The following is a 72,089-nucleotide window of genomic DNA, read 5'->3' as shown; positions in this document are numbered from 1 at the left end:
TGAAATATAAGTTGATTAACCATAAACTAAAAAGTAAAAAATAAAATTTATCTTTTTGCTTTCACTAATTAAAAAAAAAATTACATTGCTAAATTAAAAATAAAATTTTACTAGTTTTATGGTCAAACTATATATTGGATAGTTCCCAAAACATCTTTGGATGAAAAAATTTGTTATCTTTGTGACACTAAGAGGATTAAGAAGAAAAACACTTCCTCTTAGAATACCCAACATACATCCAAGACAATTTGAAAAGCTTCTCTTAACACTTTTGGAACACAAAAATAAAATTTTAAGAAACTTAAGTAATTCCTTACCTTTTAAAGGTTGAATAGACAAAATTTGATAGCAATGGAAATTAATCATCATCATCATCATCATCATCATATTAATTAGGAGTGTCTATTTTCGAATAGGGATTGCAAAATTTTAATTTAATTATCAATAATTATTAGGTGGATGGTAGGGATTAAAACTGCATGAAATATTCTAGAATATTCATAATAGTATACACAAATCAATGGTTGATATTTATGTCAAAAGTTGTTATTTTCTTTTAACTCTTTTAATTAAATTGATTAACTAAAAAAATGCCATATGAACAAGTCTCATATGGAGCAGGTTATGACTTTTTGTGCATGTGGTATTGATAAGACATGGTATTGGCCCATGATATTGTAACAAAGCCTATTCATAGCTTAAGAATCTCCATGGTAAAGTGGAGGAAAATTTCCATGATTAAGAATCTTGTTCCATGTTTTTTTTAAATGTATATATATTTAACTTATATATAAATTATTTTAATAATAATAATAATAAAGTTATAATTTAGTTAGTTTTATGTTTCTTTTTTAATTTTAGCAAGATGAGATGTATCATGAAATTACCTATTTTTTATGCTTATTATGGATTGATGCTATCATCATGACCATTTAATCTATATGGTTGTGCTTGTATTATCTATATAACAAGTTGCAATCATAAGCTACAAAATATATAATCTAGAGATCACTATTTTGGTGTCAGCGTAACTTCAAGCCTCCCCATGAATGATAAAATCTCTTTCATAGATCAATGTGCAAAGGCATTCTTTGTTAGGCCCCTATACTACTAGTGTAACCCCTTATTGTTATTAGTATAACCCTCTTATTATATTGATGTACCCATGTAGTGCCCATATTGTTACTATTGTGCCCCATAGAAGCCCACTATTGTTATTATTATGCCCTTACATTATTATTGTTATGTCGGCTCTGATTATGTTATGACCCCTTAGACTCCTATATATAGAAAGGAGGTCTTTTCATTTGTATCATCCAAGAATTGTTCATTTATGTAATGTAAAGGAGGTTGCCCCCTCGAAGAGGCTGAATTCTAAGGCGTTGATCTATCTTTTCTATCTTTTCTTGAGCTGGTTTCATAACATTTGGTATCAGAGCTTTGGATTCTAGGGTTTCGCTGCTCCAAAAAGGTCATCGTGGAATTTTCACTATAACGTTTTTTCTGTAACGTTTCAGAAGTCGCAAAAAAAACCCATTTGAGAAGAAATCGCGCTGAACCTTGGGTCCGAATTTCAGATCTTTTCCTGCTAAATTTGTGGAGATATGATCTGAGGAAGTTGGTCTTTTTGCAGACTCCTAAATTACATTCCAAACAGGTGACCTGGGGAAAATCGTCATAACGTTCTCTCTGGGGATCGGATTGAAATTTCATAAGAAGGTACAGAAAGAGGACGGACTGTAGTTTCGTGTATGTGAGTTTCAGATCCAAAGGTTGAAACAGTGACTCGTGGCACGTCGTACAACTTCGCTCTACTGAACTAGTCTATAATCAGGTCATCTTGGGAGATTGTGCATAACTCTTTCTTGGAGAATCCAATTTGGATCAGACTGGTGTCATTGGAAAGAGGACACAGAGGGCTACTACAGGTCACAATTTCAGAACTTAAAGATCTGAAAGTACAAAGTTACAGTCGTTTCAAGGTAGAGCTCCTAAAATCAAGAAAAAACAAGATGAGGAAGTTTGATGGCAAGGATCCGGTAAATTGGATACTTCAGATGGAGCAATATTTTGATATACATGGTGTACAATTGTTACAAAAGGTATGTATTGCATCTTCATATTTAGAACCAGATTAATTTTTATGGTACAAAGGGCTTTGTTCTCGTAAAAAACTTGTTACGTGGTCAATTTTCACGGAGGAAATGATAGCACATTATGAGGATACAAAGAGCAACACCTTCTTTAGAGCAACACCACAACAATTGGAAAGAGTAAAAGGGCATTGTGACATAGTGGAAAGCAAAATTATGGAAACCAGGAAGTGTACCCCTCACAACTATAAAGATGGAAGTGTTGTTTCTCCTAGCCTTCCACAACCTACAAGGGTTACACCACAACAATTGGAAGAAAAAAGAGAAAAAGGGCTTTGTTACAATTGTGATAGCAAATGCACTAAAGGTCATAAGTGCCCTGAGAAGAAATTATTTTACATAGTATATGAAGAGGAGGAAGAAAAGGATCAAGAAACAACAAAAGAAGAAGATATACGCCAGGACCCCACCCCAGAGAAAGAAGAAATGAATCAGACCATATCTTGTAAAACATTGGCAAGAATTACCACTCCTCAAACTCTCAAGATAGAAGGACATATCAAGAAGAAAAAGGTGCAAGAAGTGAAAGATCACATCGAGAAAGAAGAAATGAATCCAACTATATCTTGTAATTCATTGTTCGAAATTACCACTCCTCAAACTATCAAGATAGAAGGACATATAAAGAAGAAAAATGTTCAAGAAGTGAAAGATCACATCGAGCATCAAGAAATAAATCCAACCATATCTTGTAAAGGATTGAAAGAAATTACCACTCCTCAAACTCTAGAGATAGAAGGACATATAAAGAAGAAAAAGGTTCAAGCAGTGAAAGATCACATCGAGCATCAACAACAAGTTCTCCAACTTTTAAAGGATAATGTCACTTCAGTGCAAAATCAAACGAAACAACAGGCACTTAAAAAATGGCGACCTTACCGAATGGGAAGACTCTTCAAGGATGAGGATGTGGAAGCATTATTTTGTGCTATTTATATTATCCAACCAGATTGGATAAACGAAGCAAGGGATGAATGGAAGAAGGATGAAGAAGTATGGCCACTTATTCAAAAGTTGCAAAAGATCCCAATTCAAACAATATTGCCAGAAATTAAAGAGGAAGGAAAAATCATATTGGAACCTGGAGCAGTCACAGAAACAAGAACCCGACAGCTATGAAATCGATCAATTTCAGAGTATCTCATCAAGTGGAAGAACTTACCCGCTAAATATTCCACATGGGAGGACAAGAATTTTATACAGAAGCATCAAGAACTACTCAAGCGTTGAGGACAACGCTTTTTGAAGGAGAGGGGCATGTTAGGCCCCTATACTACTAGTGTAACCCCTTATTGTTATTAGTATAACCCACTTATTATATTGATATACCCATGTAGTGCCCATATTGTTACTATTGTGCCCCATAGAAGCCCACTATTGTTATTATTATGCCCTTACATTATTATTGTTATGTCGGCTCTGATTATGTTATGACCCCTTAGACTCCTATATATAGAAAGGAGGTCTTTTCATTTGTATCATCCAAGAATTGTTCATTTATGTAATGTAAAGGAAGTTGCCCCCTCGAAGAGGCTGAATTCTAAGGCGTTGATCTATCTTTTCTATCTTTTCTTGAGCTGGTTTCATAACATTCTTCCCACTTGACATTAATTCTAGAAATTGTGATAGATCAATGGTACATGGCCACATCATGTTCATATTATAGATGGATGGAATATGAGCACAATGGAAGGGGAAAATCCATAGTGTTATATTCCATAATATGTTAAAGGTGCCAAAGCATGTCATAACTCAATGGTCAACCAATAGTGAGGACAACCATCATTGGATACTATTAGTGAATGCAAGTTATATCATCACTATGGTTCAAGGAAAATCATGCCTCTTGAAATGAACCACTAGTTGTTCTTAAGGGGGGTAGAGTTCCACTCCTACCCAATTCATCTAGATCTTAGGTCATTAATCCATTTCTTTATGTTTGATTAAGAGAAATTCTTAACCAATGAAGAACAATTTTAAATCTTACTGCATGACCATATTCAATGAATTATATCCTTTTAAAAATCACATAAAAGAATATTATAAAAGTAATCATTAAATGACATGTAGATCAAAATATGCTTTATGGGTTGAACTTTACAATTGTTTTTGTGAATATGATGATTGAATATTTAGAAAATGCTAATGGAACCGCTTCCAAATTCTCATTTTCAAATTAGAAGTTTCCAAAATGTTCATATGATATCAAAACCATTCCAAGCCAATTGAAAATGGTAAACAATGTCAACCCCACACTAAATGCAATAAATGAAATCTAGGTTAGGACATACACTGTTGTATCTTTTTAGACCCAGTGGTGTATATCCCAACCTATATCACATTTATTTCATAATTGAGATCCAATGGTGTATATCCAAACCTATATCACACTATTGTGTGGTGCATATTGTTTACTATCAAAAGTATTTTTACCCATTTACAAAATTCCCCAAAAAAGAAAATACAAATATGTCAAAAATAAGTTTCAAATTGGTTGGAACTATTCTTCTCATAGCCCTAGGAGGACCCACAAGGGTTATGGTGCATTGTGGACCTCTAAGTGTGCAACACCAACATATTTCCTCCCAATAATATCCCCACTTTAGTTATAGTAAACTTGGACTACACATCTGTGACACGTCTCTACTTCTTTTGAAGTTATATCATTAACATAATTTTATACTTAACCAAATTTACAATTACACATCCATACAAAATAATGCAAGAGACACAAATACATAAGTGGGTGGTGCAAAACAAGCCTAACACTTGGAAACATTTTATATACCATCATATATCTATCTTAAATATGGATCTAACATGAGCCGGGGGGGATTAAATTTCTTCATGTGCAAACTTCTTTAGAGTGCAAATACAAAGTGTAATTTTTCATTGTTTAAATTGTATTTTTGAATGCTATATAGAATATATATAGGATGGAATAAACATTTTAACCATAAAAAAAATAATCCATGAAATATACATAATTGATTTATTATAGCTGACATTATTTTTCTATTTAGAGCATAATTTATTTTTATTTTAAAGAGGCACGTGTCAATTCGATGGATAGACGGATGGAAAAACTTACACATCCCCCTCATACTAGGTTATAGAATGAGCCACTCGGCTCAACAAGAATGAAAAAACTTTACATCAACTTTTCCCACTTGGCCTTAAAACTCTGTGACATTCAACCGATTATAGGGCTCAGTTTCTCATCTAAAAACTTGCCAAAATTTAGTTCCCATGTTGGGTATGTGTTATATTATTTCCATGATTAGAGGGAGTCAATGTATGTTGTTCTAGGCGCAACAGGGGGGTCATGGTGGGGGGCAACGAAAGAGGGATATAGGGAAATGCCCCATGAATTTTTTTTTTTATGCAAACCCAATAATAGTTGGGCGGACCTACCCATGGTTTTTTGCATGGGTTTTTCACATGATTTTGGGCATGATGTTTTTCTTCCCATGGTATTTTGTAGATCCGATCATGGGAACTATAGTTATGTTCTAATCTAAGGTTTATGGATTGGGGTTTATGAATGCTTTGAAATTTATATATTTGTATTGTAGCATTTAAAGGAATATAATGAAAAATTAATCTAGTATTCCAAGTTTTGGGATCTAGAGGAAAATCTCTATGTATATTCATTTTTTTTTCTCGTCGTTGTTTAGTTTTATGCTTGAAGAATTTGTTTACAGAAAATTTTTGTACAAGGTTAAAACCTACCTTTGGTATCAGAGTTGTTTCAGCTTCAAGGGGACGCCTTCACTACCCGGGGGTTTTGCTTGGTCCTATGGTAGACCCTGTTCAGTGGGAGATCTGTGGGATCAATTCTTGCAGTGAAAGAAGATGGTGAACAATGGAAAGATAGAGATCGAGAAATTCAATGGAAAAAGTTTTGATTTGTGGAAGCTCAAGATGGAGGATATATTGGTGGATAAAGATGAGTGGATTGCGGTAGATATAAGTACTAAACCAACAACAATGTTAGCAGAAGACTAGGTGAAGTTGGATCAGAAGGAAAAGAGCACAATACATTTGTGTATCTCAGATTCAGTATTGTTGAATGTATCTAGGGAAGCTACGACGAAGACTTTGTGGGACAAGTTAGGAACTTTGTACCAATCTAAGTCTCTCATAAACAAATTGTTCCTATGGAAAAAATTGTATAACCTGAATATGAAGGATGGTAAGCGATTTCTTATTTATTGATATAAAAATTATAGATGAAGATAAGCGCATTAGTTTGTTGTGTTCTATACCAGATTCGTGGGATATTCTGGTTGCTATTATAGGTAGCAATACAACTACCTTGAAGTTTAATGAAATACTCACATCCTTGTTGTTGGAGGAGATGAGATGGAAAAATATAGAGAGCTAGAATGGAGATGCCTTGTCTGTATGAGGATGGTCCTAGAATAGAAACAAAAATAAGTCCTCAAGTGGGAGATCTAAATATCTAGGGAAACCTGTAGAGGTGTGCTGGAAATGCAGAAAGGAAGGGCACTACTAAAAGGGTTATAAATCTAAAGTTCTTAAGAAAGGAAAGGGATATGATTATTCTTTTTCTGTAGAGGCGAAAACCACCTCATATGAAGGTCGGGATGTGTACTTAGCTTGTTCTTCAATTATACATGTAGATCATGAGGCATGGTTGATTGACTCAAGTGCATCCTTTCACTTCACTCCCCATAGGGATTGGTTCTGTGAGTACGAGAAATATGATGGTGGTGATGTCTTCTTAGTCAAGTTGAAGTTGCAAGGTGGAAGGATTATAACACTTCTTGGTGTTCTGCATATTCTTGCATTCGCCAGAAATCTGATTTTTGTAAGAAAGATGGATGATGTAGGTGTAAAAATAGCGTTCGATAAAGATACTTGCAAGATGGTTTGGGAAGCACTGGTATTGATGTGAGGAATTCAGATTGGAAATTTTTACAAGCTTCTAGGTAGCATTGTTGATCCAAGGGATCAGTAAAGTGCTCAAAATTCAAAGTGTTCAAAAGTACTCCAAACTGATGCCAAAGCTTGGAACTCGATGACCTAAATCTAATGCAACTTGAATTTCTCAAAACATATATCATATTCTCTCGATATCACATTCTGATTGTTTTCCCAAATAGGTAAAAAAATTGCAGGTTGGGTGCACGATTGCTGATTGGGTTGTTCGTACGCTAACTGGACAGGGTGACTGGGCAAGCTGACTATACCTCGTGGGCCAATGGCAGGCTACCAAGTGGCCTCACATGATTGGGTGATTTTTGGTCGCATTTAATTGGTGGTTGGAGTGTTTAAGTCCAGACCAATGGTGGGATGCCACATGGCCCAATATGGGCTGCCATGTTGCACCCAGATATAGTGAAAAATTTGGCATCGGTCAGCCAGAGGCCCAACTGGATTCGAACATGAGACCACTGAACCAACAATACAATGCCTTACCGCTAGGCCGCAAGGTGGAACTTAACATACATAGTGGCAAAATTCTATTTATGTTTTCTGCAGTTGGAAGTTTGGGGAAGGGGTCGAGGCTAAGCCCTAGCCCCCAGTCACCTTACCACCCAGGATATGGTAGGCAAATGGGAGCTGAGGGAAAAGGCTTAGCCTCGGCCCAAGGTTTTGTAACCCATATGAATTACCATCAAACCGGAGTGCTAACAATTGAGGGGGAGCTTGGGACAAATGCAGAGAATATGGGAATAGCCACGGGTTCAATGTACCACGGAACTGAATGCCGACGGACCGAGGGGCTATGCCGACGAGGGTGAGAGGTTAGCCCATGCCCCTATGCACATAGCCCCATGTGGCTTAAGTTTTCCGCCATAGGGGATCATTGGGCATTTAAATGACCCAACAAACTACACCTGAACAGGCAGGAATCTCGTTGGTGCCGAGCAAAATTAGCGCTCAGTGGGTGGTGGAATTACAAAATTCATAGAATAGTTAGTAGACCAGTCTAGTTTGTAGAGCAGTTAGTAGAAAAACTTCTCTGGAGCATAAATTCTTCAGTTTTTGGCCAAATTAAGCCCAACAAGAGCCTGGATTGGGGTTTCTTATAGTTTGGGAGCAATTGGAGACATAATTTTTACATTATAAGCACTGTAAATCTATGTAAACATAAATTTTAGCACTTAATGAAAGAGGAGCAACATTGAAAGCTGGACTAGGAGATGTAGCCCAAGAGGGGTGAACTCCTTTCTCATTTTGTTGCCTTATGTTTCTAATATGGTATATTTGTCTTTGTTTTCATGATGTTATCGAAATTTTAAAACCTTTATTTTATGTACTTTTGCAAAGTGATCCATTTCCTAAAAGACATAAAAAATTTACTTGCAAATTTTTCCATCACCTTCAAGTTTGCATTACAGATCAGTTTGGTATCAGAGCTCAAGGTTATTTTGAAGGTTTGAAAGTGTTTGAAAGTGTTTTCTTATGCTTACAAGGTTGAATCTCAAAAGAGGATAAGGATAACTTGTGGATCCAAGGTCTCAAATTGTTTCAAGGAGAACACACATATCTCAAGCTTCGCCGATCATGGTACATGAAGAAGCTCATGAAGGGATGTCTGAAGATGAGAGAACTCTCAGAAAATATTTCTTTGAAATGTCTAAAATGGTAAAAGTTCTTTATGAGGAGAGGAACTCAAGGTTGCAAGGAGAGATCTCAAAACCTCTGAAAGGGAATGGAGGGAATCGTGACAAGCCACCACCTTCACCTCCATCTTCATCCTCATCATCATCATCTTCTTCTTCTACCCCTTCACAAACACCTCCAAATTCTTCAAAGGGACATGGTAAAACTCCTTTGTTAAAGCTTGACATAAAGTTTGAATTTCCTATTTACAATGGAGAGGTAAATGTTGAGAAATTAGATAATTGGTTCATCAAATTGAAATGTATTGCAAGATACAAAGAATCAAAGATGATGAAACCAAAATTCAACTTTCTTCTCTTATGTTGGAAAGTGCAACAATCACTTGGTTGGAGGCCAAAACTCAAGAGGACATGAAGAAAAGTGGAAAGGTTTTATCCTCTTGGAATGATTTTGTTGTTGCAATAAGAAAACAATTTTATCCATTAGCACGCATGCAAAATGCTATAATGGATTGGCATAACTTTAGACAAGCTAAGGGTCAAAATGTACAAAGTTATACTCAAGAATTTAGGAAAATCTTTAATTTTGGGTATAGATTTATCCTCTCAAGACACTACACTAAAATACATTGGAGGTTTGCATAGTTACTTGAGAAACACAATTCTCATGTTTAACCCTATAAATATAGATGAAGTTTGTGTAGAAGCAACTCATTTAGAAGCAAGAGGGAAGAATGTTTATGAAGAAACTAGTGAGAAACCATTTAAGTCTGGAGACAAAGGAAAAGGCAAGTTCAAAGGAAATGATAAAAAGAATGCTTCAGTCAAGAAGGAGGGAGAAAAACTCACATGTAAACACTGTTCAAAAGAAGGCCATAAAGAATACCACTATTGGAAACTTCATCCTGAGATGAGACCCAAAATGTTTAACAACAAAGGGAAACAAAATATTGTTGCAACTACACAACATGATTTAGGATTTGATTTTGGCGATGAAAGAAAGCTCACAACCATGGGATTTAAAGGTAAGGACTCTATTGCAAGTACTAGTTCTTCAAATAGCCTCAATGAAACTCGACATGAAAAAGAAAGAATAGAGCTTTTCCACATTATAGTCATTTCAAAACATACCAAGATAGATAATTTGTTTGATAGTGGATCACAAGAAAACCTTACTTCAGAAGACATTGTTAAGAAATTAAAATTGGAAACATTCCTCATCCTAAACCTTATCCTAAACTAAAATTTGCCATCACTGCAAACTTTATAGATGAGGTAGAGCTTGATGTAATTCCACTTGACATTTGTGGTATTGTTTTGGGAAGTCCATATCTATATGATAGGAAAGCCATCTTTCATCACCATGAGAACAAATATCACTTGTTTAAAAATGGGATTGAGTACATTGTTAGAGCACATAGCAAGAAGTTGAATTTATCACTTGTGAATGCTGGACAAATGAAGAGGCTTATTAAGGCTAGTAAGAATGTTTTACTCTTGATGATCAAACCCAAAGAGAATGTTGAAAATGAAGCCTTCCAAGGATGTGATGCAAAGTTAAAATATAATTTGATTGAGGTTGTTAACACTCATGGTGAGATGTTTCACGAACCTGAAGGATTGCCTCCTCGGCCACACATGAAAATGATGTACTACCATCCACAATAAATTCTTCTTCAATTGAAATTACTTTATATATTTGTATCTTTGATTGTCTTACTTAAACCAGTTTCTGGATTTGCCCTGGACTCCACACAATACCTTTGTGAGTGAGTCGATGACTACCATGAAGTGTTACGACCTTAACTCGATGATTGTTCCAAGAGGTGAATCTCTCTTACCGAAGTCTGGGCCATTAGATTTATTAAAGTATGTTTTGCACATCATGATCTTGTGTGAGTTTCTCACATCAAGGTCAAGATCAGTGAGGCTAATTTACATTTACATTCTATTATGATAAAGATGTTATAACTTATCACTTTAACATTTTATTTTGTTTATGGAAGTATATTTTCCACATCTTCAGCTGTGTCAATGACTCACATCAACATTAACCCTCAGGTAAATTTACACTTAAAATGGTATCATTTTAAATTTAACATTATCATTAAATGTTATCACTTTAAATTTAACATTATCATTGTGTGTTGTGTTTGAGTATATATACTCATTGATATTTAGGGTGTGACCTTGTTTTAGTTGGTAAATTTATTAAATTATAATAAAGGAAAAAAGTGAAAATTTTCAAGTGTGGTATTTTTATATTTTTATATTTATTGGTTTATTTAAAATGAATTGTGATCGAGTTAGAGTCACTAAATTATTATAAAAACAAATAATGTTTCTTCATTTATATTTTTCCCTAAATGCAAAAAGAAACATGCTTTGCATGAATGTCCACTTGATAACATTAAAATTCATGAAATCGGTGCAGGATTACATACTGCTAAAGATTGTCCATCATCACCAGGGTTAAAGGTAGTTTACCAAGGAGCAAATCAAACACTGGAACAATCCTATTATGTAGCTCCAAGAAAACCATGGTAGCCTCATGAACATCGTATGATGTAAGATCTTAATTCTCAATTTCAAGGTTATGCACAACAATCGCAAAGTAAATGGCAAACACCCTTGCCTTGGAAACCTTGGACATCTCAATCCCAACCTCAAAACCAACCTTGGAAACCTTAGTCATCTCAATCCTGACCTCAAAACCAATATTGGCAATAAGGTTGGCAAGGGCCTTATAGATAAAATCCACCATATCCTCAATATTTTCTTCACTATCCCCAATACCAACATCAATGTTATCCATACCATTCACCTCCACCACAACATCAATTTCACCATCAGTTGACCTCAATTCTACCTTTCCCATTACCACACACACAACCACCCCAAAGATCCATTCTCACTCCACTACCTACACAACCATTTCAGATCTCCAATAATAAAACACCTTAATCCACTTACAATGTTGAGGTATTGTAAAATGATTCTCCAACTATCATTGAATAACAACAACTAGAAGAATAAGATTCAGATAAGGTCCATGAATCATGGATGCCTTTAAAGAAGACCAATTGTTAAAACTTGAGATTGAAAAGATCATGCATGCCTATCACCAGATTCAATGAATGGCTATCACATCCCTAAAGACTTGCATGGCATGATAGCAAGAAGCCAAGGAAGACAAGATTACATTGAATCTTGGTTCAAGACAATCATTGGATCCTAGTACTCCATTCTTCAGTATCCTCTGACATCATCTCAATCAAGGCAGTTGGTCTCTTATATACTGGTACATATAAAAGAGTATATTTCAAACCTTCATATGAGTTTATCTATCATTTTGTTACACATGGTTCCATTGGAAGTATTCATATACTTGAAAGAGATTTATTTTTCAAGTATCATAGGACATATAAAAGCTAAATAAATAAAAATTAAAGAGAAAAATAAGTCCTAATGTGAAAACCATCTTGCTGGGGAAATTGGACATGAGCTTTGCTTGAAAACCACGCAACTAGTGAGCAAATTTCATGTTTCCAGGAAAACTAGTGTCCATTCAGAGCTGCTAGTCCCACTAAGACGGGTAGCTATCTTAGAAACAAACAATTCAAAGTAACTTGCATTTTCCTTTATGAGAGATAGATGAGAGAGAAGTAGAGAGTATCAACCTCAGTCTTTTGCTTGGCTCCTTGCTTGTTTCCTCTCTCCTTTGATAGAGCTTCGCCACTCCTTTCTCACTTGTCCCGCTTCAAAGAACACCTGTAGAGTCAAAGCAGCAAAATACCATCAAAGCATAGAGATCTATAGCCATAAACAATGTAGAATCGGATCTACATTAACCATACAAATGAATACACAAATACAAGATTCAGAAATATACAAGTATATGGAGGAAAACTCAAATAGCTTTATTGATAGAAGTAGTAGAAGAGAGGATTATAACCCAGCTATCTGATCCAGCATCATCCTCCCAGCATGAAAGCCCTCTTCACCTCATGAAAAGCTATATCTCCCAACAATACAATGTCTCAAAGAGAAACCAACAGCACTTCCCTACAAATTACAAAATTCCAGCCTCTAGATCTCTAGGATGAGGGATCCATATATAGATATTTGCAGAGGGATGAGTCAGCTTCTGGGATTTTGACTAGTGTCATTTCACTAATAGTTCTTGGTTCCACTTGGAGATTTTATGATCTCTTACTCATCCCTGGGTGAATTCAGAGAGGCAAGTGTCATATGAGCAGTTTCTAGAAGATTCTTTGAATTTCCACCTAGCAAACTGCCTCTGCAATTTGTCTGCTCTCGCTCATCACACCCTACAGAAGGGATTTTTAGTATGCATCACACGCTTTGTGTGTAGCAGGTGAGATGCATCGCACCCTCAGCATGGAGCAGTCTGTATGGTCCAGTTTTGACCAGCTCTGAGTAGTTTTTCAGGGAGAACTTTTGGGAAATGATGTAATCAGTTGACCTTGATCCTTTAGGGTATAAAACAACACTTTTAGGGGCTTGAGAGCCCTTGGTTTATCGACATATGTGATTGGTGTTGCAGTGCCCAAATATGTCTATAACAGTTGCCCCCTAAAACATGAGGTCCTAAATCTTCTGATGTCGGGTGAAATGCTTTATCATGAGGATCTGAGGATTTTCAAACTGGAAGGTGACCTATAATAAGATATAATAAAATACATTATCTTCATAATATTTTCATGATCTAGATGAGGCGGGCATTCCCGTGCTCAACTTTATAAATTCATTTTCATGTACATAGGACAAACAACTGTTTGTGTTGCAGACTGACGATTCTGGTAGAGACATCATCCCCTAGCTTGGATGATTATCTCTGCAACTATGGAGTACATTTGATGTTTTTATTTTCTTGAATATATCGCAACCCAAATGGATGAAACTAGATTCGAGGTCTTCAAACTCGTTCAATCTTCGCCCGACATGCAAGTCGATCCATGTGAAAAGATGTTCTGGTGTCGAACATGGAAAGACATCGCCTGATTACCAACCAATGATGTAAGCTATTAACAGGCATGAGAGGAATCACCAATAATGATAATGACCCTCAAGGTACTGTAGTACAATTCACGTGGTGTGAATACATGAGTCGATGTTTAACACCACGTAAAATCTTTGGGTCGAATGCCATTGATGTAAACCTATCGTCGGAAGTGAGAAACTTGCCATTGAGGCATGCAAGCTTCAAATTACTGAAAGATTTGTTCCTAAGTCGACTTCTTGGATAATGAGCTGATGTCAACAAGAAGTGACCTATCATAGGATGGCCTTAATGAATCCCACATCTACAACAGGAATAGAGAAAATGATTTTGTGGAGGTGAAAACGATCTGATGATACAAGGTTCAGGGTGGCGGTCATGAAAGAATGGAGCGTGAAGGTATTGCGGCAGATGAGGTGTTAGCTGGGTTGGTGAATTCTCTGAGAGACTTCTCTTGAACATATTAGTGACACTGGAATGGATTGGTAGCGTTAACCCCAAAATGTATGGTATGGAGGACCAATGGTGATATGACCGGTGAACGAAATAACCCAACCCGACTCAATCATGGTGATGGAGTGAAAGTGTCTTGTTCAAGAGTGACCTGCTACCAATGAAGTTCTTCAAGTTTTCTTCCCTTTTTCCCCAGTCATTGCTGACCAGTACCTCTTTATTTTTGTCAAGCTTGAGGAGGATAACAAATGCTTGTTCTATAATTTTCCCTTTGGGCAAACCTGTCACTATGTTTTAACAAGCCTAGCAACAGTGAAACTCACTCTTGTCTGTATAGACAAGTTTGTCGCTATTGCTTTAGCGAGTTTAACAACAAAGATAACCCGGTTCTTTTCAGTTTTAGAGAGTCTGAAAAGAGATAGAAAGGAAACTCCAGTAGTCCTTTTTCGTAGTATAATCCCTTAAGTCCGAAAAAGTATAAAATAATATGAAAGGGATGACTTTTCTGATCACTTTAGCGAGCCGAAAAATAAAAGCACTCGATATTTTTGTGTAATGATCCCTCAGGTCCAAAAATATTAAAATATAGAGGAGGGATGGCACTTCCAATCACTTTAACGAGCTGGAGAGGCCAATTGCTTGGCAATCTTTTCATATTTTACGAGTCTAAAAAGAGCTTAAAGGAGACTTGTTTTTTAGGAACGAGTGATGTTTTCGAATAGCAATTGGTTCCAAGTAAGTTTGGAAATTTTCAATCATGGCAGTGTAAAGAAGGTGGCGAATAGAATCACTCATCGCAGCTGTTCCTCAAAAGGGTAAACAATCAAGTGGAGGCGTATGGTCGGCTAAAAAAGGTGAAGGTGATGGTAAGAACATGACCAAGGTTCAAAAGCTAATAGCAATGTGATCACAAAGGTTATTTACCGAAGGTGGGTTCATTTTTTAATGAGCTTGAACTCTGGTGGAACATATGCTCATTGCTAGGTTTATTTTTCAACGAGCTTGAACTTCGCGTAAACATGCTCATTGTCAGTCGTATAATAATGATGTCTCTCATTAGTAGGTTCATTTTTTAGGGAGCTTGACCCATGCGAAACTTTGCTCTGGGCCTTTTGTATGCAAGCTAGGAATGACCAACTATTGTCCTAAGGGTTAAAGAACTACTAAGGTTAGGTAGGATAGTTTCTCGATGGGAAACATTTCCTTTACTTTGCCATTGTCGCCGGTCCCAGCAAAGATGAATGGTTGACCAGACCAATCACCTAACTTAAGCAGTTGAAGTTAGTAAAAACTACGGGGTTAGAGTTACGTTGGTCACTTTTCACTTGCGTAAGAAAGGTTTGCACGCCCCCAGGTATAAAGAGAACTAGAGTTTCCAAGTTACGTATGGAAGTTCTTGCATTAAATCAAGGTTGTTTTGTTGACGTAGCAGCCAAAACACTTCCTTGGATTTGTCCATCGAAATAGACAAAGGTGAATGGTAGGAGCTTCCAATCACATAAGCTTCGACGAGGAAATCTTATTCCAGACTGATCCCATTTTCCTAAATGGGCGGGTGTGTTAGATTGGTCATATATCCTATGAGGAAACCTACCTTATATCTGGGGTTTTCCTACCGAAGTAGACCAGGGCGCATGCTCCCTGGGTTTAGTCACATTCACTGAATCACTCACGATCATCAGGTGGACAGACTAGAGGTTGATGAGACATTCCTTATGCAAAAAGACCAATTAGGGATGGAATTTGACTAGTAGCCGTGTTTGAACCGAGGAATGAAAGCTAGTCAATGAGCTAGACCATTCTGCCTTCATATGGGAAACACATCACCCAAAAGAGTGAGGAAACAATAGGTCCCATGCTATAAATGTAGTCACGCCCAAGGAGTATATTTTAATCTAGAGGCCCTTGGACTACCATCACGTTCAGATGAACGGTTTTCCTTCTCAAAGTTATAGGCAAATTTGGAAGGATCCCTAACAGTCGACTGGTTTCTTTATTGAAGCCTGACAGATTTCGAATCTCAGGCAGAAGCGATGGTGAACCAAGCGCTTTCCAAGCAGTTGAGGAAAGGATACTCAAATAATCCCCTTCATCTATGATAGTCTAGCCATGATCATTCTGTAAGCTTGTACTATGATTCAGAATGGTACATTACATGGTAGGCGGGGTCTCGCTAGTAGATTCCAATCAAAGGAAACGACTAGATTGCTTGGAGGAGGGACCGAATAAACCGCTGAATGAATATCTTGAACTGAGAAAATTCCCTCCTGTGGTAAAGGAACGGGCAGATTGCCCCCATGTTCATCGGATTTTATGTTAACAAAAAGAATTTGAACAGTATTGTTCTCATTCTCTTTGGAGACTGTATCATCTGAAGGTGGACCTTCTGAAGACAAAACTGGGTCGACTACCGTCTCGACCTATTGACTTTGGTCTGATGTGGACTCAGAGGGTTTATCTTCAATGATAGGCGTTTCGACCAATAACAGAGGTGTGTCAGTCGGGTTTTCAACTAGCGATGGGCTTGGCAAGAGTTTCTTGTATCCAGGAGGAAGTTGCAGTGGTGAAGCAGGACGGTTATCCAAGACTCTTTTAGCCTCATCCAGGAACGAGCAACAGTGAAGGGCATGATCGCCTTCACACAACCTACAAGGAAACTTAGATCTTCCTTTTTTCCCATTGACTTCATTTTAACTAGTTGACGGTGTACTCTCAACATGATCGATAGAGGTTGAAGACATCGGATTGTGCAAGATGGGAGACAAGTCCCTCAAGATCTGTGGGATGCGGGGACAATCTCGATGATAGTGGTATCCTTTGCAAATGACACATGGAGATTTGGGTTTGGATGGTGCAGTGTGTGGATTTTTGCCAGACGATGCATGGTTTCCCCCTTTCACCGTTGGCTTCTTCTTCTTCTTCTCCTTCCCTTTCTTCTTCTTCTTAGTTACTTGGTTTTTAGTGTTACTAGTTTAACCAAGCGAAGAAGAAGAAGGAGAGGGAGAAACAAACGAAGTGGAAGGTGGGGGAGCAACTTCAGTATCATTTGGTTTCTGATTTTATTGCTGAGGATTTACGGTGTTTTGAACGACAGAGGTCGAGAATAGCCATACTGGCAGGCCAATTGTGAGCCTTGGAAGGGACAATGTAGCCATGTGTGGAGCACCAACATCCCCCCAAGAGGAGAAAGGACTAGGATTCCCCCTAAGGGGAAATCCTTGATTTGTAGACTCCATTTTATCAACCTAAGACCAATGAGGGAATAGTGATGTTATTCCAAATTAAATGAATTTTATGACGCTTTGACACAACTTGCTTTTTCAATTTTTAAGAGTCGAGAAAAAGCTAAAGATGACTCTAGTCGCCTTCGATTTTTAATGAGCCTGAAGTGACAAGTGCTCAAATGGACCTTTTATTTTAAGGAGTCTGAAAAGGAACGAAAGTGACTACTCTAGAAATCTAGACAGAGGGATTACCAAATCAATCGTAAAACTGCAATATACACCTCGGTGCTAAATTATAGAGAAATTACCGACTTTATGTACGGCAATCAATCTTCCTGAATGTTGTTTTCAGTTCATTACGATCGATAGGGCGGCAGACACAGCTTCCTAAGGATAAAGGATATCAGCCTATTGTGGTCTCCCAATATATACTCGACGGTACATGGGAGCACAAGTCTGTACTGGCACTTTTCGTACCAAAGAGGAGGAATCACCCAACCTATAATGAAAAAGATAGTTACCATGCTTTACAACACTGGAATACGTCTCTAGCCTAGACTTCTTGATGTTGTGCGTTAGGTTCCAAAGCGTTTTTATGTTCATTGAGGTTTATTTTATAGTTGATCTTTCTTAATAATTTTGCCTTTTAAGGTTCACCACGTGATGTAGATGTACAACTCCTAAATATGCAATCTAAAATGATAAACAGTCGTTTATTGTCTTTTAGCAATGAAAATCCTAGCTACTAAGGAAAGAAAAATATGATTCTTTCAACATAGAGCAGAGAGTGTTGGCATTATGATTCAGGTGTTGTCCTTGATGGCAAACTCATTCAGGTGATAAATCAAGAAGGACGCAGAAAATATGTTCAGCAAGTGCGTCCCCGCAGGTAGACCATGCAGAACCCGCGTCCAGGGACGCAGGCCAGCCGTTCAGGAGGTGCGTCCGCCCAGTGCACACATTTCAAGGCAGAGAAAAGCACGTGGGGGTTTCTTGTGTGGTATCTAGCCGACGGTTTTGTGTTTCTATGGTGTCGGCTCGTGGTATTGTTCCACGCTTTGGGGAGAAGCTTGCCTATATAAAGCAAAGGAGTTCATTTGGATTGTGTATCATCTTGGTTGAACATCTCTTGGTGAGATCTAGTCCAAATCTATAAGGGCGAATCTTCTAATGGACTACGATCTATATGGCGCATGATCAGATCTGTGGATCTGAGTGTTTGGGTTGGTTCTGAAGTCCTCTTATCTTCTATATCTGAAGGGACGCAGATTCAGTGAAGGGAAAGTGCGCCGGGACGCAGTACAGTAAAGACTCAGGTGCGTCTCTGAGGCAAAGGACGCGGCGCGACTGTGGTATTGGGTGCGTCTCTGAAGCGAAAGACGCGGCGCGATAGTGTTTCTGGGTGCGTCGGTCGCAGAAGAGAAAAAAGGAACAGTGCGTCTGCACGCAGAACAGCATAAGGTATACTGCGTCCAGTCGCAGGCCACAGAAAGAAAATATGCGTCCCTGTCTTAAGATGATCTGTTAACTGTATATTTCTGTTCATAAGGTGTTCTGGGTTGTTTATGTAATTACTGATCTGATATCTATAGTAGACTGTATCTGTTGTATACTTGTTGATCATTTGATTCTTCATGAAAAGAAGTAGGGGGTTGTAGCTCCCTTCCAGGAGAGACTGGAAAACGAGAGAGAGTTGTAGCTCTCTGCAGGTTGCAGCCTGCGTGCTGGTAAAGGACTGCACCAGTACAAAATCATTGTAAAAAGAATTTCTTGAAAGAAGATAGAGACATATTGCAGCAGGTGGTTTTTCTCCCGCATTGGGTTTCCACCTTACATCTTGTGTTCTTTGGTGTGACTGTCTATTTTCTTTATTCATGCTCATTGTTTTATGGTACTGATATGCAAGAATATTTCAAAAGATCAAATAAGGAAGATTTGGTAAATTGCTAGATAATACTGATTCACCCCCCCTCTCAGTATTATTTCCAACAATTGGTATCAGAGCAGGTCCTTCAGAAAAGCTTGATCGCTTGAAGGTAGATCGTTCATCATGAGCAACTACGAGAGAGAAGCATCAATCAGGCCACCCGTCTTCGATGGGACAAACTTCAATTATTGGAAGGTAAGAGTTACTGCATATCTTCAATCTCTTGGTACAGAAGTTTGGAACATTGTAGAATCAGGCTATGCCTTTCCTTCAGCTACTCCTACAGATCCAGCTGAGAAAAAGCAGTATGAAACAAATGCAAAAGCAGTCAGTACTCTATTAGGAAGTATATCTCAAACAGAGTTCATGAAGGTCATGCACTTCAAATCAGCAAAAGAGATATGGGACAAAATGATCACTAGCTATGAAGGAGATGAACAGGTAAAAGAAGCTAAACTTCAAACTCTCAGGATTCAATATGAGACTCTCAAGATGTATAATGATGAAAGTGTGGCTAATTATTTTCTTCGGGTAGATGAGATTGTTAATTGTATGAAAAATTTGGGTGAAGAAATAAAAGAGACTATAGTAGTTCAAAAGATTCTAAGATCTTTATCCCCCAGTTTGAATCTAAAGTATCTGCAGTAGAAGAAAAGGAAAATCTCCGTGTTCTCACTATGTCTCAGCTGCATGGAATTCTAACTGCTTATGAAATGAGAAAGGGAGGTCCATCAGACAGAAGGGAAGCTGCTTTTAAAGCATCAGGCAAAGAAGATCACTATGAAGCAAGTCATGTTCCAGAAGAAGAGGAAGAAGAATCAAATTTTGTCAGAAATCTTCAAAGGGGTTCTGGAAGGTTCAGAGGTAAGCTACCTTTCAAATGTTTTGCTTGTGGAAGAGTAGGTCATTATGCTGCAAAATGCTCTTATAAGGATAAAGGAAAGGAACCAGTTAGATGGAACAAGAAACAGAGTGCAAATAAGAAAAGCTACTACACCCATGAAGATAGTGATGGCTTATCAAACAGTGATGAAGATGAACAAGGTAACAAATATAGATTGTTAATGGCATTTGAAGATGATGATTATGAGGATGATGTAGATGTGGATAACCTTTATGATGAAATTACTAGACTCAAGAGATGTATAGAAGAAAAGAACATGATTATTGATACTCTACAATTTCAAATTGATGAAAAGGAAAAACATCTTGAAAAATTAGAAGGTGAAATTGTTGGTCTTAGAAAAGAAATTGAGAAAACAAAAACTATTAATCTCAAGTTTGTCAAAGGATCTGAAACTTTGAATGAGATTATCAGTGTGCAGCGGTCTCCACTAAATAAGACAGGTCTGGGCTATAATGGAGAAACTTCTCAAGCATCCACTTCAAAAAGTTATCTTGATGCAGCAAGAAGAAATGAGCAAGAGCACAAGGAAGATCATCAGGTAAAGCAGGGACAAACGTCAAACAGAAACTATCAGGGGCAATCCAGCTTAAGGGTGAACAAAAGCCACAACCAGCCACAGGTAAAATCTTCCCAATTTGGTTCAAGAATAGATGAAAATAGAAATTACAATCAGTTGGCTGGTAGATTCAATAATCGCAGAAACTTCTTCAATGGACAATGCTTTTCTTGCCATAACTTTGGTCACAAAGCAGCTCAATGTGTTGCGTATAAAACAATCATGACTAGGGAAGCTCAAAAACAAAGAAGTATGACAGGGATTACAAAAAGGACCTATAACAACTTTTCAGCTCTTGAAAATGAAGTTGAATGCTCTATTTGCAATAATTTTGGACATGAAGATTTTGAATGCAGAAGCAGGTTTCCGGAAAGAAAGGTACAAGAACAAAAAAAGGAACAAGCCTCAGGCACCAAAACATGGAAAATAAAGGAACCTCAAACAGAAAGATGTGGGATAGCATTCTATGCAGAAGGACAAGAAAATCTATGGTACATTGACAGTGGATGTTCAAAGCATATGACAGGTGATAAAGAAAAACTTGAATCTTATTCTAATTTAGAAAAGGGAAAGAAAGTCTCTTTTGGAAATGATACTCCTGCAACTATAAAAGGAAAAGGTATTGCTCCTTTAAAAGAAGATGTTAAGGCTGGAAATGTTTTGTTTGTTGATGGACTAAAGCATAATCTTCTAAGTGTAAGCCAGATGTGTGATCAAAGAACCGAGGTTATATTCAGATCAAATGGATGTCTTGTTCGTGATCTTGATACAGGTAAAACAGTTCTCAAAGGAAAAAGAACTCCAAATAATCTATACATATTTGATGAAGGACAACAACAATGCTATCTAAGCAAGGATGAAGAGCACTGGTTATGGCATCGAAGGTTGGGACATCTAAGCTTCTCACAAATAAGGAAAGCTTGCAAATATCAGGCAGTTCGCGATCTTCCAGATATCAAAATTCCTGACAACACCATATGCAGATCATGTCAGTTTGGAAAACAGACCAGAACTAACTTTCCAGAGAAAGAAGGATCAGCCAGCATGCCTCTTGAGCTAGTACATACAGATGTATGTGGACCATTCAGAAAAAGAACACCTAGAGGAGAGGAATACTTGATATTATTTATTGACGATTTCTCCAGGTTTGTTTGGTTAGGACTTATGAAGCACAAAGATGAAGCTTTCGAAAAATTCAAATCCTTCAAAGCTTTGGTTGAAAATGAATCAGGTCACAAAATTAAGTGCCTCAGATCCGACAAAGGTGGAGAATTTACTTCAAATGAATTTTTCGATTTCTGTGATGAACATGGGATAAGGAGAGAATTTTCTACAGCTAGAACTCCTCAGCAAAATGGAGTAGTGGAAAGAATGAACAGAACAATCCAGCAAATGGCTCGTGCTATGCTTGATGAATCAGGAACTCCTGCAACCTTCTGGGGTGAAGCTGCACATGCGGCAGTTATTATTCTCAACAAGACAAATGTCCGAGTGAACAGCACTCAAACTCCTCATGAGCTCTGGAGTGGTAAAACTCCTTCGGTAAAGCACTTCAAAATCTTTGGGAGCAAATGCTATATCAAGAATACTGAGGAGCAGCTTGGCAAACTTGATCCTAGAGCAGATGAAGGAATTCTTCTTGGCTACTCTCCACATAGCAAAGCATACAAATGCTACAATAAAAGACTTGGCAGAATTGTTGACAGCATTGATGTAGTGGTTGATGAGAAGGGATACATTCCTAGGCAAATACATCGTGAAGACATTGAAGAAGATGAAAGCTACCCTCAAAGACAGAATGATGAAGAAGAAGAACCGCAAGAACAATCTCAAGAAGGACCTCACGAAGAAGCAGAAGAAAGAACAAGAATAGAAGAAAAGACTCCATCCAGATATGTTCAAAAGAACCATCCAGAATCTCAGATCATGGGACAAAAAGAAGCAGGTATACAAACTAGAAGAACAGTTGCAGAAGCTTCAAGTTATTTGGCATTACTCTCCTCTACTGAACCACAAAATGTGAAAGAGGCATGCAAAGATGAATGTTGGGTGAAAGCAATGGATGAAGAACTTGAGCAAATCGAAAAGAACAACACTTGGGAGCTGGTTCCTAGACCAAAGGATAAGAATGTTATCGGAACAAAATGGGTTTTCAAAAATAAATTGAATGAAAATGGAGAAGTAATTAGAAACAAAGCCAGACTTGTTTGTAAAGGGTATGCACAGCAAGAAGGAATAGACTTTGAAGAAACTTTTGCTCCTGTTGCAAGACTTGAGGCCATCCGAATGTTTCTTGCTCTCTCAAGTTGTCAGAACTTCAAAGTATTTCAAATGGATGTGAAATCAGCCTTTCTGAATGGAGACTTGGATGAAGAAGTGTACATTGAACAGCCAGATGGTTTCATTCTTGGAAACGATCCAAATCTTGTATGCCGATTAAAAAAGGCTCTCTATGGTCTCAAACAAGCTCCAAGGGCTTGGTACTACCGGTTGGACAAATATCTTCATCAACAAGGTTTTTCAAAAGGTTCAGCAGATAGCAATCTTTATATAAAAGTTGAAAATGACAAATTACTAATACTTGTTGTGTATGTAGATGACATTATTTTTGGCAGTAATGAAGAAGCTATGAGTCAAAGCTTTGCCTCGGTCATGCAGAAAGAATTTGAGATGTCCTTGCTAGGAGAACTGACATACTTCCTTGGTTTGCAAATCCAACAAAAGAAAGGAGGAATCTTTTTATCTCAAACCAAGTATCTCAAGCAGATTTTGAAGAAATATGGCATGGAAGATGCAAAACCAGTATGTACACCCATGGTCACAGGATGTAGTCTCAGTGCAAATGATGAATCTGCAGCAGTACATCAACCAACTTACAGATCTATGATTGGAAGTTTACTATATTTGACAGGTACCCGACCAGACATCATGCATGCAGTTGGAATAGTTGGAAGGTTTCAGGCAAATCCAAAGGAGACTCATCTTCAAGCAGTAAAGAGAATCTTCAAATATCTTCAAGGGACTCAAAATTATGGCCTATGGTATCCTAGAGATACAGATCTCACTCTTCATGCTTATACAGATGCAGATTGGGCCGGAAGCGTGGATGACAGGAAAAGCACAAGTGGTGGTGCATTCTTTATGGGTCCCAGACTGGTATCTTGGTTCAGCAAGAAACAGAGTTCAATTGCCTTGTCTACAGCTGAAGCGGAATATGTTGCTGCTGCATCTTGTTGCACCCAACTTCTTTGGATGATGCAGACTTTGCAGGATTATCAAATCACTTGTACACCTCCTATTCCTATCTTATGTGACAACACAAGTGCAATCAGCATCTCAAAGAATCCGGTTATGCATTCAAAAACCAAGCACATACCAATCAAGTACCATTTTCTCCGGGAACAAGTACTTGAACAGAAGGTCAAGTTGGAGTATGTTCCTTCTAAGGAACAAGTTGCTGATATTTTCACCAAACCATTGCCCAGGGACACTTTTGAATACCTCAGGCAAAAGCTGGGGGTTGTTGATGCATCATCTCACTATTGATCCTCTTCCTATTGATGGTATAGGCTCAGGGGGAGCACATAATGCATTGTTGGCATTATAGAGAAAGAGATCTTGGAAATAGCTGCAATATGTCTCTGTCTCCTTCATGATGGATTTCTGGTTACAGATCTGGAGAAGCATGAGCTTAGGGGGAGCATACCCTTTGCCCTTGATGTCAAAGGGGGAGAATGATGAAGCTGAAGATTATGTGGTTGCCATCAAGTCCAAAGGGGGAGTTTGTTGGCATTATGATTCAGGTGTTGTCCTTGATGGCAAACTCATTCAGGTGATAAATCAAGAAGGACGCAGAAAATATGTTCAGCAAGTGCGTCCCCGCAGGTAGACCATGCAGAACCCGCGTCCAGGGACGCAGGCCAGCCGTTCAGGAGGTGCGTCCGCCCAGTGCACACATTTCAAGGCAGAGAAAAGCACGTGGGGGTTTCTTGTGTGGTATCTAGCCGACGGTTTTGTGTTTCTATGGTGTCGGCTCGTGGTATTGTTCCACGCTTTGGGGAGAAGCTTGCCTATATAAAGCAAAGGAGTTCATTTGGATTGTGTATCATCTTGGTTGAACATCTCTTGGTGAGATCTAGTCCAAATCTATAAGGGCGAATCTTCTAATGGACTACGATCTATATGGCGCATGATCAGATCTGTGGATCTGAGTGTTTGGGTTGGTTCTGAAGTCCTCTTATCTTCTATATCTGAAGGGACGCAGATTCAGTGAAGGGAAAGTGCGCCGGGACACAGTACAGTAAAGACTCAGGTGCGTCTCTGAGGCAAAGGACGCGGCGCGACTGTGGTATTGGGTGCGTCTCTGAAGCGAAAGACGCGGCGCGATAGTGTTTCTGGGTGCGTCGGTCGCAGAAGAGCAAAAAGGAACAGTGCGTCTGCACGCAGAACAGCATAAGGTATACTGCGTCCAGTCGCAGGCCACAGAAAGAAAATATGCGTCCCTGTCTTAAGATGATCTGTTAACTGTATATTTCTGTTCATAAGGTGTTCTGGGTTGTTTATGTAATTACTGATCTGATATCTGTAGTAGACTGTATCTGTTGTATACTTGTTGATCATTTGATTCTTCATGAAAAGAAGTAGGGGGTTGTAGCTCCCTTCCAGGAGAGACTGGAAAACGAGAGAGAGTTGTAGCTCTCTGCAGGTTGCAGCCTGCGTGCTGGTAAAGGACTGCACCAGTACAAAATCATTGTAAAAAGAATTTCTTGAAAGAAGATAGAGACATATTGCAGCAGGTGGTTTTTCTCCCGCATTGGGTTTCCACCTTACATCTTGTGTTCTTTGGTGTGACTGTCTATTTTCTTTATTCATGCTCATTGTTTTATGGTACTGATATGCAAGAATATTTCAAAAGATCAAATAAGGAAGATTTGGTAAATTGCTAGATAATACTGATTCACCCCCCCTCTCAGTATTATTTCCAACAGAGAGCACACACTAAATGCACTTTTCCTAAATCAATTTCCGTATGCAGTCTAAATGCAAATGCACATGCATGTATTTGTTTTTCAGTTCCCTTAATGTGAGAATGACAAAAAGAAAACTAAGTACAAATTTGAACTACTTTTCTATTACACTTTAACAATTTCTTTTCAAAAACGAAAGGAAGACTAAGACGAAACTTTCTCTTTCGAATGGAAAACTATTTTCGACACTTCAAATAATTGATAATTCAAATTAAATACAATGGAAAAAGTGTAATCGACTATCGAAAAGAGGAATACTTTATGACACTCTTTTCCTTGACTGAAAACAATAGTTGCGAAACTTTTGAATCAAAAGACAATAGTTCGATTAAGCTACTATTTGCAAAGGAGGATTGTAAATGATGAAAAATACATTAAAAACATTCACAATTCCTTATCAATGGAGGCAGAATAATGTGAAGGAAGAAGGTTTCAATAGTGATATACTAATCACAGACATCAAAACTACTGAATAGAGCTGAAAACAATGAAGAAAAAACCAAAATCTGGAGGCAGAAACAGTCTCATTCAATCATCGCACCTGTCCTTAAGGAAAAGAAGGACGCATCTCACCTACAGCACACGGGAGGTGCGATGCATCCAGACTACCAATGAGAGATAGTGCGATGGTCCAGGGATGAGACTGAGCTTGGTTTTCACCCACTGTTTGCACCTAAGTTCAGGGATTTAGGCCGAGCTTATGATAGACAATAAACACAAAGTATAGGGGCTGATCTAATGAGGCTATTGAGCTACCACCAGGGAACTTAGGATGTTTGCAAGTTAGATGTTCAGTTCATAAACCAACCCAGAGATTGACTGAAGCAGCATTGATCTACTTTGCAGTTGCATAGCAAAGCGGTTTGAAGGCTAGCTGGCTTAACTTTAGTCTCCGTCTGTAGTTTATAAAGCAAACAACAGTAACAAACAAACAAACTATTCCCTCCCCAGCGGAGTCGCCATTTTGTTTCCGGGAAAACTAGTGTCCATTCAGAGCTGCTAGTCCCACTAAGACAGGTAGCTATCTTAGAAACAAACAATTCAAAGTAACTTGTGTTTTCCTTTATGAGAGATAGATGAGAGAGTAGTAGAGAGTACCAACCTCAGTCTTTCGCTTGGCTCCTTACTTGTTTTCTCTCTCCTTTGATAGATCTTCGCCACTCCTTTCTCACTTGTCCCGCTTCAAAGAACACTTGTAGAGTCAAAGCAACAAAATACCATTAAAGCATAGATATCTATAACCATAAACAATGTAGAATCAAATGTACATTAACCATACAAATGCATACACAAATACAAGATTCAGAAATATACAAGTATATGGAGGAAAGCTCAAATAGCTTTATTGATAGAAGTAGTAGAAGAGAGGATTACAACCCAGCTGTCTGATCCAGCATCATCCTCCCAGCATGAAAGCCCTCTTCACCTCATGAAAAGCTAGATCACCCAACAATACAATGTCTCAAAGAGAAACCAACAACACTTCCTTACAAATTACAAAATTCCAGCCTCTGGATCTCTAGGATGAGGGATCCATATATAGATATTTGTAGGGGGATGAGTCAGCTTGTGGGATTTTGATTAGTGCATTTCACTGATAGTTCTTGGTTCCACTTGGAGATTTCATGATCTCTTACTCATCCCTGGGTGAATTCAGAGAGGCAAGTGTCATATGAGCAGTTTCTAGAAGATTCTCTGAGTTTCCACCTAGCAAACTGCCTCTGCCATTTGTCTGCTCTCGCTCATCACACCCTACAGAAGGGATTTTCAGTATGCATCACACCCTTTGTGTGTAGCAGGTGAGATGCATCGCACCCTCAGCATGGAGCAGTCTGTATGGTCCAGTTTTGACCAGTTCTGAGCAGTTTTTCAGGGAGAACTTCTGGGAAATGATGTAATCAGTTGACCTTGATCCTTTAGGGTATGAAACAACAATTTTAGGGGTTTGAGAGCCCTTGGTTTATCGACATATGTGATTGGGGTTGCAGTGCCCAAATATGTCTATAACAGTTCATAATAAGTTCTGCAATTTTATGATGGTTTCAATCTTTTATTGTGTTTCTTCAAATCATTTTTGGTTCTATGCTCAAGTTGGCTGATGTGGGATTCCTTTAGGCCCACCTTCCAAAAGATCTTGTCCCATCGACCTCAACACCTTATCTGGGATCAAGATCAGAGATTATTTGGAGTGCCTTGGAACTTACATACATCATTGGAAAGCCTCCTCATTGACAACAATGGGAATACAACAATGTCTCTTGATTGTCAGATCTCGTAGGTGAATCGACTTCAACACATTCATTCATCTCTGTCAAGATGCACTTAGGTACCTTGACACTCATTTACATTATCGATGATCTATCTCACATTGGTTAACGATTTTCATCATTGATCGATAATCCAATGATTTATTTCCATGCTCGACTTTGGCACATTCATTCGCATGGTAAGAATTGTACCATGAATTTTGTTTTTGATGAAGACTATATTGTTTTATGGAATGAACAATAACTTGCAGCAATACATTTTATTAGTTTCTTATAGCAGCATGTTCATCTTGTTTTCATTCAACAACAACATAATGGCATCAGTACAACTCTTTTTCATTCATTTCATTTTCAGGCAAAATAATAAAATTGGGTTTATTTCAGTCAATATGCATAATGTTTCATGGTTTCTACTTCAGCATGCAGTACAAAATCTAAATCAACAATTCAAACTCAGTGAAAACAAATTTATGCAAAAATTGAAATTTTCTGAAACTGTAGAAAGTTGTAGTTTCTGCAGCTATTGCAGTAACAACCTACTTTTTTTTCTAGTAGCTTGTTCTAGAGGCATTTTTGGCATAAATATTGCAAGAGATTGGAGGAAAAAATAAAAAAAAATAAAAAAAATAAAAAAATCCGATCTACTAGGTTATCGCATAATATGGTCAATTGAGTAACACATGGGTAGAATTCCAAAAAAGTGCAATTTTCTAGGGCTTTTCAGCGGGTTTTAAGTCATATTTTTATTTTTCACCATTGTGCACAAATTACGCCAGATTTCAATATTTTTGCACAACAGTGTCTTCTCTTCATCAAAATGGGATTTTGAAGGCATGTGGTGGTAAAAAAGGTAAAAATACACCATTTCCCTTTTCAAGCACTCGATTTGGCCTTAAAATGAGTTCATGGCATAAGTTTTTGTTGCAACATTAGGTAGCGTGAATGGTGAAACAAGGCAGAAATTGATTTGACCATATATTGAAAATCGTGCATCCGTTGGTCTTGAATTTTTTATGGTAAATGCATCGAGGTAGGGTAAATAAATACACAAAATTTCAAGAAATTACAATGTGTATTTTTCAAGAAATTGGTGAGTTTCACCTAAATCCATTTCTCAATTTTCTCGAGATCCGTGCACCCATTGGCTGAGATATTTTGTGGGAAGATGCATAAAACTAATGGTAACAACCTCGAAAAAATTCAAGAGAATATGATTTTTCATTTGAGAGATATTTGAAAAAAGATGTCTGCTACAAGAAGGGGACAAAACCTATGGAACAAGGTCAAAGTGATTACCAACGCATCATGCAACAATAGAATACCTGAGCCAAATTAACAACTATAGCCCATACTTCATCATTTCAAGTTCTTCAAAAGGTAAACTTCTGGTAAAACTAGCATTATTATTTTTATTTTATTTTTAATTTTGGAAATTGTAATAAGAAAGCTATTGAAAACATGTGATCTATGTATTTCACCCTATCATATTCACATTCTTCAAACCATTTTTTTTTTCAATCTTTCATCCCTATTCTACTATTTTCAGCCTTCATACCTTATTGGATGCTCTACCAATGTTGTTATGATTGAACCCCATACTATGGTTGCATAATATTTTCATGAGATCTTATGTTTACCTTTTCTCTTCTTGCTTCCGTATAAATTAATTCATACTTCTTAGATGAACAATCTGACCTTTTGGCCTTCATTCATGCTTTCCTTAATGGTCCATCAACATGGAATTCTTGAGAAAAAGAATTATTTACAAATATAGCAAGCTTAACTTCATGGTACATGTTTTGTAGTGTTGGGTTGTGTCATATTCTTTCCACGACTAACCCTAATAATGAAGCCGGGGGGTTAGATGGGGGGCAGAGCTCCCCTTCATTGCGTCGGGTGTAGCAGGGGGGGTGGCAGCCCCCCTCTACAGGGTTTGGGGCAGTGCCCCAGGGAATTTTTTTTTGGACCCTATATTAGGTGGGCAGACCTACCAATGGTTTTGTGCATGGATGTCACACATGGTTTTGGGCGCAATGGTTTTTGGTCCATGGTATTTTGTAGATCCGGTCAAGGGAACTATGGTTGTGTTCTAATTCAAGTTTAATGGATTGGGGTTTATGGATTCTTCAGCATGTATATATATGTATTGTAACATTGAAAGGAACATAATGAAAAATCAATCTGGTAGTCCCAGTTTTTGGATCTAGGGTAAAATCTATATGTATATTTGATTTATGTGTTATGCTCTCATCGTTGTTTATTTTATGTTTTTAGAATTCGTATGCAGGTAATTTTTGTATGGGGTTAAAACCTACATTCGGTATCAGAGCTTTTTTGGCTTCAAGGGGACACCTTTACTGCTGAGGGGTTTTTCTCAGGCCTGTGGTAGACCCTGTTTAGTGGGAGATCAGTGGGATCGATTCCTGTGGTGAAAGAAGATGGCGAGCAGTGGAAAGCTAGAGATCAAGAAATTTAATGGTTAGAGTTTTGAGTTGTGGAAACTCAAGATGGAGGATGTGTTGGTGGATAAAGATTAGTGTATTGTGGTAGATCTGGGTACTAAAACAATGATAGTGTTCGATGAAGAATGGAAGAAGTTTGATCGGAAGGCAAAAAACATAATATGATTATGTGTCTTAGATTCAATATTGTTGAATGTATCAGGGGAAGCTATGGTGAAGGCTTTGTGGGACAAGTTAGGAACTTTGTACCAATCTATGTCTCTGGTGAATAAATTGTTCCTACGGAAAAAGTTGTATAACCTAAGGATGAAATATGGAGACTCGGTGACAGAGCATCTGAACGCATTTAATACTGTGGTAAGCTAGATATTATATGTTGATATTAAAATTTCAGATGAAGATAAGTGCATCATTTTTTTGTGTTCTCTACTAGATTCGTGGGATAGTATGGTTGTTGCAATAGGTAGCAATGCAACTACCTTTCAGTTTGATGAAATAGTCTCATCCTTGCTGATGGAAGAGATGAGACGAAAAAATATGGAGAGCCAGAATGGTGATGCCTTGTCTGTACGAGGACGGTCCCAAAATAGAAACAAAAATAAGTCCTCGAGTGGGAGATCTAAATCTATAGGGAGATCTAAATCTCGAAGAAAAACTGTAAAGGTGTGTTGGAAATGTGGAAAGGAAGGGCACTACAAAAGGGAATCTAAATCTAAAGCTCTTGAGAAAGGAAAGGGATCTAATGATGCTCCTTCTGTAGATGAAGTTGGGGATGTGTACCTGGCTTCTTCTTCAAGTACACATGTAGATCATGAGGCATAGTTGATTGACTCAGGTGCATTCTTTCACTTCACTCCCCATAGAGAGTGGTTCTATGAGTATCAGAAAAATGATGGTGGTGATGTCTTCTTAGGGGGATGACAGGAAGGCTAGCATCATTCATCGCAGAAAAGTCAAGTTGAAGTTGCAAGGTAGAAGGATTAGAACACTTCTAGGTGTTCTAGATATTCATGCATTATCCAGAAATCTTATTTATGTAATCAAGCTAGATGATGCAGGTGTAAGAACAATGTTTGAGAAAGATACCTGCAAGATGATTCAGGAAGCACTGGTATTGATGTGGGGAGTTCGGATTGGAGCTTTGTACAAGCTGTAAAGTAGCATTGTTAGTGATGGGTGCAATAGTTCTATAGTTCCTAAAATTGGAGCAGAAAATCTAGTGGTATTTGGAGAAAATACCATGTTATGGCATCGAAGGCTTGGACATATTGGGGAGAAGGGCCTTCGAATACTTCATGGTAAAGGTATGGTAGAAGGTATATCTAATAGCTCTCTGGATTTTGATTTCTATGAAAATTGTGTATTTGGGAAGCAGAATCGGGTGAGTTTCCCCTCTAGTGGTAAGAGGGCGAAACATATATTAGAGCTTGTGCACAGTGAGTGTTTGGACCTGTGTTGATTCCATCTCTGGGTACTTTTGTGTACTATGTATCATTTATAGATGACTTCTCAAAGAATACATGCATATATTTCCTCAACAATAAATCTGAAGTCTTTGACATGTTTAAAAAAATTAAGCTCTGGTGGAAAACCAGACAGAGAAGAAGATAAAGGTGTTGAGGAAAGATAATGGTGGAGAGTTTTGCAAGAAGGAATTTGAAGAGTTCTATAAGAAGTGTGGTATAGCACGGCAAAAGACTACTCCATACACACCTGAGAAAAATGGAGTTGTAGAAAGAATGAAAAATACATTGATGGAAAGGGCAAGAAGCATGCTCAGTGGTGCAGGGTTAGGATAGGAATTTTTGGCAGAGGCGGTGAAGACTACATGTTACCTGGTCAACAGATCACCTTCATCAACATTGGAGGATAAGACTCCACAAGAGGTATGGACTGGTAAGAAACCTTCTCTTGCACATCTGAGGGTATTTGGATGTGATGCATATGTACATGTTCCAAAGGATAAAAGAACAAAGTTGGATAGTAAATATGAAAAGTGCATCTTTATTGGGTATAAGGATGGTTTAAAAGGTTATAAGATTTGGAACCCAGTAACAAGGAAGGTTTTGTACAGCTGAGATGTTGCATTTAGAGAGGTGAAAGATGTTATTAAACATGAAGTCCTACCAAAGGAACCTGAGAAGATAGAGTTTGAGCTAAAGGAGGAAGAATAAAACTCTACAACAGAAGAGGAATCAGAAGATGAAGAGCCACAAACTCCGGTTGTGAGAAGATCAGTTCGAGAAAGAAGACAGCCAGAGAGGTATAGTCCATCTACTTTCTGTTCAAATTTTGTTTTATCTATTACTGATGATGATCCCAGAAATGTGAAGGAAGCAGTAGATTCAAAGGATGGAAAACTCTGCAAAGAGGCCATGGTTGATGAAATGTCATCTTTGCACAAAAATGAGGCTTGGGATCTGGTGGAGATTCTGGCTAGAAGGAAACCCACTGGTAGCAAATGGATGTTCAAGAAGAATATGAATGCAGAAGGAAAGGTGGAGAAATCTCGGTTGGTAGAAAAAGGTTATTCCCAGGTGTTGGGATTTGATTTTGGTGATATTTTTTCTTTTGTTTCCAAGGTGGCTTCTATTATATTACTTTTATCTGTTGTTGCTGCTTTTGATTTTGAGGTAGAACATATGGATGTGAACTCAACATTTCTTCACAAGGATCTAGAAGAAGAGATATACATGAAGCAACCTGAAGGATTTGCGGTGAAGGGTAAGAAAGAACTAGTATTCAAGTTAAAAAAGTCTCTGTATGGTTTAAAACAATCACCAAGGATGTGGTATCAAAAATTTGATACATTTATACAGGGACTTGGCTCAACCAAAAGCAAAGTAGATCACTGTGAGTATTTTAAATTAATTGGTGGCTGTGTTATTTATATGGTCTTGTATGTGGATGATATGTTGTTGGTTGGAAATGACAAAGAAATTATCTAGGATTTGAAGACCAAATTGTCCTCCAAAATCGACATGAAAGATCTTGGTGTTGCAAGCTATATTTTGGGCATGGAAATTAAACAAGATCGAGCAAAGAGGAAGATTTGGTTAAACCAGAGGATGTATGTTGAAACAATACTACAAAGGTTTAATATGCATGATAGTAAACTGGTGAAGGTTCCTATTCATGTAGGTGTAAAGTTATCTGTTGAAAAGTGTCCCAAGGCATAAGAAGAGGAAGAGGACATGTCCCGTGTCTGTTACACTAAAAAATGTCACCTTGACTACTTACAGTTAGTATGGCTCAAATCAACAGTCATGCTACCCTCTTAGGCAAGTCTATGCCTCTGTTATCCATCTCAAACTCAAAGAAGAGAGAAAGTCTTGTAAAAACTATGTTTATCTCTGGGGTCGCAGGTTCTCTCTAGCCTTACCTGCGGGGACGCAGGCCATGTTCACAAAAACTGCATCCATGGACGCTCTGTATGTAAAGGGACAGGTGCGTCCTTTTGTAAAAGGCAAAATGCGCAAGTTTTATCTTGAAAAAGTTACTTGTGGTTACTTCTAGAACATTCTAGAGGTCGGTTTGATGAAATGGATGCGCCTCCAGTTGGTTCATGTATCTCTATTAAGAGGGGACTTATCCCATCAATAAGGGAGCTATCCCACCCATAGAGGGGGATGATCCCATTGATAGTGGACCTGAATAACCTCTTTACAGCACTATAAATAAAGACATTGAGCCAGAAGGAGGGGAGGTTGGAGCTATACATTTTCTTTGGGTAAATGCTGCAGGATTTAGGTCTTCCATTAGAACCTTTGTGAGGAGAGATTGTCTTTACATGATTCTACTTGGAAGAGGGTGAGCTTTGTCAAAGTAGAGGAGAACACTTGATGGACCCTGGGAGGAACTTGCACAACACCAAGGCCAGGTTGTAAGAGTTTCTTTGTTTCGTTATTAATACAAACTGGTTTATTTTTCTCAATAGCTTGTGTTAATGAGTTATTTCATGTGTTCCTTGGTCTGCATGTTGAATGTATGTTTTATTATATGAAATACAGGTGCTCGGTAATTGTTTGATTGTTTGTGGTTGCAGGAATTGACTTGAAGGAGGAGCTCATCCGGATCGCCAAGAACGGACTACAACAACAGCGTTTTGGAATAAGGTAAGCCTAAACACTTGTACTTTTCATGTTGTAAAAGGTATATTTAGAGAAAGATTACTCCATTTTGTCTTGTTTGTCGCTAGAGAGTTTAGACTCCTAGGGAGGTCAGTTGTGTCAGCCCAAATGACTTTTTCCGCCACGACAAATTGGCGACTCCGCTGGGGAATCCATTAATGAGAGAGTCTTTTCCTTTATATGAACTTTGCTTTGAGAAAATCATTTTTATTTTCTGGTTTTTGACTGTGAGAATTAGTATTTGGGTGGCTTAGCTTTAGATTTAGTTAGCTTTGGTTTTTCTTTCTTTTTCCAGAAGGACGCACCCTCTGAGTACTGCACAGTGCGTCCTTGGACGCGCTGTTGCCGTCTGCACAGAGCGGGCCCGCACCTGTGACAACGGGTGGCCTGCGTCTTCCTGTAAAAGTTAAGAAAATTCCATTTTTGCTTTAAATTGCTTTTAGATTTTGATTTTACTTAGTGTTTTCTGCCCAGATCCTTTAGTACCCTGTCAAGAATTCTCACCTGAACTGGTTTTGTGAGCTTTGAGTGTTTTAGTGGATTTCAACGAAGTTTAGACCTAGGGTTTGATTTTTAGATAGGTTCTGTAGTGACTTTGAGCGTAGAAAGTTGTCCAGCCTTAGATCTCTCTGGTTAGTCAACCTTCTTAGAAGTCGGGCCTGTCGTAAAGTCTCCTTGTTTGAGCAGCTTGCCATTTAAGTTGTTTTGGGTCAAATTTCGAATTGCTTGTTTATAAAGTGTTGATTTCCATTTTACAAAAAGAACAAAAAGATTAGAGTTTTGTTTTGGCTAGTTTTTGGTTCTGCAATAAGCTAGTCCTTGATTCGATTGTGATCAAGTAAAACACCTTAGAATAATCATTGTTAGTTTTGGCCTTGTTAGAATTGCTTAGAATAATTTGCCTTTAGTTTGCTTATGAGTGGATTTTCATAGATTTTAATAGTTGTTAAAGATTGATTTTTGGTTATATTAGATTTATTTGCTTTATTAAAAGAAAAATACAAAAACATCTTCTTTAAAAGTCTTGTTTCAAGTAGCTTTTTGTTTTTCAAAGAAGAAAAGAGTTTTTTCGTGCATGTAAAGAGAAGTTATGTTTTTATGCTTGGAAAAGAAAAACGAATTGTTTCTTTGATTGTCTTCAATTAAGAAGTTGCTTTTATAAAGATTGCATTCTCTCAACTTTTTAGTTAAAACAATTCATCGAAAAAGCAAAGTAGTGGATAAATCATCCTAGGTGCATTTTGTAGTGGTTTCGAGTCGAGTCAACACACCACTAGTTTCACTTCCATCACCTTTTGACTTAAAGAACAACCTTAAAAGTAACGCTTAAATTAAAATTGAACTAGTAACTTTTATTTTCTAGGGCTCTGAAGCACCAACATAGCTTAGGCTAGGGTCTTGGAGTAGGTGAGTACTTAACTCTCCAAGACTACAAAACCAAACAGTTAGTCTATCTTGAGTAGAACAAATCCAATTGTTTCAGTTACATTCTGGGAAAGCTCCTCTTAAAGGAGAAGCACGAGCTCGTGTCCGAACCAGTGAGGGGATCATTCCTCCCTCGTTGGGAACGACGCCAGACAGTACGTATTACAAACGGTAAACCTCGGATTAACCATTGTCGAGGAGCCAGGGGTCACTTATCGGTAAACCTTGGATTACTGTCAAGGAGCCGGTAAGGGGATTGAGCTTGTTACTCTGCCCTTGCGTGCTGTCGGAGTTTAGACTGTTCCCCCAGGTGTAATTGTTGTGATTGGTAACCTTAGTGGCCATAATCTCTAGGATTCTACCCAAGGTGACGGTGGAGGGAAGGTCCCACTGTACCTGGAGCAGACGTCGGCTATACTCACTTGGATTTTCTGGGGGGTACGCTTCACTTCGAGACGGTTAAAGTGGAGGTACTTGGTCCAGTCTATTCATTAAGCAGGTTGTCGGCGTAACTGTTCCACCCGCCATTTCTGTACTGAATCCTGCGAGGTTGGACCTAATCACCAACTAGCGCTTTTGGTCCGGAAGATACTGTTTGTGTGTGCTTTGACACTCTAGATTATTTAGGCGTGTGCTTCAAATTTGTTTGGTTCTTTAGAAGACTTAGGTGGTTTGATTTGAAACTTTTTACTTTGTTTTCGTGTGTTGTAGTTAAAAATCATTAATTGTGGCGGAATTACCGAGACGGTCCCGTCGAATTGGGGGCCAGTCTCCTGAAGTTGTTTCTGTGGCCGAATTGTTGAGAAGATCCCGTAAACTTAGGGGTTCACCTCCTCGAGACGACCCCAGTAATTTAGAAGGTTTAAAGGTCCTTGTAACTCCTCCTAGTGGCAGTAGAGTAGGTTCACCTGAAGAAGGAGAATCTTCCTTGGTAGTCCATCCAGATTACCAAAGTTTAGAAACAGGTTACAATCCCGAAGCTGTTACAGTTTCCGAGCTTGCTGGTAGTTTTTCATCTGCCAGTGAAACAGGCGAAGAACCTGAAATTTCCGAACCTGTTACTCCAACTCCTAGTGTTCCTGATTCACCAAGAATAGAAAGAATTATCACCGAAAATCTCCCTGTTGGATTAATTGCTATAGAAGAACTTGTTCCAGAGGAAGAAATAGGCGTTTCTGATTCTGAAGATCTAATTACCCTTGATCTAAGGGAGCGTGAATCCATCTTTTACAGTCCTCCTAGAAGTGAACCTTGGTACCTTGCTTTAACCAATTTTTTAGACAACTCAGTAGGTTTTTCTACACCTCGTACTCCTTTTCCACCCGGAGGAATTCATAATCCTGTAAATATGTCTGGTCAGTCATCTGTGTTTACGCAAAGTCCTGAATCATTTTTACATGGCGGTCCTTCTGTTCCTACTGGGTATCAATCACTTTCTGGTACCTTTGCGGGAGCATCTCCTCAACCCATTGATCATGGGTTATTAGTTGGAAACAGTGGTAATGTACCATTGAGTATAGGTGATGTTTATATGATGTCAGGTTCAACTCCCGTTAACCAACCTCAAGGTGGCCAATTACCGCCTGGGGGGCAACCTTCGTTAATGCCTGGGGGGCAACCTCAAGGTACTTCATTCGTGTCTGGGGGGCAACCTCAAGGGTATCAACCCCAAGGGTATCAACCCCAGCCTCAATATGTACCCCAAAGTCAACCTCAGTATCAATATCAACCTCAAGGATGGCAACCTCAAGGATGGCAACCCCAAGGGTATCAACCCCAAGGGTATCAACCTCAAGGATACCAACCCCAAGGTCAAGGTCAACCCCAGTACTCGTATTTACCTCAAGGTTATCAACCTACGGGTCAATACCCTGGTCAAGGTTATCAACCACCTCAAGGGCAATCATATGGGACTGCACCTTACAGTTATCAACCCTATCCTCAATACGGCTATGGATCTCAGTATCCTCAACCTGTTACGAGTCAATACCCTGGAATGTTAACATGGGATCCGTCACAGGGTCAACAGATGTCGCAACCAAGTATACAGTCGGTACCTCAAGCAGGACAACCTGTAGTTCCTGGTCCACCCCAGCAACCGCAACCTGTCCAGTCAAGTGTTCAGACCCCTGTAACTTCGGTAGTTACTCAGCCGCCAATTGCACCTGGTACTCCACCTCACACGGCTGCAGCAACTACCGCTTCATCTACCATGCTTACTTCTGGAGTATCGGCAGCTCCGGTTTCTACTGTCCCTGTAACCACGCCTCAGACATCTGTACCGTTGTCTGGACCTACGGTCCAAACCACAGTCCAGATGCCTGTAGGCCCACCTGGTACAAGTACGGTTGTTACTACTCAACCTCAATTTGTTCAACCTCCGTACCAGGGACAGTATCAACCTGGGCAAGCTGCCCAACAACCGGTTTACCAGTATCAACCGTATCCTGGGTACACTTATCAACAACCTCAGCAACCCCAGTACGGTCCGGTTAATCCTGGTTTTCCAGGAGGATATAATATCCCAAATGCGATTCCTGTTCCTAGTTATCCTGGATATCCTCCTCCTGGGGCTGGTATTGTGACTCAGAGTTTTAGAGATCCTAACCGGCAGTTACCGTTTATTGCGACTTTAGATTTACCCGACTTGACGCGCCTAACGAACGATCCAATTCAATATCTTCAGTTCTGGCCGCCAATGCCAAATAAGTTGCCCAGCGATATACCCAAGTTCGAAGGTAAGTCTGGAGAGGATCCGTCCAATCACGTGATGACTTACCACCTCTGGTGTGCATCAAATTCCATCTCAGATGATTCCATCCGCTTACGTCTTTTCCAGCGTACACTCATTGGTCTCGCGGCCAAGTGGTACATTGAGTTGCCACGGGCCTCTTTTTACAACTTTAGCCAGTTAGCTACCTCGTTCTTAACTCATTTTCAGTTACCAGTCAGATACGATAATGGTACAGAATTATTAACTTCGCTAAAACAATCGACATCCACGTACATTTCTGATCACATCCATGAGTGGAGACGTCGAAGGAGATTAGTGAAAGTTTTTATCCCGGACCAAATCTTAGCTGAATGGTTTGTCAAATCATTATTACCAAGAATTACTGAAGATGTAGCTAAGGCCGGAGTAGTTACTGAGGAGCAAGTCATTGCTCAGGCACAATACCTTGACTTAGTTTATACTCAGTCGGGTACGTTACACGAGAAAATTCCGGATCTTCCAAGTCAAACCAAATCGCTGCTGCTCCTTCGGGATCTCATGCCGCTGATGGTATGATTGGTATCGTGACTACGAAGAGCAAGAAGAAGTCTTCCAAGGCTTCAACTACTCCAATTATCACTTTGCCTGATTCTCCGACAGGAGAGTCTTCTCCTGAACTCACCGCCGACATTCACGCCGTAGAGTCATCTACGGCCAAACCAAAAAACGGTGGAAAGAAGAAAGGAAAGAAGAAGGCCAAAGCAGACAAGGCTCCAAAGGAGAAAGTAGAAAAATCGGAAACCAATGACGAAAAGCGCAAACCTCGCTATCCTTGTCTCATTTGTGAAGAAGATCATTTTACGAGAGACTGCCCTCATCGGGCCGAGGTAGTGAAAATAGTTAAAGGTTCTCCCACTCCTGCTGTGTTAAAGAATCCATTTCCAGAGCAGGAGAATAAGATGATAGGTTCTTCTTCGAATGCCAGTGAAGAACCCATTTTGATGATGTCTCATGTCAGGATTGCGACTCGATCGCAAGATTATGGTAGTAAGGCTCCTGTTGATGGTAAAGAAGCAGAATCTTCTCACTCTAACCCATCAACCTCAACTCCTGGTTCCGATCCACTACAGATCGAAAAACCTAACCCAGACTTAGTGATTAAGCCGCCCGCCAAGGGTGTACTTCGAAGGTCTGCTTTCAATCCACATGCGAGAGCAGCCCAGAATTACAACATTGTTGAAGACTTAGCTGTTTCACCTTCAGCAATGTCGGCACTCGAAGTGCTGCAATCATGTCCAGCGCAACGAAAATTGCTTTTGTCGGCTATTGGAGCTGTCGATGTTCAGGACCCGAACCTCATGATCTTTGATCTAGAAAATAGTACACCACGCCTCCCCCATCAAATGGCTTTCCAAATCCCAGTGATAGTCAAAAACAGGCCTATTCATCGGACTGTGATTGATGAGGGAGCTTCAACGTGTATTATGTCGATTCAATGTTGGAGATCGCTTGGTTCTCCTTCGTTGAACCAATCCCCCACCATCCTTAAGGCCTTTGATGGCCGTGGGTTCCGTCCGTTTGGTATTCTACAAGAATTGCCTATAGGGGTCGAAGGTAAAACCGTTAGTCTGGATGTGGAAGTGGTTGATGCCCCTCTAGACTACAACCTTCTTTTGGGTCGAAGTTGGTCATATGCTATGACAGCGGTCGTTTCATCGGTCTTCAGAGTCATTAAGTTTCCACATAACGGTAAGATCGTGACTATTGATCAGCTGACATACTTTTCATCCGACCCATCCTCTTCAGAAACTATCCAACATGTTGGTAAAACGACAATCCCTTATAAGGACATTGGTGTAGGTTTAGTTAAGGATTCCGGTTTACTGGGAACTTTTCCTCTCCCTCCACTCAATGTAGACCCTTCGTTTGCAACGATTCATATGATCACGTCAGAAAACATTATTCATGATGATCCTTGGTATGTTCCCTCTGACTCTGAGCTAGATTCACTCGGTGATGTTATGCCGTTGAGTCCGTATGAAATTGCTTATGAAGCTCTTATGTCTTTTACCGATTTTCATTCAACCGAAACCGACCAAATGAATGTGGTCAGTGAAGAGTCACTTTTCACCTCACCTTTAGAACGGATAACGTTTCCCGAAGACGTGTCATCTGACGAACAACTTCGCGAAATCCTAAGTGTAGATGATCTACCATGGGAAGATCTCCATCACAGATCTTCGTTTTTACCTAAGGGCGATGCATTTGAAAATGATTTTTCATCTATCTTTACCGCTGAATATGTCAAAGACGCTCAGGATCCAACGAAACATTCTGATTCAGAGCTGAATTTAGGGAATATTTCTCGTACTGTTCCCATTGATATATCAGTGAAGCCCGGAATTGAGGAGAACATTCATATAGGTGCCGCATGTACTGAAGAAGAAATCCAAACTTACAAGGCCCTATTCCAAGAATTCCGCGACGTGTTTGCCTGGTCCTACGAAGAAATGCCAGGAATCGATCCTGCCATTGTTGTTCATGAAATCAAAACCTACCCGGATGCTAAACCCATTCGGCAACGGTTGCGTCAGATTCACCCTCGAAAAGCAGCTGCAATTAAAGCAGAAGTCGAAAAGCTGTTGAAAGCAGGTTTCATTTATCCGATCCCGTTAACGGATTGGGTATCGAATATTGTTCCCGTCAATAAAAAACAAGGAACAATAAGAATCTGTATCGACTATAGGGATATCAATCGAGCTTGTCCAAAAGACAACTATCCTACGCCTTATATCGATCAAATAATTGATGATTGTGCCGGAAGTGAGATGTTTTCCTTCATGGATGGTTTCTCAGGCTATAATCAAATCAATATTCTACCTGCCGACCAACCAAAAACGGCATTCATTTGTCCATGGGGGACATTTGCTTATTGCAAATTACCTTTTGGGCTTAAGAATGCCGGCGCTACTTTTCAACGGGCCATGTCTTATGCATTTCATGACATCAAGCACATTGTGCAACCCTATCTCGATGATTTGCCTGCTCATTCTTTACACCGAGCTGATCACCTTGTCCATTTACGAGCAATCTTTATGAGGTGTAGGCATTATCGAATTCGGTTGAATCCCCACAAGTGTGTTTTCTGTATAGAAACAGGTCGATTGCTGGGATTTGTTGTTTCCAAAGCCGGCATTCGCGTCGATCCCTCGAAAGTCGAGGCTATCATCCAATTGCCTCCTCCTTCGAGTTTGCGCCAACTCCAAAGTTTGCAAGGGAAAGCGAACTTTTTACGCCGATTCATCCCTAACTACGCCGAGGTCACTAAAGGTTTTACACGGTTGTTGAAACAGAACGTACAATTCTTTTGGGACGAGATTGCCCAACAATCTTTTGATGCATTAAAACACGCGTTGACCCATGCACCGTTATTGCATCCTCCCAACTACAACCAGGACTACTTCTTATACCTCGCAGCTTCGCATTCCACCATTGGAATGGTGTTAGTTCAAGAAGATGAATTCAAGGCAGAGCATGTGATATATTATCTTAGCAGAACCTTAAATCCAACTGAGTTAAAATATTCACATGTGGAGAAATTGGCCCTGGCAGCCGTTCAAGCTGTCCAGCGTTTCCGTCACTACATTCTTCTCCGCAAAACTACTGTTATTTCGGATTGCAACCCTATGATTTATATCTTGACAAAACAACTGCTAGGGGGCAAGTACTCTAAATGGATCGTCATCCTGCAAGAGTTCGACTTGGAGTTTGAGAAATCCAAGTCTAAGAAATCTTTAGTCTTCGCGGAATTGATGTGTGATTTCCCGAGTGCTGACACAGAGACTGTGGCAGAGGAGTCCATTGCGGACGAATCTTTGTTTCTTATTAGCACTGTAGATCCGTGGTATGGGGATATAATCATCTATCTCCAAACCCAAACCTTTCGGCCTGAAGCTTCCAAGGAAGACCGTCGAAAAATTCGGTTTCAATCCCAGCAATACAGAATTATTGGAGATACACTTTATCGCCTGGGGGCAGACTTAGTTTTTCGACGTTGTTTAACTCACGATGAGGCTGAGAGAGTTTTGAATGATTGTCACTCTGGAGCATGTGGCGGTCATATGTCTGGGTATGCCACAGCTCAGAAGGTGTTGCGCGCTGGCTATTTCTGGCCGTCTATGTTTAAAGATTGTATCCTTGCCGTCAGAAAATGCCACAACTGTCAAGTGTTTGATCGAAAGATGCGCGCTCCACCTGCTCCTCTCCACCCTATAATTGCCGCTGGTCCATTCGCCAAATGGGGTATTGACTTTATTACTTGTAACCCTCACTCGGCCGGGGGGCATGCGTATATCATCCTCGCGGTTGATTATTTTACTAAGTGGGCCGAGGCGATGCCTACATTCGACGCAAGCGGCAAGACAGCTGCAGTTTTCGTATTCAATCATATCATAACTAGGTTTGGTGTCCCACAAGCAATCATTACTGACCATGGGAGCCATTTTCGAAATGTCATGATGACTGAGCTTACAAGCCAGCTTGGTTTGCGCCACGATAGCTCTACACCTTATTATCCGCAAGCCAACGGTTTGGTTGAGTCAATCAACAAAGTTCTAGTCATCATGATTCGACGGATCATTGGTATCCATCGAACGAATTGGCATAACATGTTATTTTCGACGCTATGGGCATATCGAACTTCAGTAAAAAATTCAACAGGTTTCACCCCTTTCCAGCTAGTTTATGGCTTAGAAGCTGTGTTACCTATTGAATGCGAAATCCCATCACTTCAAATGGTTGTCGAATTACTTCCAGCTACTTCCGAAGAGGAGAAACGGTTGTTATACTTGGCTAAATTAGATGAGACTCGACGTGACGCTACTTTAGCTATCGAGACTCACGCAAAACGAATGAAAGCTCAGTATGATAAAAATGTAACTCCTCGAAGTTTTTCGGAAGGAGACCTAGTACTATTATATGATCAAGCTAACGATAAGCTAGGTGCCGGAAAATTCGTTCCCATGTGGCATGGGCCCTACATTGTAAAGCGAAAGCTAGCAAAAGGGGCTTATGAGCTAGTTGATTTTGATGGGGACTCTTTGGGCAAACCCAGAAATGGACTTTACCTAAAGAGGTATTATGCTTAAAATGATGGATGGAGAAATTTTTAGATAGGTTAGATTTCCTTTCTAGCTAGCAAGTGTGTTAGTTTAGTCAGTGTGCTTAGTTTAGCGAGTGTGGTTTTCGTCATTATTCTGGCTTATCTTGGTTTTACTCTTGATATTGTAGATGTCGACGCCTCTCCAAACATACATTGGATTTGCTGATGGTGCTTGTCGTAATACACGGAATATCTCTTCCGCAGCTTGGGTTATCTATTCGCCCTCTGACGAGTTAGTTTCTATGCATGGGGTAAGCCTCGGTCAAACAACGAATAACATTGCAGAATACAGTGCAGTGGTTGAATTATTATCCGAATCTATTTCATTTGGAATTCGACGTTTGATTGTGAGGTTAGATTCTGAACTTGTTGTATTACAGCTTAATAGAATTTATGCCATTAGAAATCCTGTGTTGTTAAGGTTGTTTTTGAGAGTGCGTCTCTTGGAACGTGAATTTGATTACATTGAATATCAACATATTCCAAGGTCCCTGAATACATTAGCAGATGCAATTGCTTCTCGAGTGTTGGACAGACATTTATAATAATCATGCAAGTAAATTTAAAGACATTTCATCATACATGTTAAACAAGATAAGCCGGTAATAGTGATATATATAGATAGAAGTGTGTCCAAAAAATATATACATCGTCTTCGATCATAGGTTGAAAACACCTTATGATCGGCAAAATGATAGTACAAAAAGTCAAAAATGTCACATGTGACTACAAAAGTGACTAGTCAATCACTGGTGGTGCTCTCTGTACGACACCACTGCGCGGGCTACCTTACGCAGAAACCTCCTAAACGGTCCAGGGACCGCGACTACAAAACGCTGAAGCCTGATAGGAATGTCGTCCATAGTAGTCTCAGGTATGTCTACCGTGAGACGATCTAGGTCATGCTCCAACTCAGCTAGTACGTCTGCAGCCGCGTCCTGTGGGGCCGGTACCGGTGCAGCTGGATGTCGTCTATCATAAGGCCGGAGATTGGCTGGACGCTGTGGACCAACATCTGCATTTTGAAAATTTTACTGTTAGTTTGAGACGATATATATGAAAAATAAAAAATACATAACTAGAAAACTTGTGAAAATAAAAGTACCTCTGTCGTCCCATTGTTCTCCCTGTGGAAGAACCATGTCCGGATCACCTCTGAAATCCATTCCGGCATATGGAAAGTCTTGTATCACAAAAAGCTGGCCCTCTAACCAGTCAAAGTAACTGTCTGAGAATCGAACCACTGCCGCGCCCTCGTCAGGATGCCGGGCCATCACCGTAACCCATCGTATAAGCTTTGGCTCCCGAGGACCCAAGTCATCAACAGTGAGTTGCTGAGGGATCAGCATTGGAACTCTCTCCAAGGCAAAGCTCACGACTATAGGCCCATATCCAAAAGTCTTTAGTCGTCCGTTCTTTGCCTTGGTCAGTTGGCTCTTCATATGAGCCGACACAGCTTCACACCAGTTGAAGATGGTGCCTTGGTAACAGTCAACTGCCATCCGCATTTGGGATCCGGAAGCAATGTGTAAAGCGGCCGCGCCGCAAATTCTGGTGACCGTGAACGCAATGACTTTGAGTTCCGGCAGAGTGATGTGTTTTATCTCTACGCCTTTTTTATGGCGAGTCCCGGGTCTGCACCACTCCTCGCGGAGATCATCAAGGGATTGGCCACCCGGCCTGGTCCCCGCAAGATTGAGTTGCTCACCTCTGTTTGGCAAGCCAGTAAGAAAGTATACATCCGAGGGCTCTATCTCGAGCTGGTGCCCTCCTATGTAAAAACATTGATCTTGAACGTTCCATCGCTCAACCAGCCATTCCAAGAATCTTACCTGGCCCCTCATGCCCGGTATGGTCCAATATTTGTATAACCCGCATGTTCTTAGGGCATCCAGAGAGGGTTGGTGGTTTATTGCAGCTTCATCTTCCTCTACGTGCTCTCTCTCTCTCCAGTCTAACATGATTAATGCCCTGCATATCAAAAAAGACAATTAGAAATTGATTTGAAGAAGTTTGGTGGTTTTTTGAGGGAGTTGGGGTTTTCAAATGCGCATTACTCGGAGGACGCACCCCAGCTTTGTAGCACAGGGCGTCCGGACGCAGCTGGCCTGAAGGCGGGCTGCGTCCCCCGACCATTTTCCCGTGTGAGAAAAAGTCGGGGGACGCAGGTCACCCGAAGGGCACCTGCGTCCGCCGAGAGGCGCATTTTGAACCCAAAACCCCCCCAAAAAATGAAACAGAGACCTAAAACTTAATTCTAAACGGATAGAAATGCATAGTAGGATGTGTAAAATACCTGGATGAAGCGGCGTTCGATTCCGACGGTCAGATTTTCCGCAACGACCACGGGAAGTTTCTTGTCAAAAGCTCCTTTTTCAACCTCCAAAGTCAAACGGTAAAAATGACATGGTAAAAGGTCTTTTTATAGGTTTTTTGGGTGAATGAGTTCATTTTTTACCATGAAAAGATGTTTTTCGACGTATTTTTGCCTATTTTAAACAGGTATGAGTAATGTGTCGCTTTTGTGCAGGACAAAGGGATTTCGAGGGAAATTGTAATTTTCACAAATAAAAATATCAGAGTCATCTTTTAAGCCCTTTTCTGACTCCTAAAACATGAAAAGATCGCCGAGTGTTTCTATTACACTCGTTAAAACGGAATTAAAAGACGGTCCCCTTTTAGCTCTTTTCTGACCGTAAAATCAGGAAAAGATTGCCGGGTTTTTGTCGTTTCAAACTCGATAAGGAACTAAAACGACGTGTCTTTGATCGCTTTTTACTTTTCAGGTCGACGACACTATTATGAAAGTACTCCTTGGTCGCAAGATCAAGCGGTTCCCCCAGGTATTATTTTATACTTTTTCGGGCTTGAGGGACACAAACTTACGAAAAAGTTCAACGTGGAGTTTCCTTAAGTTTTTCAGACTCTCTAAAAATGAAAAACGCCGAGTTTCTCCTATACTGGGCTCGTTAAACTTTTACAGTAAAGGACCTGTTCAATTACAAACGGGAACGAACCACTCCTTCCTAGGGTTCGAATTTAAACTAGGTTGGACTCGTCCGAAGGATGAGCTTATAACCAAGCATATGTTATCCTCCTCAAGCTTGTTAAAAATAAAGAGGTACTTGCCAGAAATGGTGGGGGAAAAGAGAGAAGAATGAACCTATTTGTCACCTTTTGTCTCAAACGAAACTTTATTACCACTCTTGAACACGACACTTTTGCATTTCACCTGGGTTGGGAAATCTTTTACCTCACAGTTGACCAAATCACTTTGAAAATCTTTAACCGGGTTCAGGGATTAACTTTGAGTTATTCGTCACCAAACCATCTGTCGTGTCGTTATGTGTTCAAGAGGTCTGCAAGCAAAACTTTCATCTGCAAAATACTTGTCATCCATTTGACCATCCCTGAGTCAGTCCTTACAGCAACATTTCTTCAACTTGAACAATGATTTCGTGTTGCAGGCTTGCCTGCAACGAGTCGCTTTCTATCGACATCGACACATTATCTAGAAAGATGACTTAGGAATCGACAGTACCTTGAAGTCTGCATGCATCAATGGCAGGTTTCTCGCCTTTGACGACAGTTTACATCATTGACTTTCGATCAAAGGATTCCGTGAAGTGTTCGACATCAAAACATCTATTCACATTTCACGGGTTGTGCTTGGTACTTTGAGAACCATTGACATTACTGGTGGTCTCTCTCACGCTTGTTAACAGTTTACATCATCGACTGGTAATCAAGTGGTTTCTAACATGTTCGACATCAAATCATTTAATCACATGTTTAGAATCGTACCAATTCGGGAAGTAGAAGTGAAGACCCTGGATCTAGTTTCTACCATCCAGGCTGCGAGGAGTTTTGTATTCATTATCTATGTAGACTAATCATAAACAGATGGCTGTGTCCATACTGTGTCTACAAAAGTCTATAAAAATGATGTACTGCAAGATCATTCCTGTATCAGAATAGTTAGTCCATTAGTTAAAGTTTTGAATCTGAGTATGGGAATGCCTACCTCAGTGATGATATAATCTTATACATGTATTTTGTGTTGAAAATTGCAGGTTCCAACCAGGTCATCCACAAGTCAATCCTTGAAATGATAAAGCGCTTCACCCTTCCTAGAATTATAAAACTCCAATCTATTCCAGGCTTCGCACTTTAGGGGGCAATCTGTTACACTAAAAAATGTCACCTTGACTACTTACAGTTAGTATGGCTCAAATCAACAGTCATGCTACCCTCTTAGGCAAGTCTATGCCTCTGTTATCCATCTCAAACTCAAAGAAGAGAGAAAGTCTTGTAAAAACTATGTTTATCTCTGGGGTCGCAGGTTCTCTCTAGCCTTACCTGCGGGGACGCAGGCCATGTTCACAAAAACTGCGTCCATGGACGCTCTGTATGTAAAGGGACAGGTGCGTCCTTCTGTAAAAGGCAAAATGCGCAAGTTTTATCTTGAAAAAGTTACTTGTGGTTACTTCTAGAACATTCTAGAGGTCGGTTTGATGAAATGGATGCGCCTCCAGTTGGTTCATGTATCTCTATTAAGAGGGGACTTATCCCATCAATAAGGGAGCTATCCCACCCATAGAGGGGGATGATCCCATTGATAGTGGACCTGAATAACCTCTTTACAGCACTATAAATAAAGACATTGAGCCAGAAGGAGGGGAGGTTGGAGCTATACATTTTCTTTGGGTAAATGCTGCAGGATTTAGGTCTTCCATTAGAACCTTTGTGAGGAGAGATTGTCTTTACATGATTCTACTTGGAAGAGGGTGAGCTTTGTCAAAGTAGAGGAAAACACTTGATGGACCCTGGGAGGAACTTGCACAACACCAAGGCCAGGTTGTAAGAGTTTCTTTGTTTCGTTATTAATACAAACTGGTTTATTTTTCTCAATAGCTTGTGTTAATGAGTTATTTCATGTGTTCCTTGGTCTGCATGTTGAATGTATGTTTTATTATATGAAATACAGGTGCTCGGTAATTGTTTGATTGTTTGTGGTTGCAGGAATTGACTTGAAGGAGGAGCTCATCCGGATCGCCAAGAACGGACTACAACAACAGCGTTTTGGAATAAGGTAAGCCTAAACACTTGTACTTTTCATGTTGTAAAAGGTATATTTAGAGAAATATTACTCCATTTTGTCTTGTTTGTCGCTAGAGAGTTTAGACTCCTAGGGAGGTCAGTTGTGTCAGCCCAAATGACTTTTTCCGCCACGACAGTGTCCTATATGCAAGTGTAGTCGGTAACCTGATGTATGCGATGGTCTATACTAGACCAAAAATTGTACATGCGGTTGGAGTATTGAGAAGGTTTATGTCAAAATGAGGGAAGGAGCATTGGACCACAGTGAAGTGAGTTTTCAGGTATTTCCATGGCACTAGTGATTATGGTTTGTGCTAACAAAAAAGACGAGGATTGGACAGAGTTTTGGACATCCATGGCTTCGTTGATGCAAACTGGGTTGGAGATCTGGATCAAAGAAGATCTACAAGTGGGTATGTGTTTAACCTATTTGGAGGTGCAATCAGTTGGATGAGTAAGATACAATGTGTAGTGGCACTGTCAACTACAGAGGCAGAATACATGGCAGCCACTCATGCAAGAAAGGAAGCAATTTGGTTGCAGAGATTGTGTTCAAGTATGGGGTTAGTACAATGAGCTATAAGGATAGATTGTGACAACCAAAGTGCAATTTTCTTGGCAAAGAACCCTACTTATCATTCAAAGACAAAGCACATTGATGTTCAATATCACTTTGTGAGGGATATGGTAGAAGACAAAAAAGCATTGTTGTTAAAGGTGGACACTTTGAATAATATTACACATGCATTAACAAATTTTGTGAGCAGTGAGAAGTTCTGTTGGTGTAGAGGAACAATGGGCATCGCAGGGTTGGATCAATGACTAAGCTCTCCTATGGCCCCCTATGGAAAGAAAAAAACAAGTGAGAGAATGTTGGGTTGTGTTATATTCTTTCCACGACTAGCCCCAGTAGTTAAGCCAGGGGGGACGAAGCTCTCCCTTCATTGTGTTGGGTGTAGCAAGAGGTGGTAGCACCTCGGGAAATTTTTTTTTGGACCCTATATTAGGTGGGTGGACCTACCTATGGTTTTGTGCATGGATGTCGTACATGGTTTTGGGCGCGATGCTTTTTGGTCCATGGTATTTTGTAGATCCGGTCAAGGGAACTACAATTATGTTCTGATCCAAGGCTAATATATGGGGGTTTATTGATGCTTAGGCATGTATATATATGTATTGTAACATTAAAAGGAACATAATGAAAAATCAATCTGGTAGTCCTGGTTTTGGGATCCAGGGAAAAATCTCCATGTATATTTGTTTTATGTGTTATGCTCTCACCATTGTTTATTTTATGTTTTTAGAATTCATATGTAGGTAATTTCTGTACGGGGTTAAAACCTACATGTAGCACATGATCAAAAGGTGGTGATCTGTTTACTTACAACATTCATGGTACACATGGATATCATTCATTATTTGGGTTGGAAAGCACATGGATGTAGTAAGAGTCTTATTGATGCATTCCTCACAATATGGCATGTTGGATATTCTACCAAGGATTAAACAATTTGTGCACAATTGAGTAAGTGACAAAAACTTCATAAATTGTTTCTAAGATTGAATTTTCAAAGGCTTTAACAACAATGACAAGTACTTGGATATTCTACTTTATGGACACCCTTGTCTTTCACACAAGTTGTATATGATAATGTGCTAGGGATTAATAAGTAATGCAGATATGTTTGTTTTATTAAAGAAGAACAGATCAACATGCATCATATCATTCATGAGTAGCATACTATGGCAAGAATTTCAACAAGAGGATGGATAGCTCTTCTTTTTCATTTTGCAACTATTAAGAAACAAGTGTGGAAACAAAGATTGTGCTACAAGATGTGTAATTTTGGAGAATGAATTCATTGGTTCATTGAAAAAGAGATTAAAAAAAAAAAATTCTTACAAAGATAGATGATCTACACCAATCCCTTGGAGCTTTGGTCAAGGATTCAGTTGAAATGACAAAATAAAGGATTATTTAGAACTAGTTGAAATGTGAAATTTTGCAAATATTTGTTTGCATGAGGACATGCAAAAACTTAGGTGTGGGGGAATGTTGGGCCTCCAATTTGTCATGATTTTGCTAATCAAACCATCCATTTTTGCATCATTCCACTCACCCATTGTCATAATTCTTAACCATATTTCCATTATTTTTAATGAGTTAAGAAGAAATTTTCTTGGTTTTACTAATGATAATTTTGCTAGTGCAGGTTCTGCAGCTCAGTCAAGTTTCCGTAGCTATCTCTTTGGTTGAGGTAGTAGCACCACTCTAGAAGTAAATATTACACATGGACATTGTTCCTAAAGGTTCTAATATGGATTTGTATTTGTTAAATTCCACCCATATCGCACGTATGGACCTCCAACATCAAATCAAAGGAAATACGCAATAGTTTTGAACAGTCAAATTCAACCGTGTTTTATGAGAAAATGAAAGTGAATTTTAGAAAAAATAAAACATGGGTTTTTTTTCAACACATGCCCAATTAGGTTCTTAGGGGAAATTTTCTCAAATTCATTACCATTTGAGATATTTACGAGGTTCTTTCGAGCCTTATTTTGCAGATTACATGGATAAACAGTTTTTCAATTCATCATTTAATGCACAGTCAACAAAGAAGCCAGAACGAGCTTTTATTTAGCAAATTCATGGCAAGAAAATCATTATGAACATATCTAGGCTAATCTTTTATCCTAAAATCCTTCAAATCATATTTTATTTTATTCTCAAATCGATTTGTTGAGATCTCATGGTTAGAATTCATGCAATGAAATTCTAAGTTTCTAGTTGCTTCAGAATTCTATAAAACATTGTAATCTATTTGATAAAGGAGGAGATATTCAATGTATTAAGCTCAAGTCTGAAGTTGTAATTACTTTTGAAAGTTACCATTTTGAAAAAGTCTGTTTACACGCTGCAAATAATACAAACTCTATCCATGGCATTCACATAATTGTTAATGGGAAATTCTCTTCTCTTGATCTAAATTTTCAACACCTCATAGTCCTCAGGAGGTCCCCCTGGAGATCTGTAAGAGTAGTGTAGATGTTTTTCATTTATTTCATTTAATTTATTTTTGCTCTACTCTTAAATAAAAACTTTATTTCATTTTGATTCTTTGTTGCTTTAGATTGAATTCATTTCATTATGTTTACTTGTTTGCCTTGGTTTTTCCTACAGGACAAACGCTTGTTAAAAGAACAAAAACAGACAACAAGATTTACTTTGACATTCGTTTTGTAACTTAGTCTCAAATTTATGTTTAATAGATTATGATTTTCTCTAGTTCAAGTTCATTCATCATAAGATTCATTATTCCTTCTTTCTAGAACTACTTCCATAATAATGATAATCGAGGTTTATTTTCAAGTCTCATAGATTAGCATTGCCTTTATTCATAGACTAAAATTGATTTTTAAATTTTATAGATTAGGATTGCCTTCGAATTTAACAGATTAGTTTTGATTTCAAGCATAATAAACTAGATTTGATTTTAATTAAAATAGACTAGCATTTGCTTTTATGATTATGTTGTAGCGGCTACAACCACCCTCCAAAATTTTTCCGTAGCCTGTTTTGGAGCCTCCCTACTAACCTTACACAGTAGTTTGCCTTACTTGTCGTGTCTTTCTTGCTCAAGGGTAGCCTTTCAATCATAGTTTGATCTTTTCCCTTCACAGGCTGCTCACCCGGACTTGGTCCAGCTGCAGACTGAGCATCTTCCCAATGAAATTTGTGCATTTCTAGAGGGAAACCAGCCTTTCCCTCCAGGAATTGCGCAATTCCCTTTGATAGCCTATTGGGCTCCAGGATTGCGCAATCCTGCCAGCCAACCCTCCCAGTAGGAACTGAGAAATGCTTCCCATCATCAGGGAGTTCAGCCTAGGATTTGCACAAATCTGGGCAACAGTCAGCTCTTGGGCCCATAAATTGTGCAATCCCCTTGGGCAATCAACCTAGCTTACAATCAGGAATGCGAATTTTTCCCAAGCAGTTGAGCACTGGAATGCATGGATAGTCCGGTTGACCAGTTCCACCCGGGACCGAGGAAACTTGACTTGCATGCATGGACAGTCTGGTTGACCAGTTCCACCCGGGACCGAGGAAACGTGACTTACGTGCGAAGTTGTTTAGAAGTTTCCCTCCAAGTGTCACTTTCTCCTAGATTTGTGGCATGCGCGTCCTGAGACCAAAATTATCTATTTGACACATCAAAGTTCATTCATTCACATCAATTTTGGAGATTTGGCATCCCATAGCACATCCAAGACCCTTAAACACATCCGGCTCAGCTATTCACGGGTAAGTGGCCTCAACTTGTCTTTTCTAGCATTTCTGTCGCTTTTTGTGTATTCACTTGTGTGAGTGTTGTTTTCTTGATCACTTTGAACGCCTGCTATCATTTACATATATTCTAGCTTGTCCTAACTCTATTTCAATTTTTGTTGCTATCTCACTGTTGTCGCATGCATGAAACTGTTTTGCATGGACATTTGCCCAACCGGCGAATGACCTCACCCACATGCACATTGATATGTTTGCTCAATCCTCCATTCATGTTTTGCATGCACTTTTTATCACTTCTGCTATCACTTAGTGTTACCATGCATTTCGTCGACTAACTTGCTTTCAGTTGCCCGTCGGTGAATCGAGCCAACCTTGGCCCAGTCTTTTCCTTCACCAAGGCTGCATTGCACAATATGGATAAGGAATTCTTATCTTCCCCTCCAGATTTGTGCATTCTGGCCCAGCACTGGCCTCCTAGACTGAATTGCGCATTTCTGGAGGTCAGTGGCTACTTGGCCCAAAAATTTGCACAGATTTTTCCCTCTGCCAATAGTCTTTCCTAGCTGGAATCGCGCATTCTACAATCCCAGCAACCAGCTACCTAACTGGATTGCCCATTTTGTAGTTCCAATAGTCCGATAATCTCCCAGCAGTCTAGATTGTGCCTTGTGCAGTCTTTGCAGTTGGTCTCCCGATCTCCCGGTCGAAATTGCACAACCTTCATGATCATTCACCCAAGTATGTTGCAAGTTAGTTCTCATGTTCATTTTGGTTCTCGACTGACAGATTACTTGCTACGAGTGTTTCCATGTCTCCAGGTATCACAAGTGTTTATCTGCCTCTCAACAGTACAGGTACAATGGTTTCTAAGGGAGCAAAGATGAAAACACCATTCAAAGCATGCTTGGGAATGCAGTCTATCAAGTGTCCATGGGCTTACCTACTCACGAAGACATAAAGTTGTTCATGGACAAGGAAATCAAGCAGCAACATCACATCAAGTAGCATCATGAAAAGCAGCTAAAGGCAGCATACCGAATGTAGCAAACGCAACAAATGAAGCAAATGCAAGAGGAAGGTTGTTAATAACATAGAGGTGGAGCAAAGTTGCAATATCAAGCGGATCCACTGAAAATGAAAGAAACTTTGGAGACTCGGGCTATGAAGTGATGGCGCAACATGAATATCGCGTGAAGGTAGAAGATGGAACAAACAAGGAGTTGCATGTGCTGAAGAAGCAACTCTGGAAGAACATGAAGCTGCATGAACAGGAACAATAGTGGGCGCAACATGCACTCATGGATGAAACTGAGCCAATGCAAAGGATCCATACTAGCAGCTGACACATAGAAAACATGGCGAGAAGTATTGTTGATCGCATGTAAAGGATCCAATAACATGCATGTCATTGAGCACACGCATGCAATCCAACCCATTCAACACACTCACCAAGATGAAGACAAGAATCAGGTCCAACTGGGGCTGAACATGTACTTCAGCAAGTTGATGCACATGACCACCAGCACACACTTGGAGATCAGCACGAACACTATGCATCAGTGTGTTGCCAGTTCAACCATACCCAAGAAGACCATGCGCATGTTAGAAGATGAGTTGGATGAAGGGGCTGAACCAATGCACCGGTTGCAATAGAGGCAAGAGTTCGCTTCAGTAATATATCACCACGAGGTGCATGCACATCATCACGAAAAACCAATCTTGGCATCAGTTCACCACCTTCACCATCACAAGCATGTCAAAGAGTTGGTCTCATCACAGCGGACCGAGTGTTAGTGATTTCTTGCAAGGCTTACTCAAGCCATGTTGTCTCACATGAGTACATGTGCATTGTAATGTTGAGTCATGGCAAGTGTAAGTCAAGTGTCAACAGTTGGATGTAACAGTCATAGAGTAGGTGAAGAGTCATGAGGGTAGTTGAACTATCACAAATGGGAATGTCAAGGGTCATCCCACCCTTTTCTATAAATAGTCCCCCATAACTCATTGTATAGGCTTTTGGTCAGCCAAGCTTCTACTAAGACTATCTTGAAAAAGGCTTGGACAGTATTGTAATGCGCCTTGGCTTATCCACTACATGGAGCTAGTACATCTCTTTGGAGGAGTAGGTAGATGTGGTTGTAACGTTCTTCTTATAGGGCTAGCATGTTTACATGCTATATTGTATGATTGTGACTTACACTTCTTTATATAATAAAAGCCAACACATTTTCATGCATATGTTGTTATTGTAGTTGGACTACTCCAGTTGCCTTAATGATATATGTTGTTTAACTTACGTACTTGTATATGAACTGATTCACATGCAATTATATGAATCTTGTTGTTAATGTGTTTCATATGTTGTTAATGTTGTCAACGTCTGTGTCGAATGCTCTACCAGACACCAGATAGACCTTTCTCTGAACCTTGTCATCTCAGCCGTCACACTCATCTCGGACTGATCTGTGAGTGTTGTTCATGTTATCTTACCTTGTATGTTGGGACTGCCACATCCATGTCGACTACTCTGCCAGAAGTTGTGTATGTCCTTTGTGTTGTGTGTTCTTAGTAGAGTTGGGACTAGTCCCTTTCAACCTGGAACCCACATTCACCTTCCTCTCCCTTTGAAGTGTTGTAACCTCTCATACGCATTCCTTGAATCACTGCATCAGTCACACCCTTTCTACTAACAGAGTTATCTTACTTGCCTCTATGAGACATCACGGTCAAGGCATTACCTTACGACCCACTATTGGTACACCAAAGAGTCTGAGGACTAATTGGGACTTCTTACTGGGGAGATCCCCTTGACATGTTGGTGGGTCCATCACTGTCAACATTTCTGGCGCTAGAAGAGGGCCTAATGACAAGAAATGTCCTCTCATCTAGTTTTGAACTTTTGCATTCATGGAATCTTGCATTCTTCTTCCCCCGAGGTGTTTTTAGAATCATGAAGATGTCTCCATCTCGTGGAATATTTTCAATCTATTATCCACTCACATGTACGATGGTGAAGGCGAAGTGGCCTGGCCTGAGCACTTACATAACCCCCTTTCCATGATTTATGAGGAAGATGAGTTTCCTAACGAACAGGTCAGTCTACTGCTTGCATTCACACTTCGCGAATCCTCATTTTGTTGGGTTCTCAGCCTAACGGCTGACACCGTGCACTCATGTGAGCACTTTTGTGATCTTATTGAAGGCACTTTCCATCATTTTGATCCAGACCATCTTGACCGGAAACTGTTATAGCAATGGAAGGCCTCGCATGAATCTGTTATTGATTTTTGACAGCGCTTCCGTGACTTGCAGTTTCAAGCTCCGAAGAGCCAAATGAAGTTAGCCTATCTTTGGGACCTGTTTGAGTATTGCCTTAAGAAATATGCTTGTCCTAAGAGAAATCTTGATGTCAAACCTCACTCAACCTTCTTCGTGGATGGAACTCCATAATCCCATGCGGGAGCAGGCACTGTCTCAAGGGACTGTCCACCTCCCTCTCATTCAATAGTTCCACCATCACCCAGTGATGTTAAGGATCATGTTTGCACATCTTTTCATTCTTCACACCCTCTCGACATCACTCCACTTAATTTTTGCGCAGAGTTGTTTGTTATTCCTTCAAGTTCCCGTATGCATTTTTTTCTTCTACCTCTATCTTTGCACCCATGTGTTCCTCCGGATGATGTTGTCTTGTGTTCATCCATTCTGTACTCTTCACTTGTTATGAACGAGGAACAACCCACTGACGGAGTTGGTTTTGCACAACCAACATGCGCTATCATTCATGAAGAGTATGAGTGGGAGCTTGAACATCAAAACTTGGCGAAGGATGACTCCCTTCCATTCGAGCGCCCCCCCACCCCCCTCATTCCTTCCTAGCTTCTTTGGTGAACCTGCCATCCATGATTTTGTATGTGTGTCTTCATCTACAGATGCACCCATTGTTGATCACTTGCAGGACTCACTGGATGCTAGTCCATCATTCGACAACGGAGAGGATAAGCTATTCATTGAAGATCCACTTGATCCTTCATCTGTCTTTTCTGGAAACATGGAGGATGAGTTCATTCGCTTTTCATCTACCCCATTGTTTGATTCATCCGATCATGAGGATGCCAAATAATTAATTGATTTTTATGATCGTGGCATTTGTGATCCATTTGCTTCCATTTTTTATCACGATCATGAATCTATCGCAGTTGATCTTTTGAAGCCACTGGCTTATGATGGCCTACTTGATGATGAAGTTAAGACACCCAAGACTATCGAGGCACTTCAACCAGAGCTTATGGTTATGTCAAGTCCTCGCTCTCTTGTGGTTAGTCTCACTTCCGATCATGAAATTGTTCAATCACCCAAGGCTCCTCATCACTCATCTGTATGCATTGAAGATCCATCTCACACACAAATCAGACTTCCTCCACTCGAACTTCACGATCCCATTTTTCATGCATTGGAGGAGTCTTACATTGCAAGCACTTGTGTGCAACGCAAGTTATCTTTGTTTCTTTCATTTTCTTGCATGTCTTAGTCAAGGGTGTGCTTTTGCTTCAAAGTTGCACGTAGTGTCAAAAAGCACCATGATAAGTTTACAGACTGTCTCTCATGCACATGCACTCACTTATGTCCGATGGGCACTTTGAAACACAAAGTGTGGCTATCTTCACTATCATGTCTTTCTTTTATGCTGGTCCGCACAACTAGGTTACTCACGGACCGAGATTTCACCCACATGGGTCTACCAATGTGACGGTGTCTGCATTGGAAGTATCACTTCACGTGATAAGGCCCATGCACCGTTAGTGTAGGAGTAGGAGTAGTGTTTTCTTTCATTTGTTTGCTTGCATGCTTGTTTTCTTATATGCTTTGTTTTCTTGTTTGTTTGATTGCTTGTTTGCTTACTTGATTTTCTTTCACCTTCGCTTCTACTTTTGCTTTGATTTGATGTTTGTTAGTTCACTTGTTTCGTTCGTAGGTTAGTTTTCCATGAAACCATGTGTGACTCATGAAACGAATTGAGTAAAGTACAAGAGGGTTTGTACAACTATCGCTACTTGCTTATCTTTCATCTTGACTCTATATGATGAACTTGTTACTCTTAGTCCATGATACGTCGAAGGAAAATATGTACTCTTTGAAGTGAACCTTGGTGTAAGCACAATGCTTGCACGCTAACTAGTGTCACCTTCTCTAATCGATTATTTTTGGGTTAACCCTTGTGACGCAGGGTTTCCCCTGCTTTGCCCACAGTATGCATATAAACCTATGCATAAACCATTTTCCCCAGGAATTTATATGACCTACCAGGTAAAAACTTCATTAATGGTGATGGTTAACGCCCTTTCCATTAGAACTCATGTGGAAACATATTAATAGACTAACCAAAGTCTAAACCCTTGTTATGTTTTTTATCAGGTCTCAATCACCCCTCATAAACAATTGTAAATCCTTATTCCGCACATACATACAAACCCACTTTTTAACTTTGGGTTATAATTGGACTTAACCATTAAAACCCTTCTATCGGCACTTTAATCCATTATAGACCCTTTATAATAGACAACACACAAAACCACATAAACCATACCTTTCCCGCTGATCCTCGGCTTTTGCACAGTTACCGAGAATTACCTTTATCGCAATCGCTCATCGCAATTACCATGGTCACACCACATATATGCTTTTAACACCCCTCTGACTCTGATATGCGACTATCAAAATGTTTAAATCGCACTTTTGCATTAAAAGGATCACCCATAGCACTTTATCGAATACAAAGGAAATACACCAAAATTCCGCTCTAAACCATATAAGCGGATCTCAAATATTATACACTTGCAACCATAATATTCGTTGGGTCCGTTAATACCAAGCCCTTCCGCATTGTTGCTCTGATCTCCGAAACACCTGACCTCTGATCAACGACTATCGGCTATCACACTGCCCTTCAGTTCCTAACCTTGTGATATGCGATTACATCTCAACCGTCAATCAGGGTCGCGATCCGACAATTGACGTTACATCCGATCAACGAAACCAATCATTGATCCTCTGCCATCGATTAACTTGCAACAGATCTGACGGTCCACAAAGTTTTCAGCCGGACAACTTACGCAAGGATTAACCACCCGATAAGCAATTTCCTCTCTCCTCCCCTCTGCCACGTGTAGTTTGATAAGTGGAATTGGCGCTCGCCCTTCAATACTGCTTACAGTTTTGATGCCGCCCGAAATCCGCTTTCGCTATTACAAAACCACCTTCCTCGCAAATTATGTTGTGACTTAATCCTAGTCGTTGATATTCAAGATCCGACGGCTACCGTGCATCGTTTCCTCACTTCTTGATTATCTATTTACTTGATTTTAACACCACTTTTCAATGTTTCTCTGTGGTTTTAGGTTTTCAATGGTTCTGGTCCTTCCACTGCACGACTCTCTCTTGAGCTTAACTTCGCATGTGTTATTTAAAACAGTCTCTTGAGAACATCCTTTGGTTCTTCGAACCATCCCAAAGGTCCACTATGATCCTCTTTCTCATGCTTCTCTCTGTGTGTTCACTGAACTCCACTTACAACTCTCTGTTAAACAGAATATGCTAATTCATTCATTCATCATTCAATGTTAGATAGCATACTTATTCAAATTGGAATTGAATCTCTGTGTATATATATATCAACAACAATTACATAATAAGACTTTCTATCTCTCCTCAGCCTGATATTCTTATTTAATGGCCTCTGTTCATTATCTGCCCGTAGGCTTACAAATACTCTAATCTGCTATCTATCTAACCTATTCAACCTCTCCAACCTCTGTCTATGCCTTTTTGGCTTGCATTTATACAAAGGAATTCTAAAACCAATTTCTAGTTTAGATCCACAAACTCCTCAACAAAATCCTAAAATCTCTTCCTCATCCCTAAGGATTCTCTCAAACCCACAAAATCATGAACTAATTCCTAATTTGAGTTTTACAATCAATACTCAAATCCCTCAATTCTCTCAACTATCCTAAATCTCTCATATTCTCCTATGTTCGAGAATATTTACAAATATGCCTCACTATATTCAATTTAAATCCTATTCTAGCTTCTCTCATTAAAATCACTCAAAAATCTTAATAATTACATTAATTTAATACTTAGGAAGCCAACTTCCTTGAAACACAAGACCCCCTATGTCTACTAAAATACAATGATAATGTTGAGATGAATGCTCCTACATCAGACTCCCCAAGTAAGAAAAATTATGACCACCTGGTCATAAGTCTAGATAATTGATTCCTCCTAGATCCCAGACTTTATTTTGTAACTTGTATTTCCTTGTCCATTGTTCTATTGATGTTGTTGTCTACTTCTATTATCCAGGTCTCCATACCTTATGCTACAATGCTCCACTTGCTCTGCTTTCATGGTCTACTGTTGTCTTCCTCTTGTTGTTACTCCTCTTTTTCCTTGATGTTGTCTTCTTTTGAGACACTTTCATCATTAACCTTCTTATCAGTTCAATTTCTCTGTCCAGTATATCCTTAGTTTGCTGACTGTTTTCATCTCTTGATTGCTGAACTCTCATTCTTTCTTCCGCCCTTACATCCTTACCCTCTTCTTTACTATTATCTTGCACCTTTTCAGTTGATGCTATGTTGTCTTTCAGAACAATTTACTGCTTCTGTTTTTTGCACCTATCAACTTCTTCTTAATTATTATTTATGACAACTTCTTTGTCATCCTTCTTCAGAAATTTATGCTGAACATTTATCCTCTACCCTTCTAACTTCCTCCTTTGAAAGTCTAATTCTCTATATAACTCAATGATTTTACTTGGAGTAAACTTTGGAAATTTTACACAATCTCCCATTTCTTCATTTGCTATTGATCCATCATCACATGGTCCTTCTTCCTTTGTTAAATATTTCTTAACATCCTTCAGTAAATGTTCTTCCTCTCCTTCTTTCATTTGGTTGTCCTCCTATGCCAAATATGTTCCAATTTCTGCAACAAAATCTTCAATTATAAGACAATCATTATCACAAATATAAGGTCTTTGTACCTCTTCTTCCTTTGGAAACACTGTAGTATGCTGCTCTGATCTCTCTTCTTCTGTCAGCATATCAGTGTGTTGATTCAAACTCAAAGAACTCTTAAGACTGTCAGCTAGTCTCTCCTTCTCATCATCTATTTCAATGATGTCTTTCAGCACTTGTCCACTGTAGTGAACTAATTCTTTTCCAATCTCCTTGTCATATTCTGCTTCAAAACTTTCATCTTCTGGAAGGTATTCTTTCATGTTCTTGACAGCTTTAAAAGACTGCCTATCTTCTTCCAAACCTGTAATCATACACAAATCATTAATTTTAAAAACAAAAGACCTTCTAGTCTCACTTGATGCTTCAGTCATCAAGTCTTCTGGCTTCTTTGAATCATTCATATGATAAAACGCCTCTGGCTCTTCATCACTTTCAAAAAGTAATGGTCCACATTTTGGTTCACATATTGAAAATTCAACATCTTCTTCAGCATCTCCCTTTTGTTGTAGCTCAACTCTTTTGAGCTCCTCTATAATCTGTTCAAGTTCCCTTAGCTCCTTTATTAACTGCATATTCACATGTTGTTTCTTCTTTTCTTGTAGTCTCTTCCACTTCACTTTCTTTCTCATGACATAACCATATTTTTGGTCCGTATCATTTCTCTGCAACATTTCCATTAATACTTCAAGATGAACTACTATCTTAGCCTTCTCCCTCTCATATGCTTCTTTACTTAACTGTCTATGTATGACATTTGCCTTGGCATATCTTTTCTTCTGTCCTTGCTTGTGGCTTCTTTCAGAACCTCTGTTATGACTGTCACTAGTCATCATCCTCTCCATCTCTATGAGTTCCTCACTCATTCACTATGAGTTGCACTAAAGCCTCTACAATAGCAAGTATGCCCTGCTGCCACATACCTCACCAAGCTCTCCTCTGTACTTGGTCTTTTGACAAGCAATTGGTTCTCTATCTCTAGAACCTCCTTTGAACAATTCTCTTTGCTCCTTCTAGGCTTCAACTCATCTGCACCTCTCAAGAACACAACTGTCCTCTTTATCCAATCTCTGTTGGAATTCCTCCAAGTTCTGCCACATTCTGCTTTCACTTAGAAACTCTTACTAGCTTCTCTTGTCTCTTAGAAATTCTACCCAAATCCATTGTGGAAATGCCTTTTGGAGTTGCAACAATACTTTTGCATTAATGCAAATACTACAGCTTTCCAATCTTCAAATCCAATTAAAATAAAACCATATCATCTTACCTTCAAGATCTCTGTTTGATCTTGTCCTCCCATTCACCTACACTTTTGAATGGACTGTTCTTTTCACTAGCTTTCAGTTGTATCATCAAATTCTGCTACTTCAAAAACTGACAAACATACCCCTGACAGTTTAACTACTGTAATCCTGCTCTAAAATTTTACTCATTCAATATCTGCTAATCACTAGACAAATTTTCATATCTTCACCTACCTTCAGGATCTCACCATTTCTGCAAATCTGTTTCAGCAGATCTTCATGCTTCCAATGCACAAATTCTCAATATTCAGCTACTGTCAATCAGATTTAGAATCTGATTCTTTCTTCCAATCTTCCGGCTTTATCTTGGCAAACCTTAGATATCAGCAACAATTTATCCTTTTCTGAGTTTTCTTCCACTCAGAAATCCTTAACAGTTTCCTTCATATTGCTTCTTAAGTCTTGATCTTCTTTTGCTGAGATACTTCATTAGCTACAAATATCAATCTTCAATCTATTTCTTTATCCAGCAAAACTCAAATCAGAGTTAAATAAAATAATACCTGCATGGTTTCTCCACCCACTCTTCACATCTGAGTGAATCTCCATTCTTCAAAACATCACTGTGGATTCTTTATGTTTCTGCAATCTCTTCTTAATTCTTACTCACCTGCCTCTAAGAACTTAACTATTCTTCTCCAATTTCAATTTCAAACATTTCACAATTCCAATTATATAGATTCATTGGCCATAAATCATTTCTCTACTTTTCTCAAAATCTGAACATTCTATCAAAATTCAGAAATATCAAGATTAGTGTTCCTCTTACCAATCTCCCAGCTTTACTCTGGTTGCTTCGCTGTCAGATTAGAATCTGATCTCCCATTCCTGCATACACATCTTTCCACATATCTCTGTTCTAAATTCTTTCAAAGAAACTTTCACACATAATTTCTTTGTTCAGCTCTGATACTGAAATGACACAGGGTTTCCCCTGCTTTACCCACAGTATGCATATAGACCTATGCATAAACCATTTTCCCTAGGAATTTATATGACCTACCAGGTCAAAACTTCATTAATGGTAATGGTTAAGGCCCTTTCCATTAGAAATCATGCAGAAACATATTAATAGACTAACCAAATTCTAAACCCTCGTTATGTTTTTCATCGAGTCTCAATCACCCCTCATAAACCCTTGTAAATCCTTATTCCGCACATACATACAAACCCCCTTTTTAACTTTCGGTTATAATTGGACTTAACCATTAAAACCCTTCTATCACCACTTTAATCCATTATAGACCCTTTATAATAGACAACACACAAAACCACATAAACCATACCTTTTCCGTTGATCCTCGACTTTTGTACAGTTACAGAGAATTACCTTTATCGCAATCACTCATCACAATTACCATGGTCACACCACATATATGCTTTTATCACCCCTTTGACTCTGATATGCGACTATCAAAACGTTTAAATCACACTTTTGCATTAAAAGACTCACCCACAGCACTTTACCGAATACAAAGGAAATACACCAAAATTCTGCTCCGAACCATATAAGCAGATCTCAAATATTATACACCCGCAACCATAATATTCGTCGAGTTCGTTAATACCAAGTCTTTCTGCATTGTTGCTCCAATCTCCAAAACACCCAACCTCTGATTAGCGACTATCGCTATCGGCTATCGACTATCGCACTTCCCTTCAACTCCTAACCTTGCGATATGTGATTACATCTCAACCATCGATCAGGGTCATGATCCAACGGTTGACATTACATCCAATCAACGAAACCAATCGTTGATCCTCCACCATCGATTAACTTGCTACAGATCTGACGGTCCACAAAGTTTTTGACTGGACAACTTACAGAGGATTAACCATGCGATAAGCAGTTTCCTCTCTCCTCCCCGCTACCATGTGTTGTTTGATGAGTGGAATCGGCACTCGCCCTTCAATACTGCTTACGGTTTTGATGCCGCCCGAAATCCGCTTTCACTGTTACAAAACCACCTTCCTTGCGAATTAAGTTGTGACTTAATCCAAGCCATTGATCTTCAAGATCCAATGGTGTTAGGTCCCTCTAATACTAGTGATTACCCCATTACTATTGTAGTTGTATCCCTTATTAATATTGTTATGCCCCCATTGTCCCCATATTGTTATTGTTGTGCCCCATAGAATCCCTTTATTGTTATTTTTGTGCCTTTATATTATTATTGTTAGGTTGGTTGGGTTATATTGTGACTCCTTAGACTCCTATATATAGAAAGGAGGTTTTGTCATTTGAATCATCAAGGAATCATTCATTTATGTAATGTAAAGGAGGTTGCCCCCTCGAAGAGGCTGAATTCTAAGGCGTTGATCTATCTTTTCTATCTTTTTGTGAGCTGGTTTCATAACATTTAGTATCAGAGCTTTTAGATTCTAGGGTTTCGCTGCTCCAAATAGGTCATCGCGGAATTTTCGCTATAACGTTTTTTCTACAATGTTTCAGAAGCGAAAAAAAACCCATTTGAGACGAAATCACGCTAAACCTCGGGTCTGAATTTCAGAGCTTTTCGCGCTATAGTTGTGGATATATGATCTGCGGAAGTTGGTATTTTTTCAGACTCCTGAATTACATTCCAAATAAGTGACCTGGGGAAAATGGTCATAACTTTCTCTCTAAGCATTGGATTGAAATTTCATAAGAAGGTACAAAAAGAGGATTGATTGTAGTTGCTTGTATATATCTTTTAGAGCCAAAGGTCGAAACAGGGACACGTGGCATGTCGTACAAGTTCGCTCTATTGAACTAGTCTATAATCAGGTCACTGTGAGAGATTTGGCATAACTCTTCCTTGGAGAATCCAATTTGGATCAGACTCATGGCATTGGAAAGAGGACACAAAGGGCTACTACAAGTTGCAATTTCAAAACTAGATGATCCGAAATTACAGAGATACATCAGAGGCAATATCGAGCTCCTACAAAGTGAAAAAAAGTGTGTAGATTTTTTTAAATTCTTACTTAAGCTTGGTTTGAAAAATTATTTTGAAGGAATTCAAAGGGCATAGTAGAGCATTATTATCAGTAACTAATGCCCCGAGGAAAGAATATGCAAACATCTAGTAAGCAACCTGAAAGCTCTAACATGACTCATGAAGAAGAGGAAGAAATGCTACATGATATATCAAAATTACAAGACCAAGTGCAACAAATGTCACTCTCACAAAAGCTAACAGAAGCTAAGATAAATGGCGTGGAAGCTAAGATGAATGGCATGGAAGCTAAGATGGACAATTTGAAGATAGATTTGAACACAAATTTGAAGACAAGCATGGCAGATTTGAAGACAAATTTGACAAATTTTCTACAAGAAATACTTACTAATGGTGAAAGGGTAGTAAAGGAAACTCATGATGCAAACAAACGAAATGTTAATCATGATTTCATAGACTCTAATGTTGGATTGAAGACCCACCATATTCCAAAAATTGATATGAGGAAGTTTGATGGCAAGGATCCCGCAACATGGATATTACAGATGGAGCAATTTTTCAATCTCAATAATGTGCAAAACACACAAAAGGTACGTATTGCAACTTTATATTTGGAACCAAATCAGTTTGTATGGTATCAATGGCTTTGCTCTCGTAAACAAATTATCACTTGGGCAATTTTTATAGAAGAATTGACAGCGCATTATGAGGATACAAAAAGCAACACTTTTTTTAGCCAATTGATAAGTCTCAAACAAAAGGGTTCAATAATGGAGCACATTGAGGAGTTCCAAAAATTGAACATAAGGGTAAAAAATATTCCAGAGGAGCATAGGATTGATGTTCATAGGGAATTTAAGGGATAATATCCAACATGATGTTCGCCTTTGGGAACCTAATTCATTAGAGAAGGCATTCAGATTAGCAAGAAAAGTGGAAAGCAAAATTATGGCAACCAGGAAGCATACCACTCACAACTATAAAGATGGAAGTGTTGTTGCCCCTAGTATTCCACAACCTATAAGGTTGATGTTGGCATTATGATGTGTGTGTTGTACTTGATGGCAACCCACTCATAGAAGAACATCTCACTTAATGAATCTTCAGAAGAGATATCAGATGTGACTGAATGCATGGGATGCAGGACTACTCAAAGGAATCAGATGATAGTTCTAAGTGTGACAAGTTAGCTTTGCCATCAAGTCCAAAGGGGGAGATTGTTGGCATTATGAGACAAGTGTTGTCCTTGATGGCAAATCACACAGATGACAGATCATCAGCAGCGAGGATTTGATGATCAGATTACAAGAATGAAGAGAAAATATATATACACAGGTTCATCGTGACCAAGACGCATATACACACGGGTTATACATTATAAAGGTGCGTATACGTATACACGCACTTTCATGCAAGGAAAAGCACGTATATGTTGGAGAACTTACTTTTGGTCCGTGGTAGTTAGTCCTTGGTATTTGAACCTATGATTTTGGACCATAGTATCTCGTCAGATGTGTTGATACCAAGTATTGGGTCCATGGTATTGGTTTGTTATGGTTTTGGACCATGGTATTGAGCAAGGCCTAAGACTATAAAAGGAGAAGAAGATCATTAGGCAAGTGTATCGAAAAAGTCTTGAATATCTGATGAAGCATGAGATCCAGTATGTATGTTATGGGTTGATGATGCATTGCTTTATCTGAGCTATGGAGGGATCTCACCAGTTGATGGAGAACAAGATATAAGGATAGATCGGGATCAAATGGTTTGAAATGAACTATCTCTATATGATTGATTATGTTTATTCTAGATCTGTATATTGACGCATGTAATGATCTGAACTGAGTATAACTTAAGTTTGAAATAGCTGCAAGTCATGACTGAATATTTATAGATCTGTATGCGGGTTGGCTTTGGTGTAAGCACGTATGCACGCAGGTTTGGTTCATTGTAGTAGCGTATACCATCTGAGCTATGATGTTTAAGGTTCTGGTTGTTGATGGTAATTTAAAGGTGTTAGTATCCTGCATATCTTGGTTGGTTGATTGTGTTTAGCTTTAGTATTGATGGATGAGAACTAATATTGGATCAAGATCATAATGACTCATATTTATGTGATCTGATGGACTAGATCTGGGTGCTAACACATATATTATCCTTGCATATGTAACGATCTGGTTATGTCTGAAGTCAGGAAGTGCAGCGAAGTTATGAATAAGTAATTAATGACATATACGCTTGGTCACCTTGATGAAGTTGCGTATACACGAAGGTTTAGCACTTCCAAGTAGCGTATGCACTCTGATGCATGATTTTGATCATACAGTTGGTTCTGATTGTTATTGCAGAGTTCTGTGTCTTCTCTATGTTCTGGTGATTGTGTTGTTGACAGGGTTTCAGTGATTCAGAAATTGATGATGCTAGTAGTGATTGTTTTGAGCTTCAATGATAGTTATCGGTCCAGTATGAAAATTTGATGAAATGTGGCCTTCAGATTATAGTGTTGTGCTTCAGGAGTATCCAGTCTGAAAATGTATGAAATGTGGTCCCTGGAGGATGAAAGGAGATTGTAGGCAGGAACCTATGTACTAATACATCAGCTAGTACAAGAGCTAAGGGTGTTGTAGCTCCCATCCAGGAGAGTCTGGAAAATGAGAGAGGGTTGTAGCCCTCTGTAGGTTGTAGCCTGCATACTGGTATAAGATTGCACCAGTACAAAATATTGTAAAATGAAGTATCTTATTGAAAGAAGATAGAGACGACTTGCATCAAGTGGTTTTCACCCACATTGGGTTTCCACCTTATATCATGGTGTTCATGTGTGCTTCTTGTGTGTGATGCTCTGTTCTGTTTTATTGCTCCTTCTTTCTATACATATGGTTAATGAAGTTCCGATGCTCTAACTAAAGATCAACATTTAATGGATTAACTGATTCATAAGTATTTTGGATATACGCTAGTTGCATTAGACACAGTTGCGTATACACGCGGGTTCCATTAACTGAAATAGCGTATATGTATCTAAGTATGGAAATGAAAAATTTTGATTGATTTGATAATACTGATTCACCCCCCCCCCCCCTCTCAGTATTATTTCCAATAATTGGTATCAGAGGAGGTCCTTTCGTAGAAGCTTGATCGCTTGAAGGAGATTCGTGGAACAATGGGAAAGAAGCTTAAGAAGAAAGCACCTAAGAAGAAGAAGTCATCTCAGAAGAACTATGACAATGGGAGAATCAATTGGGGATTATGCAGAAGCACTTCAGATTCAGAATCATTTAAGAATGAAGATGAACTATCAGGTATGAATTTGTTATCCTCTGATGTTCCAACCATCTATCCATTTGAAGGTAATGTAAGTGATAACGAAACAACTAAATATGCTCTTATGGGTGAGCAAGAAGGATATCAAATAGAGGCAGAATTTAAAAGGCTGACAAATAAAATTAGAGATCAAGAAAAACTTTTGAACATAAAGGATGGTGCCTTCAAAGAAGCTGCTACTAGACTAAAGGCTCAACGAGAGTTATTCAAGGACAAATATCAAAAGTTGCAGGATGAAGTAACATCTCTAAGAAATGAAGTCATTGAAAAGAACACAACAATCAAGAAGCTCAGAGATCGATCCAGTTATTATGAAAGTCTTGAAGCTACGACCCTCTCGCTAAAGGAAGAACTTGAAGAAACAAAGAAGCAGAATAAAGATCTACTCCAAGCTATTGAAAAACAGGAAAATGAAGTTATCAACTTAAAATCTCAGCTGGAATGTGCCTTCAGAATTCGTCAAATGCAGCAGGATGTGAATGAAGAACAAGAAAAGGAGATTCTCAAACTAAGGCAACAAATGGAAGAGGAAAGAAAGTCTGAAGAAATGTTGAAGAAGCAATGTTTGGAAAAGGAAGATCAACTTCAGATTGAGGTAAATATCTTAAAAGGTAAATTAGAAGAAAAGGATAAACTGTTACGATTTCAAGATAGTACTAAGGTCTTGGATGATATTCTTAATAGTCAAAGGTCTCCTGCTATCAAAACTGGTCTTGGTTTTCATGAATATGTTGAAGGTGAATCTAGTTCACAAGGTGAGGCAAGGAACTCTAAAGAGAAATCTAAAATGATCAACGAGGAGAGGAAAGGTCGACCCCATCAACAACCAAGGAAAGAAATTCTTCAAAGAAAATCTTTTGCTCCTCCAATGAATAATGTCGAATGTTATGAATGTCATAACCTTGGACATGTTGCAGCCAGATGCAGAAGAAGAATGGTTCAAGACCATCACATAGAAAGATCATCACGGTCCAGGTACTTTAAGGGATATTGTTTCTCTTGCAATATGTTTGGTCACAAAGCTGTTGATTACTACAGAAGGAATATGAAACAGGTAAGATGTTATGCCTGTAACAAGCTTGGACATATAGCAAAGGAATGCAGGAACAAAGTACAGGCACCATACCAAAAGGAGAAAACATCATCACGCTTGAAGATATGGAAGAAGAAGGAAGTTCAGTCGAAAAGATGTAGCACCGCACAATGTACTCAGATGCAGCACAACACAGACATAACAGACTCAGGGGGAGCTGAAAGTGTACAACTTCAGTGCCCTAAATCTCATACGCAAGTTTCATAAAGGGAAGTCGTGTATATACGTGAGTGAGACACTGAAAATTCACGTATATGTCAGTCTGAGGAAAAGCAGTGGGGACAGGCTCAGAGAAAGGGTCTGATATGTTTCAGTCAATTATTTGCTCTGTTTGATAATGGTTACAGTCTGCTGAGGATGTGTGGAAATGTCTTGATACTTGTAAGATGTTTAGAAGTCTTTTGATCCTAACTTGATGATGATGATGTCTATTACTGATATATGCATGATCAGATCTAACAATAAACAGATGGCACAGGTTGAGGGGGAGCATATGTATTTAATAATGAATTGTTGGCATTATGATGATATGGCTAAATGATATATCTTGCTATGATGAGGTTATGAGTTGTCCATGATAAAATCTCGTATGTTTCTTGAGGTTATGTAGTTGATGGTCAGATCATATTAGTGGATTGATTCTTAGATGGTGCATATATAATACTCACATGGTGATCTTCATAAGGATAAGGAGAAGTACAAAGCTTGAATACACATCTTCATTACTTGATGATGAGTCACTCATATGATGTTGTCATCATATGCATAAAGATCATATAATACAGTTATGATGTAAGATTCCTATAGTTCTTGGTGCTCATGTGGATGATGATTGTTGATGTTGATGATATAAAGAAGCCTTGACAAATGATCTTGATCTCAAGATACATAGTGTTGGATACATGCATGATTACTCAAAGTTGGATTGTTGGAGACATGATGATGATGAGTTCTACCTATATGATGATAGGATGATACTTACATATTTTGATTGATGCAGATATTCCCAAGTGATGATACATGGATGATCTTGTTGATAAGATGGCTATGGTGTTTTACTCATATATAATGTGAGTGATTTTATGATGGTGAGTTGATATCTATCTGTAGACATATCCTGTCATAGGACATTTACAGGTTGCTAATCTGGAATTGGTTGTACGCGAGTTTCATAAGGAGTATCCGCGTATATATTCTTGTTTCTGTGGATACAGTCACGTATATGTTAATATGGAGGAAACCAGTGGGCAGAGTTTGATATGGGCCTGACAGAAACCATCTGGCACATATGGATCAGGTACAGAGGGAGAACATGATTGCTGGTCTAGATGCTGATGAAAGGTTCTTATGGAGCAGATCATACATTATGTATGATAGTTGCTAATGACTATCATGGTCTTATTTAGATGGTTGGTCTCATGTAAAGGTCATATCAAGACTCATGATGTAATAGTGTGTCTCTATCATTTGATGAAATCTCTTCTGGTCACATGATGTAATTTGTAACCCCTCTATGCATAAGAAGGATGATGAAATATTTCAGTCATGTATCAAGGTCATGTAACAGCCTATGTTGGTTTCCCCATTTTGCCTGGGATGAATGATGTTATACTCTTGTATTATCATGTGTAAACCTTTGGTATATCCCCACTTGGTTGGGAGATGGATGTATGTATGAGTCTTTGGTGCTAGGAAGGTCACTTAAGATGTATAGAGTCATATTCTTCTTGAAGAACATCTTTTTGCAGATCTTGCCTACAGTCAGGGGGAGTATGAACAGCACACTTCAGCAGTGCAGAGACTCAGCATGTACTCAAGAGGAGCATGGACAGATTGGTACACCTTGGAATATACAAAGGGCGAGCTCATTTAGAGATTTCAGCAGGTACTCAGGGGGAGTATGGACCGCAGAATGTTTATCAAAGAAAGAGAATATCTTGGTCTGCCCTTTGCCCTTGATGTTAAAGGGGGAGAGTGATTTGGTGTTGTTGCC

This window comes from Pinus tabuliformis, chromosome 4_1, assembly GCF_031772625.1.
Source record: "Pinus tabuliformis cultivar Carrire ecotype Pingquan chromosome 4_1, CPIR1, whole genome shotgun sequence".
Taxonomy (NCBI): Eukaryota; Viridiplantae; Streptophyta; class Pinopsida; order Pinales; family Pinaceae; genus Pinus; species Pinus tabuliformis.
This window is presented reverse-complemented; position numbering follows the sequence as displayed.